At 37.0% G+C, this 66,196-nt stretch overlaps 5 protein-coding genes and 1 long non-coding RNA gene across 17 annotated transcripts; 2 read left to right on the top strand and 4 right to left on the bottom strand.

Moving 5' to 3' along the window:
- The first annotated feature begins 5,941 nt into the window (after positions 1-5,941).
- On the top strand, positions 5,942-12,738 carry LOC117625089 (sulfate transporter 1.3-like). 9 transcript variants are annotated; one of them, XM_034356678.1, is made up of 17 exons: positions 5,942-6,361; positions 6,512-6,549; positions 6,655-6,758; positions 7,973-8,047; positions 8,451-8,807; positions 8,925-8,973; positions 9,079-9,286; positions 9,432-9,606; positions 9,742-9,807; positions 9,896-10,009; positions 10,116-10,232; positions 10,325-10,451; positions 10,769-11,055; positions 11,143-11,333; positions 11,773-11,858; positions 11,960-12,036; positions 12,159-12,738. In XM_034356678.1, exons 5-17 carry the CDS (start codon positions 8,466-8,468, stop codon positions 12,300-12,302), a joined length of 1,983 nt encoding a protein of 660 aa, XP_034212569.1. In that variant the 5' UTR covers positions 5,942-6,361; positions 6,512-6,549; positions 6,655-6,758; positions 7,973-8,047; positions 8,451-8,465; the 3' UTR covers positions 12,303-12,738. The 9 variants fall into 9 exon arrangements, with proteins under 9 accessions (XP_034212569.1, XP_034212583.1, XP_034212607.1 ...); XM_034356692.1 differs by having other exon boundaries at positions 5,942-6,093; XM_034356716.1 differs by lacking the exon at positions 7,973-8,047.
- LOC117625145 lies at positions 8,244-12,252 on the bottom strand. The gene is made up of 3 exons (XR_004585418.1): positions 12,141-12,252; positions 10,693-11,029; positions 8,244-8,439 (listed from the first exon to the last, which is right to left on the bottom strand). It is a non-coding gene; the product is annotated as an uncharacterized LOC117625145 (long non-coding RNA).
- A 3,725-nt stretch (positions 12,739-16,463) lies between the features above and the next one.
- On the top strand, positions 16,464-20,011 carry LOC117614770 (tRNA modification GTPase MnmE). 2 transcript variants are annotated; one of them, XM_034343709.1, is made up of 9 exons: positions 16,467-17,011; positions 17,102-17,240; positions 17,386-17,507; positions 17,653-17,856; positions 17,942-18,001; positions 18,234-18,372; positions 18,906-19,024; positions 19,151-19,375; positions 19,582-19,997. In XM_034343709.1, the coding sequence occupies exons 1-9, from the start codon at positions 16,520-16,522 to the stop codon at positions 19,774-19,776; spliced, it is 1,695 nt and encodes a 564-aa protein (XP_034199600.1). In that variant the 5' UTR covers positions 16,467-16,519; the 3' UTR covers positions 19,777-19,997. The 2 variants fall into 2 exon arrangements, with proteins under 2 accessions (XP_034199671.1, XP_034199600.1); XM_034343780.1 differs by lacking the exon at positions 19,151-19,375 and having other exon boundaries at positions 16,464-17,011; positions 19,582-20,011.
- Positions 20,012-21,114: 1,103 nt separating this feature from the next.
- On the bottom strand, positions 21,115-35,556 carry LOC117616434 (acetyl-CoA carboxylase 1-like). Of its 2 annotated transcripts, none has more exons than XM_034345758.1 (33): positions 35,242-35,556; positions 35,026-35,082; positions 33,926-34,304; positions 32,410-32,616; positions 32,160-32,321; positions 31,905-31,997; positions 31,704-31,799; positions 31,364-31,537; positions 30,893-30,986; positions 30,605-30,792; positions 30,463-30,513; positions 30,319-30,358; positions 29,946-30,070; positions 29,714-29,830; positions 29,551-29,625; positions 29,417-29,473; positions 29,185-29,289; positions 28,944-29,030; positions 28,675-28,866; positions 28,409-28,597; positions 28,133-28,243; positions 27,962-28,048; positions 27,669-27,845; positions 26,933-27,010; positions 26,709-26,831; positions 26,087-26,356; positions 25,666-26,003; positions 25,141-25,378; positions 24,682-25,034; positions 24,386-24,590; positions 24,045-24,221; positions 21,777-23,927; positions 21,115-21,688 (listed from the first exon to the last, which is right to left on the bottom strand). In XM_034345758.1, the coding sequence occupies exons 3-33, from the start codon at positions 34,301-34,303 to the stop codon at positions 21,632-21,634; spliced, it is 6,795 nt and encodes a 2,264-aa protein (XP_034201649.1). In that variant the 5' UTR covers position 34,304; positions 35,026-35,082; positions 35,242-35,556; the 3' UTR covers positions 21,115-21,631. The 2 variants fall into 2 exon arrangements, with proteins under 2 accessions (XP_034201649.1, XP_034201650.1); XM_034345759.1 differs by having other exon boundaries at positions 35,370-35,548.
- Positions 35,557-39,173: 3,617 nt separating this feature from the next.
- Positions 39,174-40,683, bottom strand: LOC117616435 (non-specific lipid-transfer protein-like protein At2g13820). Of its 2 annotated transcripts, XM_034345761.1 has the most exons (4): positions 40,648-40,683; positions 40,028-40,372; positions 39,917-39,940; positions 39,174-39,370 (listed from the first exon to the last, which is right to left on the bottom strand). In XM_034345761.1, exons 2-4 carry the CDS (start codon positions 40,338-40,340, stop codon positions 39,174-39,176), a joined length of 534 nt encoding a protein of 177 aa, XP_034201652.1. In that variant the 5' UTR covers positions 40,341-40,372; positions 40,648-40,683. The 2 variants fall into 2 exon arrangements, with proteins under 2 accessions (XP_034201652.1, XP_034201651.1); XM_034345760.1 differs by having other exon boundaries at positions 40,028-40,658.
- An 8,967-nt stretch (positions 40,684-49,650) lies between these two features.
- LOC117614159 (FCS-Like Zinc finger 6-like) lies at positions 49,651-51,290 on the bottom strand. Its single transcript, XM_034342873.1, has 2 exons — positions 50,764-51,290; positions 49,651-50,192 (listed from the first exon to the last, which is right to left on the bottom strand). The coding sequence occupies exons 1-2, from the start codon at positions 51,108-51,110 to the stop codon at positions 50,063-50,065; spliced, it is 477 nt and encodes a 158-aa protein (XP_034198764.1). The 5' UTR covers positions 51,111-51,290; the 3' UTR covers positions 49,651-50,062.
- Positions 51,291-66,196: the final 14,906 nt, after the last annotated feature.

The following is a 66,196-nucleotide window of genomic DNA, read 5'->3' on the forward strand; positions in this document are numbered from 1 at the left end:
GTGAACCGTATAACTTGAGTTTTTACTTTATTTGAGAAAAAAAAAAAAGTGAAATGACAGATATCTGCTTTGGGTAGGTTTCGCCTGTGGGAGTCAACATTGATATGTTTGCCCCAAACAAGCTCCACACTCAGATTGGCCAAAGGTTGACCACATTGACAATGTGACATAATTCTTGAACTAATTTTTTCTAGGGGCCCAACCCATCAAACACAGCAAAAAATCTCAAACAAGAGGACAAAGATTTGAACTCGGAAAATACCACTATACTAATAGCTAGCTGAGTGTGACTCACGAGATTATCTTCTTAGTATAATTCATTCACATCAGCACATATAGAATTCATGACTCCGTGACAAAATTTACTGTTACACTATCCGACAAACAATTTTTTTTTGGGAAACTATAAGTCAGTACTTGTTAGATATTCATTTGTAAAATATAGTTACTAATTTGATTCTTTGATTTAGAAAAGTTCCTCATGAATTTACATCACAATCAACCTGAAACAACAAGTGAATAGAATGCTAGGACGACCCTTGGTTTTAAAGGAAGGCGTAGACTTGACTCTCACTCACATCACATACATATATACATTAGTGGACCTACATATAAGCAAAGAGGTGCAGCTACATCTTTCTTCGGCGAAAAATCCTTTAGGGTGGCCGGAATTTTCCCTTCTGCTGGTGCCCACCATGTGTTTAATTAAATATCTGAAAGAGACTTTGTAATATTCAATTTGATCTTCACATAAACTTGTTGTCTCCCAAAATTCTTTTAATAGTGTATCTCTATTTAATAAATATTCATGAGCTTTAATCCCCCTTATTTGGCATATGTCCTTTCTTAGTTTCTCAACTTATAATTTAATTTTGTTTTATTCAGATTTCACGTGTATTTATTCAAAGTTTCTCTCTTCCTGTCGACTAATGTAGATGGGTTCACGGACTCCTTGTACATGAATTTCCCTCACACACTTTTAACCTTTTAAATGTTGCCCCTTCCCTGAAAAATTCATAAGTCTGCCATTGCATATATATAGTGTGGAATGAAGCCTCTCTGACTGACCGACTATTTTGCAGATTGATCTCTTTTAGACCAGCTGTTAGCTGTACACAAAGTGGAAAAAATTTCATTAGATTTCAAATTTTTTTTTCCTTGTAAGCAAATGAATTTCATTAAATTCCATTCCTTGATTTTCCTGAATTATTATAATTGGGAAAAAAAAAAAAAACTTGGGGCTGTGAGAAAAGGAATTTAATTAAGGAATTCTTGTAGATATGTCACCTGAATTTATACCTAAGTTTCAATTTGTTACCTCAAAGAAAAATTTAAGAGAAATGTCACCTTAATTTTTCAAAATTTATGATTTATCATCTAACTTTAACATCATCCAATTATATTTACATTTTCAAGGAAAAAAAGAAAAAAAGAAAAAAGAGACATCTCTCTCCCTTTCTCTCCCACCCCAATGGCTTGCCGCGCCCGCCTAGCAACTTTAGGTAAGGTGGCAGTCTGTGTTGGGAAAGGCATCATGCTGGTCTCTTTCGAGTCCTGTTTTGCTTCTCCTTTTTTAGTCTGTTATTTGAGGCTTTGCCTCTTTTTGTTTGGGGGTCTATATTTGGAATTTCTATTTCAATGAACAATCACCTTTTGACCAAAACACATCGCATAGGACACCCCTCCCCCACCCCTCTTCTTTCTCTCTTAGTATGTATAAATTTTTTTATGGTGTTAATTGAGCATGTATGAAATTTTCAGATACCTAAAACTACTTAAGCTTCCCACCCAAAATCCAACCCCCTTCTTGTCTTCATAGTTTCATTAACTTACGACATTGCTTTCTCTTTTAGAATCTAAAGTTTGCTTGGTCACCATTTGTTATGTAGGCTACCAAATTGTTGGTTTGGTAGTTGTCTTTCCACAAATTCCAATATGCAAATGGGAAAATTCCAAAAAGAAAAAATAAGAAGAAAAAGGTGGGTCGAGAGGATTTGTGTGTGGATGAGGGTAGGTGTTCCATAGTAGAGAGAGTAGGAGGAAGGGGAAGAGAGAAGGAGGAATGGATGAAAGGGCTGTGAAAAGGGAAGGAGGAGTGGATTTCAAGGTGGGCGGGGTTGATTGGAGCTGTCGGTGACACACATGGGATGGGGAAATGTGAGAATTTTCAATTTTAATTGTTTAAAAGATATACAATTATTTTACTAGCCTCTCTGCACGCACTTCCACCCTTGTGAGAGGCTTTTTAAATAAAAATAAAAATAAATTTATTTTAGAATTAAAAAAGATAATGGGTAGTTGTGTTCCATTAAAATAGGATCCATTATCTGATTTTAATTTTTTTAATATGAAAAAGTGTGAATTTACCATATTATCCTCATTTAATTAATAATTTCAATTCTTAATGTTTGCATTAACCAATGACATTTTCTAGTATTTTGAATTTTTCACTATTCTCTGCATTTTGCTTTATATATATATATATAATAATTTTTTCATTTTTTAAAATACCCTTGAAAATGGAAAGACTAAAATACCCTTAAAAATGAATGGTGTTAAAGTCAGATGACGAGTCATGGATTTTGAAAAATTAAGGTGACATTTCTCTTAAATTTTTCTTTAAGGTGACAAATTGAAACTGATGTATAAGTTCAGGTGAAATTTTTACAAAAATCTCTTTAATTAATTTGAAAACTATTGTTATTGTCCAAGTTTAAGTCTAACATTGAAGTAGGCGACTCTACCCCATATGAAATACGCAACCCCATCTAAACGTTGGATTTTCTGAACCCACCTTTTTGAATTTTCATGAGACACTGGGTACAAATTCATTATAATTCAGAGAATGTGAAGGTAAAAAGTCACATTAGAAAGTTAGAAAATCCTAAAAAGACTTATAAGGAGTTGAGCTACTCTACCTATTGCTAATTAATTTTGGGTGGTCTCACATGTTTAGTAATACTTATATTTTGGTTTCTATATTTTTTCAAAGAAAAAGAAAAAGAAAATAGATTATAGATCAAGAACGCTGATATTCGAGAATAAAAATTTAAAACTATTGTAAACAATTTATACTATAAATTTTGATGCTAATTCAATCCATTGAAAATAGATGTTCTAAGTTGAAAAGCTCCATTCTATAAACTTCGGCCTTCTATTTGTCAAAAACTTTGACTTGAAACTTTTGGATTTTTATCTTCTATTATCTTCTGAAAAGCAAGTACCATTTCTTGACCGAAGAAAAAAACACAAGTACAGTTGAAAATAATCCTCTTTTATTTTATTTCCGTCGTTATTATTGTTTATTTTATTGTTAGGTGAGATATCAACTTCTCGAGAATAAGACAGAGAGCGACAGTTGTTTTCTCATGTCTGATTTTATTATTATTCGTTTATATAATTGAGAGAGAAGATTCTTCGGTTCTTTCCTGCTCGTCTTCTTTATTTAAAAATAAAAAACAAAAGATAATTAAATTGTTAATACACTTATCTGAGGCCAATGCATATATATTCGATGTTATCTCAAAAAAAAAAAAATAAATAAAATAAAGCCATTTCGAAATATAAATTAGTAGTTGTTCTTTAGTCAACATACTTCAAATGTCAACGCAGTTTGGCAGATAAATGTCTATGACAAAGGCAAAAAAAAAAAGATTCAAATTCATCGGTATCACCAACTGAAATTGTACCAAAAAGGAAACAAAAAATTATGAACTGAAAATGACTATGGCTAGCCAAAGAATAAGATGGAAAAATTGCATGTGTGCTACTAAACCTATTATAGACGCGTTCCAAAAATTGAACTTGAAAAGTACACAATCTAGCTCTCTCTCACACAAAAAAACACTTCTAGCAACGTTTTTCACTTTGAGGTGGGAGAAAACCATTGTTCTTCCTCCCTTTTCCCTTCTCCCCTCTTCTCTTCCCTCCTCTTCCTTTCTCTCTTCCTCCCTTCTCACTTTTTTACCCATTTTCAAAGACAGAAAGTTTCTCCTATTTGTCTTCGTTTTGTTATGATTTTCCTCTACTCAACACAGGTAGCTGCCTCTCAGCATTGGATCTCCACCTGGCTTCCGGCCTCGTATCTCCACCACCATCATTTTTGCGATTTTTCTTTTTTTTTTGAATAAATCACAGAGACTCTTTGAGTTTTCTGTGTAGTTTTCACCTCTTCTTTTGTGAGAGTTTTATTGTATGGTTTTTCCAAGCTTCATATATATATATATATATATATTTTATTGTTATGAGTTTGCAATCTTAGTTGGAATGCCTACGCCAAAATTTCTTCGATCATGCGTGATCGAGTGGAGGCGCACCAGATTGTCTTAGTTTTGATGTTAGATCGCTCTATTATTGTAATGGCCCTTATGTAACTAGTTTATATTTGCCCTTTATGACTAGTGGTTTTTTTGGTTGAATTATGAATACAATCCCATATTTTCTCAAAAAATAAAAAATTGTGTTCTATCATACTTACATACCTAACATGATCAATGTTTGTGCAAATTTCTCATGAGAGGATATTCGTGTGTAGATCCTTCACCTTTTGAGCTTCCTTTTCTCTATTTCTCGATTCCTGTAAAACAAATAAGAGTAAGAGACCACACTCGGGGGTGTTGCCCAAAGGCCTTCCAATGCCTAAGTTAGTTCAATTGGATCTTTGAGAAAAGATGCGGCAATAGCTAAACTGGACTGAGTTTTCTCTCAATGAGAGAGCCGAGTGGCCAGAGTCGTGTGATGGCACTTAGTCATGTGGGAAAGATGAGAGAGGGAGTGGCCGGCTGCAATAGAGGTGGTTGATGGCTAGGGAGAGAGAGAGAGAGAGGTTTCAACGGGTGTTCGAGTTAGGTTTCAGATTACCTTATGTGTTGAATGTGGCTATGTATTTATAGGGCTGGTGAGATTGAGTCAATTAAGGATTTTAATTAGAATCAAATCCCTAATTGATGATAATATCACCAAAATAAGATAATATTATAAATTGATGATATTATCTTTTAATTGCCGATTATATTTTCAAATAAAGATAATATCTCATATTTAAGATAATATCCCTATTTTTTGTACCAATTAATTGGCCAAATAAATGGGCTCAATTATTGAGCCCATTTATATTCTTCTTGTTCACGTGGTACCTTGTGATTGGAAGCCGGAATATTTGCTTCCGCAATCATTTAGCTATTTGTCTTATGATATTCTTCTTTTTTCTGTGAAAAAAAAAGTTTAGGGGAGGGAGAGAGGTATTTCTGTTTTCAATACTGAAGTGAGTCACAAATTCAAATTGCCTCTTTAGTTTATAAAATAAAATAAAATAAAAAATAAAAAACACATGGGTTAGTTGAGTTAGCCAAGTCATTTATCCCATCCCTTTATACTCAAATTCAAATATCCCTTTCTGCAAATTAGATTAATGTAAAGCAAATTAGACTATCACTTTTTTTTTTAAAATATTAAAAAAAAAAGGAAAAAATATATATAAACACACTTATAGAGTTCGTATGTATAATTTATATCGTAATTAGTTCTATATGCATCACAACTGTCTAAACAAATTGAAGGTTAAATTAACATTAAAAAAATGACGAGAGATGAACGTTACCTAGTGACGTATGTTTTTTTATTTTCCGGAGAATAAGTGATATATAGTATATAAAATATAATTATCTAATAACCATGCTTACCCAAAATGACTCCAGATGATCAAATGATACTAATTATCAATCCCAATGTTCCTAGTCAACCACTGGCGAAAAGTCCTCCTTCAATATGCCACATCCCGAACCTAGCCTCACAAACGTCCCTGTTCTACTTCCCCCGCGCCGGGCGGGGCCCACTCCGAAGAAAAATTGAAATCGAGGATAAGAAAACACGGGCGCAGGAAGGGCTTTGAATTTGAGACGTTTCTCTACGAAAGAAACGCAAAAACAAACAAAAAACGTTTCTTTTAAAGTAAGGGAAAAGCAAAACCCAGCAGCCAAACAAGTCGTTTCTTCCTTTATCTTCCATTTTGAAGCGTGGCAGTTCCGTAAATATCGAGCCCCCAGTTGACTCCTCAACAAACGTGTTCCCAAAATTCAACAATACCAATAGTAGGTCCAATAATACAACTCCAATTTGTGTGAACCAATGTGAATTGGGTTTCTAGATTTTTTTACCAAAATATAAAAGATTTCATGTTGTCCTGGTGGCTTTAACTTCAGCTTTGTAATTTTTGGGGACCCTCCTAGCTGCTCAGTTTGGTACTTTGGTTACATAATTTTCTCGGCAACCAAACAAGTTCCCTATTTTACTGGGGCTTCCCTTTTTTGGGGGACTTTTTCTTTTTGTTAAACAATGCCTGAACACTGAACAGGTGGTACAGGTATGGAGTTCCACGATCAATTTTTGGGTACATTGAACCTAGACAAAAACAAAGCTGGGTTTTTTTTTTTTTTTTTATCAATCTAAATCTTCCTCTTGTGGTTCTTCAAAGATTGCCCATTATTTATAAATTGAAAATTTTTGTTCCCAGAAACATGAGGACCGTTGAGTGTGGGAAAGAAAGAGAAGGTGGGGAACTCATGCTGGGTTCTGCCTTTTTGTGCATATTATACAGTAATTTTTTTAATGCAATATTTTATTAATTTGTTTGATTCTTTTGCCCTTTTTGGACAGGAGTTTTGAGCTCAAGTGCATTTTTTCAGAAAGGAAGACCTTTTGGATAGGTGTAATTGTACCCCCCCACTATCAGTGGTTTTCATGAGAAGCATATGTAGGAGGTAAGAGAGACTCTGATTTAGACTTTATTCTCCATTCCAAATACATATATGCAATTTGGAAAAAGACCCAGCACCCAAAAAAAAACAAAGAGAGAAGAAAAAACAATGTCTTGTAGATCTTTGGTTCATATTTATTATCATCTGTTTCTGATTTTATTCTTTCTGCAATCTGTTAAACTAAACTTTTGAATGAGCAATGTATGAGGAAACCGTGAACAAGAAAGATTCTGATTAAAGAGTTTTATTGTGGTGATGTTAATATCAAAACCAAATAGTTTATAGATTATTATGCAGTTCAATAGAATTGGTCAAGTTGGCTTTTAAGGAATTCCAAAGTGGCATAATTGATTCTTGAAATTTTGTGCAGATTTAGAGATAGAGTAGGGTTTTAATCCTTTTTGTGAATAGCATATTTCCTCTGTGACACTAGTTTTAAAGTTAAAGCCTTGGATGCTGGTGCTTCTATTGTTTCATATCAGCATCAATCAACATTGTGATTGTAATTTCAACTTAGTGTGAAAAATTCAATATATAAAATATTTTTTTTTTTTTTTTTAAAGTATGCATTTAGCTGTCTATAACAAGGTGTATTGCTTTATCAACAACTCGGCCTCTTCTCTCAATGAAGATCGGTAACCCTTTTATTTCTTCCCTCCCTTCTTACATTCTTTTCCATTTTGTCTCTGTTCAGTCAAACCCTTTTGTTGTCCTCGCAAAATTCTCAACATTAGGTGAAAAGCAAGTTGGGCCATAGGTTTACTGCACCAGAATAACAGGGGTTTACCTCAAAATGGGACCATAAATAAGAATTTGATTCTATATTTTCTGTTTTTTTCTTTTAAGACACCAAACATCTACTTCTTGACTTGTAGTGTTTGTTGGGATGGACTTAAGGTCGAAAAACAAGGCCTACTAAATAATTAAAGAGAATGGATATATGCTTCTGGTTTTCTAGCTGCTGCCATCCGTGCACTTAAGTCAGCACCATATTTCAATTTCAGTATTTGAAAACATATTATACTCCTAAGCACTACAATTGTGGAAGAAATGATGATGATTTTGCTCACATCAATCACCAGAAATTGAATAATCAAACCGTCGGCTGGTTGGGATTGAAACTTTTTTTGCTAAACTTTGTTGTTAATTTTGTATTTGTCATGTAAGAGATCCAGATTCAAACCTTAATGCGTTTTTTGTGCTTGTGACTTTTTCAGCTTGAAAAGTTTGACCAGAAGTCCTTTTTAAGTGCTTATATAAGGAAGAGCTTCTTAGCTTCCTTCAGCATTCACGTAAGCCCTGTGTGTACTTTCAAACAATTATTTGCGCAAAGCCTTGTCTGACATCCATTCTTTTCATTGGGTTAGATTCAGTTTCTATAACTATCACTTTTGGCTTACAAGTTTTGTTTCTTAAGTGCTGTCATATTATTAGCCATGGATTCTTTTGAGATATGTGCATTAACTGAATAGGTCTTCACTCAGAAAAATATTCCCATGAACTAGTTGATTAATCACCATCTTTAAAACGTTGAAGGTAGAGGGTGTCAAAAAAATACCTTCTGCATGCAACTAGAAACTGCTCCTAGTGGTTTATTTCAGCCCTTCACACTTTTGCTCCATCATTTTGTTTAAAAATAGGAGTATGTTCTTATCTGTCTGCACATGATTTATTTTGCTGTTTCCTGCATTACAGGTGAACTGATCATTCATGGCTTCAGTTCATTCAAACAACGAAGAACTTGAAACGAAAGAGATGGACACTAGAAGTATGTCATCTTCGCGCAATCATTCACAGGGCACACCTTACATTCACAAAGTAGGACTTCCCCCAAAGCAAAAACTCTTCAAGGAATTCACAAACACCATCAAAGAAACATTCTTTTCAGATGATCCTCTAAGGCCCTTCAAGCATCAGCCAAAGTCGCGAAAGTTCATCCTTGGCGTGCAGGCCATCTTCCCCATATTTGAATGGGGGAGAGGATATAATCTGTTGAAATTTAGGGGGGATCTAATTGCTGGGCTGACTATTGCTAGTCTCTGCATCCCTCAGGTAACTTAGCAGCTTAATGGATGAACAGATAGAAGGGAACAATAAAAGAATAGCTAATTTATGTCATTTTCCATTTTCATGGTTGGTTCTAATGATTGTTCTCAACTGGAAAATCAGGACATTGGCTATTCAAAACTTGCAAACTTGGCTCCCCAGTATGGATTGTGTAAGTATCTATGCTACTCAACAACACCTTCCTCTCTTATGACTGATTTCCTTAGATATTGTTGTGAGACTGAGACTTCTCTTCTGTTGTTCCAAACCTTTACAGACTCGAGCTTTGTTCCACCGTTGATCTATGCTATCATGGGCAGCTCAAGAGATATAGCCATCGGACCTGTGGCTGTGGTGTCTCTCCTGTTGGGTACCTTGCTCCAGAATGAGATTGACCCCACAAAAAATCCAGAAGATTACCGGAGGCTGGCGTTCACGGCTACCTTCTTTGCTGGGATCACCCAAGCTACCCTTGGGATTTTGAGGTAATTGTCTACTTCAGCTTTCTGATTCTTAAAGGGAAGTTACATCTTAATTGTTTCTTACCTTAATTCTTATTCTATCTCTGAAAGCGTTTTAGCTTTCCGTTCTTAGTGGATAATATTATTCTGGTTTTCTATTTGTTATCAGGATGGGGTTCTTGATTGATTTCCTATCTCATGCCGCCATTGTTGGATTTATGGGCGGAGCTGCCATCACAATTGCACTCCAACAGCTTAAGGGTTTTCTTGGCATAAGGAAGTTCACAAAGAAAGCTGATATTGTCTCTGTAATGCAATCAGTATTTCAGTCAGCCCATCATGGGGTAAGCTCTATCTACCTCTCTAACTCATTTGTTTATGTATTTTTCCACTAGGATCTGAAACCTGAAACATCAAGTTTTTCTTTTTGACTCACTACAACATCAAGTTACTGAATCCTATATGACAAAATTTTGCAGTGGAACTGGCAGACAATGGTCATTGGAGCATCATTTTTAACGTTTCTTTTGTTTGCCAAATATATTGTAAGAATTCCCAAACTTTGCCGCTATTTTCTTAATATGATTCAAGCTTGTTAGTTCTTGTCTGATTTTCACATGTTTTGGGGAGCAGGGAAAGAAGAAGAAGAATCTCTTCTGGGTCCCAGCAATTGCCCCGCTGATATCGGTTATCCTGTCCACCTTTTTTGTGTACATAACTCATGCAGAAAAGAATGGGGTTGAAATTGTAAGTCCCTATGTTATAATCTTCTCTTCCTGGTTTCTCATATTATTATAGTACTTCTGATTGGCAGTTACCAGAAGCAATACTAATGGTTTATCTATGTATGAAGGTGAGACATATCGAAAAAGGAATCAATCCTCCATCTGTGAATGAAATATTTTTTACCGGGGACTATCTCGCGAAGGGTTTTAAGATTGGTGTTGTGGCTGGGATGATAGCATTAACAGTGAGCAATCTCATAACCCATTTCCTCTTACCAAGAGAAAAATTGATATCTCTTTTTGTATCTAACACTTTCTTATTGGCGTGAATTGTCAGGAAGCTATAGCAATTGGAAGAACTTTTGCTACCATGAAGGACTACCAACTAGATGGAAACAAAGAAATGGTAGCTCTAGGAACCATGAACATTGTTGGCTCAATGACTTCCTGCTACGTGTCGACAGGTGAGAAGAAAGTACCATTTAAATTATATAAATTAGATACTATTTGGACAGTGATGAACACCAATACCAATAATTAGGAACGCATATTTGTGTCGTAGTCTCTTGTTCTAAGCTTCTAGCCGGCTAAGATATTTTTTAATGCAAAAGTTTGACAATTAAAAACTTTGAAGATGGATTATAAATATATAGTTAATGCATAATACTTTGAAGATGATACTCCAGGGTTAAGTAATAAGCATACCTGAAACCTTGGAACGTAGTACCTAGCGGGACATGTGACTAAGGACATGGAACTGATTAATTGCTCGTACTTGCAGGTTCATTCTCTCGCTCGGCAGTGAACTACATGGCAGGCTGCCAAACTGCAGTCTCTAATATTGTGATGTCCTGTGTTGTTTTCCTGACCTTGCAATTCATTACACCTCTTTTTAAGTACACCCCAAATGCCATTCTCGCTGCCATCATTATATCTGCTGTGATCAACCTAATCGACTTCCAAGCAGCAATCCTTATATGGAAGATTGATAAATTTGATTTTGTGGCTTGCATGGGAGCCTTCTTTGGTGTAATCTTTGCATCTGTTGAGATAGGCCTCTTAATAGCGGTATAAATCATCATTGTTAACTACTTTGTGTTTCCAATACTATCATGCAGAGATCAGTGATACAAGTTAACATATATTTGTGTCCAGGTCTCAATATCATTCGCTAAAATCCTCTTACAAGTTACCAGACCACGGACTGCAATACTTGGGAAGATTCCTAATACAACTGTGTATAGAAACATCCAACAATATCCAGAAGCAACCAAGGTTCCAGGCGTTATGATTGTGAGAGTTGATTCTGCAATTTACTTTTCCAACTCCAACTATATTAAGGAGAGGTACATATGCTCTCTCTGTATCCTTGGTTCAATTAGTTCTTTGTGGTAATTCTTAAGTGTTAAAAAAAAGGTAATTCTATGACCTGTCATCTATATAAAGGCAACTTCTGACTGCCTTAAATTGACAGCTGATCTAAATTCATTATGATTAAAAGAATCATAGATTGAGGGAGTTCCCACAGGGAGATAAGTGTTAAAAGGAGAAAAGGAGAGAGCATATTTTCCTTTGGCTGTTAAAGATTAAACTGTTAATGAGCTGTTTCTTCGAATTATTAAAGATTTTGTACTCAAAGTATGGTGTATATAAGTCATGTTAGTTCTGGTAGTGTACATGACCTTTACATAGAAAGAACCTAGAAATAGTCTGAATTTGATTTTTACAATCTTTTTAGTCATACTGCCAGTCCTCTGGTGCTGAAGTTCAACTTCCTAATTGCAGGATATTGAGATGGTTGGCGGATGAAGAAGAACTGCTAAAAGAAGCATACCTACCAAGCATTGAGTTTTTGATAGTTGAAATGTCACGTAAGCAGTTTTCTGATCTTTAAAACCAAACAGCTTATAGGGTGATTCATCACTCTTGGTTTCATAAACTCGTTTCTCACGGTGTCTTGTGTTTGCTGCAGCTGTGACTGATATCGACACCAGTGGCATTCATGCCCTAGAAGAGTTGCATAGTAGTCTCCGAAAGAGAGACATTCAGGTAAATCACATGCATGCTTAAATCATCTTATGTCATCTTGTACTTCAGTTGACAAAAATCACACTGCTATTGTATGCGATATGAATTGGTTCAAGTTGCCTTACCTCCAAATTGCCCTGCAGCTTGTTCTTGCAAATCCTGGTCCAGTGGTGATTGATAAGATTCATGCATCCCACGTCGCAAACTTGATCGGCGAAGACAGGATTTTTCTCACGGTTGCAGAGGCTGTCTCGTCCTGTTCTCCAAAATTGGTGGAAGAAGCTTGAGATCAAAATGGAACGTGATTGTTGTTTGAGAGAGAAATGGGATGCACAAGTATGCACTTTTGAATTGGAGGCGCAGTTGAGTAGTGCATGGTGGGGAATCAAATTATGAAAGTGGTTTGGCGTGCCTGGGTCCAATGCAAGTAAAAAGTAAAAGATAACAACATAAAAGGTGCACCATGGTGCACTCCAAGCGATAAAGGGTGTTTAAAATACAGAAAAATGTGCATAGAATGAGAATCTAACTGTTGAGTCTCTCTCTCTCTCTCTCTCTCTCTCTCTCTCTCTCTGTAGTTTTGATTTCTAGCTCACTGCCTTGTATCCCCGACGTATTGAAGAAATTTGATAAAATGCATTTTGCATTCTTACTTTTGGCAAATATCTAGTGCCAACACTCTTGTTTTTGTTGTTAAATATAGATTTGTATACTTTTCTTTTACATGGGCAAGAGTTCAAGAGCATGGATGTTACAGCCTTTCTGGCTAAATGGTGTTGTTTTTCAGTTTATACTAAAACTGTTACTTGAAAAAAAAAATAAAGGGAAGAATTAAACTTAGCTCAGGTGGTTAAGAGCATTTATCTCTCCACTCGAAGTCGTAGGTTCAATTTCTCCCTCCCCCAATATAGCTTGTTTATATATAAAAAAAAAATTAACAAAAAACCCTAGGCTGTTAGTCACTATTACTATTAGGCTAATGCTCTACACTTAACACCATACTTGCAAGGTTTCAAAACTTACCACTATATATACCTATATAATTAGACACTTAGCTCAACCAGTGAGGGACTAGTATTGGTCAACACATAAAAACCATCCCCAACATACACATCTTTGCATTTGAGCTCTATAAGCAATTATTTGACTAGGCAATTAGCCCAGAAGGTGATAGAAATGAGAATTAAACCCCAACTCAGTCCAACCCATATAAATACTGGGAGCCAAAATGTAAATATTGGTTGCCAAACTGGACTAGAAAATGGGTTTGGCCAAACTACCAATGGGTCAGCAAAAAATGCAAATTGTTTCATTAGACGGTGGGCTTCTACCTGTGCTTGGGATTTCTCTGTTACTTTATTATGCTTCCACAGGAAATAGGTGAAGAACTAACCTGGAGCAGAAGCTTTTCCAACCAAGCTAGATATATGTCGCAATATTCCTGTGTTTCCAAATGGCATGAGAATATTACACTATCTGCATAAAACCTAAAATACATCTAATCTCAACAAAAAGAGAAAAAAAAAAACAAAAAACAAAAAAACTTCAATCAACTGTCACCTGAACCCTTTAATTTGGAAATGGGTAGGGGTGGACTCACTCATTATTGAATCGCATGTTGAAGTTTTGAGATAATTAGGTGACCAGAAACTAAAAGAATAAAGATCATGAAACTTGAAAAGAACTCATTTCTCATGATTTTTTTGCTTGTTTTGCAGGCTTTACTGAATGCATAAGTCACTCTGTGTAATGTCTACAATATTCATTTTCTAATTTATTGCAGATACATGCTTTGAATCAAACCAAATTGCCTTACCTGCATGCTCTGAAGAATTCTGGCAAGCTATTTTGCTCCACTTTTTCAAAATCTGGTTGCAGGGCAAGGACAAAATGAAATTTCCTCCCAAACTTGTAGGAGCTCTCTCTCTCTCTCTCTCTCTCTCTCTCTTATTTAACCAAATTGCTGGAACAAGCTTGATGAAATTGGAAAGTGTAGTTGGTGTCATCAGAGAAATTAAATAAGACATGGAAGAAGAGAGTGTGGTATCTAGTCTATATATGGATATTGGAATAAGGAATAAGAAAGAAGAACAGGTCCAGTTAAGTGATGGGAGAAAAGTGCGGCAGCAGGTAAATTAAGTGGAGAGTGGGATCCTCCTCATCCCCAAAAACTAGTGATAATCCTAATAAAATATAAAAAAACTAGAAAGAGGAAGATGATTTTGCACTTTGCATAAGGGATAAGATTGTGGCTTTGAAGTATCAGAATCCTTATAATCTCTATGCTGACATTGCACCTTGGAAATTTCCCAATATCCCTTCTTCAAGCCAAGTTCTCATTTGTGCTATTGACTCCATGGCCAAGCCTTAATTAAATATGATCCAACACCCACCAGCATGTAATTGGGTTAATTAGCTAGCTTATCATATCTTAATAAACAATTATATTAAACAAGTGATGCCACATTTTCAGTTTTATAAACCATATTTATAAAGAATGATGACACAAGCAGTTTGGCAGGGTGAATGCAAGTGCTTTTTTATTTTTTTCCAGAGATTTGGGCACAAGGGAACAAGAGGATTTGGTTAGGCTGTTGGATTTGGATGAATGTAGATGCAAAGGAAGCTATATTCATTTCTGGGTTGATTCAAATTATGAGAAAAGTCTTGGGATATAAAGCGAGGGTATTTTTGCAGCACAAGATACTATTCTTTTATGTCTTTCTTTAAAAGATATGATTCTCTCAGGTGGTATTTCAGGTAGAAAAGAACCTTGCTGTTATTTGAGAAGTAAACCTAAAAAGAATGTGTTCAAGATTTTGTGGAAAGGAGAAATCCTAGCTTTGAACATTAGTAAGTTATATGGAATTATGCAATGCTCCACTACTGCTGCTTAACAGCTGTTAGACTACTTTGTGAAGAAATTGAGCTCCCATTTCCACCCCACCTAAAATCCTCCACTATATTCACTTGGACAAAAAGCTATAGAAACTCAACTTTTTCACATTAGGTGGGTTTTGCACCAATCCAACAATGTCAAAGGTATTGCTGAATTGAATTCTAAAGCATTTGTTCTTCACGTACGAGTCAATATCCTAAACTTTGGTATTTCTTTTTACCAAAGAAAAGGAAAAAGTTTAGTACGGTGTATTTTTATATGGTGCCCTTCCCATAAATAAGGGATAATCATCAATTTTTTTTATGTATAAACTTGATCATGAGTAAAACTTATGGTGTATTTATTAATAAGGAATTGAAATTCTCATCAGAAAGTGAATTCTTACGGAGGATTCCTGTATTTATTTTTACATCAAAGAATTAAAAAGTAAGTGGGGCCCATGCAAAATTAGGAATTGAATTCTTGATTTTGAAGTATGAATTGAATTCTTAATTTTGAAGGAATTCAATTTTTGGATGGGATGTGGTAATCTAATTCCCGAAGAATTAACCTATTAGGAAGTCATATTTTTTATCTATTATATCTTCACAAAAATTTCAAAATTTCAAAATTATAGATAAATTAATAATTTTTTAAATGACTTATTAAAGTCATGATATTATAATATCAAGTCATAATATAAAATATATTATATATATTATAATTGCCATCTAATTTAACCCAACAACAAGGACATTTTAGTACTTAGTACCACTTATGCTCCAATTCCATAAGTGGTACTAAGTACAACTTCAATAGGAATCCAGAATCTAATTCTTCTCAATTTCACTCATCCTCAATTCAATTCATTTTCAATTTAATTCCCCCTAATTCAATTATAGATTAGTAAACATGTCATTAATGGTACCTATATCATCGTGTTAGGTCATATGATGATAGACATATAATGAGAGAAATAGTCACATAAGAGAAAAACTTTGATGTAACTGAATTCTTGCTAATCAAAATTCCATTTCATGGTAAAAAAGAACCCAATAAACCTAACTGTTATTGCACCGAACATTAACCATTGATGGCCGAAACATAACTATTGCGTACTACCAAGATATGCAAGTTTTTCTCTTCTCCTAGATTACAAACTCCCCAAGTTAACTTGGATAAGGAATGGGAGATGATGATTGATGATGACTTCCCCTTTTCCATATTGTCCTCTCTAAAAAGAGGGAGAAGTGTGCAAATTGATCATGATTAGTGACGTAGACTCCACAACTCATGGGCCCATTTTGGAGAAATACTTTCATGGAATAAAGATAACATTGTTTTGCTATCCCGTCAATCATGTTGTATGATAACTTTTCCACTTGGTATATCGTGATTGATTGGAATAGCAAAACAATGTTATCCCCATTTTACACAAATTTTTCTGCTCATCATGGACTTTTAGTGGGCCCACTTAATCCAATTTGGGCTCATATAGAATTAAGCCAAGGCCCATGCTTGTGGGTTGGTGGATTTGATCAACCCACCCAATCCAATTCTACGATTAGAAAACTAGCGGAGTTCAAAAGACTCGGAATCGCCGTTGACCCGAAAACAAAGACATCAATGGCTCTGCTCTCCACTTTCAGCTTCCGCCATTTTCTGCACAGAAGCCCCAAACTGAAACCACCACTATTCGCCATAGCTTCCACTTCACTCTCTCTTCTCTCAATCTCCCATCTGACCCCCAAGCGTCTCAAACTCCACCCTCGCTCCCCACTCTGTTTACCCTTATGCCACTGCTCTTCTTTCAGTAGCTCTTGCCCAGAAAAGACCCAGCCTCAAACGCTGCTTCTCAGCAAAGACGAGCGATTAGCGAGTGGGTCCCGGCAGCTGGAGACCACCACCACAATCGCGGCAATCGTGACGTCACTGGGGGGACCACCTGGCGCGGTTGGGATTGTGCGGCTGTCGGGTCCGTCTGCGGTGGCCATTGTTGGCCGCGTGTTCCGTCAGACGAAGAAGAAGAGGAAGAAGACAGTGGGCACGTGGCGGCCCACCAGCCATGTGGTTGAGTACGGCGTCGTTTGCGACTCCAACGGCAATGTCATCGACGAGGTACTGTACTTTTCAATTTCACTTTCACTGAATGGAGTTGAAATTTGAATTCTGTGAATGATACAGGACATGGGTTTTGGTTGCTTTCAGGTTTTGGCTGTGCCTATGTTGGCCCCAAGGTCTTATACGCGTGAAGACGTGGTTGAGCTTCAATGCCATGGAACCCAAGTGTGCCTCAATCGCGTCTTGAGAGCTTGTGTAGAAGCTGGAGCAAGGCTTGCCGAACCAGGTCGTTATTTTTAGCTCAGAATGTTTTAACTTCGGGAATTTTAGCTTGAAATTTTTGAGCTTTTGGCATTTTAGCTTAATTTTTGAACTTTTGGAATACAAGTAAACGAAAGACTAACGATGTGTGCTTTGGTTTTTCCTTTCAGGTGAGTTTACTCTGCGTGCATTTCTCAATGGCCGCTTGGACCTAACTCAAGCTGAAAATGTTGACAAGCTCATTTCGGCTAAGTCCGTAGCTGCAGCAGATGCAGCACTGGCTGCAATTCAGGCATGTGTCTTTGTTTGTCTGTATAATTTATACGTTCCTGCTTTCTGAAACTGGTTGCTACTAATATTTATGTGAGCCTTACTTGGGGTAAATGATAATTAACCCGGAAATTGTTTTTTTTTTAAAAACATTTGAACCTTGACAGGGTGGCTTCTCTTCCATGGTAAAAACTATAAGAGCTCAGTGCATTGAGCTGCTTACAGAAATTGAAGCCCGTTTGGATTTTGATGATGAGATGCCACCACTTGATACGAACCAAGTTGTGATGAAAATAAATTCCATGTCAGAAGATGTTGAGAGTGCTCTCGAGACAGCCAATTATGACCAACTTCTGCAATCTGGAATACAGGTGCAGTTTTCAAAATGGATTTCTCATTCTCACATTTTCTTCCTCATTTGGCTTTGCTTTATGACATTCTAAATACAATTTGCAGATAGCAATTCTCGGCCGTCCAAACGTTGGGAAGTCAAGTCTCCTCAATGCATGGAGCAAAGTATGTGGTGGCAGTTTTAGTATTTCGTTTTTTTTTTTTTGGGGAAGGGGTTGATTGCCATTAATTCCTACATGAGTCCTTATTTGCTTAATGAATTGCTGGAGTTATGCAGCATCAATAACATCTCGAGTATTGGATGTATTTAGGATCCCATTAAAATATTTTGTTATGTTTAGTAATTACTTGATGTATGAGATGTTACTGACTGCCACTTTTTTATTTTAGCGTGCAGACTGAGAGAGCAATAGTTACAGAAATTGCTGGCACCACTCGAGATGTGGTTGAAGCCAGTATTACAGTTCATGGCATTCCTGTGACCCTTCTTGATACAGCTGGCATCAGAGAAACCAATGACATTGTGGAGAAAATTGGTAAGGCTATCCGTCTTTGTACAATCTCGATGTGTAGAGATCTTGGGTTGATTTCATGCCAGATGCACAAGAAGCCAAGTTCACCTCATATCTAGGTTTCTTTTCCATTAGCATAAGATTTTGGTTATTTTCAATATTGATCCTTTTGAACTAGTAGGGCCATTGGGAATTAGTGAAATAACTCATTTTCTTCTGTGTTGAGTTTGTTGTCATGAGATCCCTCAAGAATCTGCATTGCCTTATGAACTTGTTTTAACACAGCACGTTTACAGTTCTGATTTTGTATTGAAAACTTTACTAGTTTAGTAGTTTAATTGTTTACATTCCATGCATTTATCTCATAGAGTTTGGTGATTTAAACCACAGACCAGTTGCCCAAGTGAAATGTTGATATTTTTCAGAGACAACCAATGATATGTTTTGTTTTAGATTTGTTCTGTTTTGAGGAATGATATGCTTATTGGTTGATGTATGGTGACCCTATCTAGCATTGGGTTTGCGTATCTGAATTTCCTTGACTGTCTTTATCACAGGTGTGGAGAGGTCTGAAGCAGTTGCTATGGGTGCTGATGTTATTATTATGGCAATATGTGCTCTTGATGGCTGGACTCCAGAAGACTCCGAACTTCTTAATAGAATTCAATCTAATAAGGTTTCCTTTCACTCTCTGTATCATATAATATGCACATCTCCTTTTGTTTATCAATCATTCTGTTTGATTATGCAAATTTACGCCTAGGATATACAATAAATTGTTGTTTTCTGTCTGGTATTACAGAAATCAACTGGATCTTCCACCCCAATGATCCTTGTAATTAACAAAATAGACTGTGTTTCATCTGATTGCATGGAGTGGGTTAAAAAATATATCAATTCATTCAGTAAGCATGTTTTGACATCTGCTGTCACTGGTCAAGGAATCCAAGGTTTAGAGACGGCAATATTAGAGATTGTCGGTCTCAACAAAAATTCTGTGGGGAGCCGCAGATGGACTGTAAACCAGGTTAGCTACCTATACATCAGCATGTGTGTTTGGTTTTTTCCTTCCATAATTGCGTTGTTATCTCTTGTTTACTCAGATTTGAAGGTAGAAAATGCATTCACTTTGGTTCAGATTAATCCTTTGACTAGTCCTATGAGAATATAAAAAAATTATCTCATGATTAGCAGTTGATTCATTGTTGTATTAAAATTTTGATGAATCATCAGAGACAATGCGAGCAGCTTGTTCGAACCAAGGAGGCCCTCGTGAGGTTGAAATCCTCAATAGAAGAGGAAATGCCTTTGGACTTCTGGACAATTGATTTGAGGGATGCGGCAATCGCCCTTGGTCAGATAAGTGGAGAAGACATTTCAGAGGAGGTTTTGTCCAACATTTTTGGCAAGTTCTGTATTGGTAAATAGAATATGGCTAAACAAAAGTTTGAACCATAGAGAGATTTGTAGCACGTTAGATTCGACAGGATGAGGTAGAAAACTTTTTCTTAGCCGAGTTAAAATTTCGTTATGCTTTTCTCCATTAAAACACTTCAGCCTGATTCTGCCCCATTCTCTTCTCCTTGGAATGTAATATGCACAGTAGAAAAGTTTATAAGATATTTTTTTAATGAAATTTCCAATGTTAATTTTGCTTGCGGCAGTGCCGAATCATTTGTTGTCTGTAATGTCTATCTAAGATTCGAAGAAATGGTGCAAATAGGGTCAATGTGGGATCTTAGCTTTCGGCTCTGCCATTAAAACAAGGTCATCTTGGGATAATTGACCATAAAATATTATAAATAATCAAGAGAGTGTATCGGGACATGAAAGGCCATCAGCAATGGCTTTAGAAGTCCTGAATACAACAAAGCAATGTCACCATTAAAATGCCCTTTTGGACGGCAAATAGTATAGATGATAAGAAAAGCCTTGCGTCTGCAAGAACAACAAATGAGACGGCTGTCACTCAAAACCAACCCAGAAAAATACATAACCAAGCCACCATATATATATATATATATATATATATTCATTGATCTGAAATCTTTCACAAAGGAAATTGTAAGCCTCTAAAACGAAATGTGTTTCAAAATAGGAAGAGAATTGACCAAGGAGGAACTTAAAGAGAGAGAAAAGAAAAGGAAAGCTATAGAGAAGGAGAAAAAGAAAAGAGAAGAAAAGGAGGAGAGAGAGAAGGAGAAGAAGAGGCAAGAACAAGAGGAGACGAAGAGGAAAAAAGAGAAGGAGAAGAAGAAGCGTGAAGAGTTGAAAAGAAAAGAAAAAGAGAAGGCAAAAATGAAGCACAAGGTGAAGAAATAATCGAGTGACTGGCATTGACTGGCATTTGCAATCCCCATCCAAGTTCTTTTATTTTATTGAGAGCTGTTATTGGCATTTTTTTTGGGTTGAAAGAAGTGTTATTGGCACTCTAAAATACATTTTACACTCATTTGTTTTTCCCAGAGTGTTCAATTTCTTCTCCCCTTTTATGCATACTTGAGTAGTTTCATTAAACTTTGTATCCGTCTAAATCCGAATCCGAGTCGTGTGACAAATTCAAGGCTTATAATGTACCCTTTTTCTGTTTTTGGGAAAAACATTCATGGTACTCCTTGGATTTGAGTTTTGTTAGATTTTGAGATGAATTACGTTGTTACTTTTAACTTAAAATGAGGCTGAAATAGTGAGATCAAGCTTTGGAAGGATCTTTTCAGCACCCCATGCATAAAAAATAAAAAAGAAGTTCAGACCTAGAAAGATGACTTGACATGGAACATAGTGACATCGTGTTATTAGAAGGATCTTTTCAGACTAGAAGTCCGATATGAATGAATAAAAGTACACAATGATGATGAGCATGAATCTGCTATTACAAGTGAAATAATTGATAGTCCTTACAGAATATTACAAACTATGTTGTAATTTTTTATTTCCAAGCATTGATCAGCCATGTAGGAAAATAATGAAACAGAGCCTGCAAATGCTGGTTGTTTCCTTTTTAACTATCTATTTCCTTATATCTTACTCATGACTTACAAAATTTACACTTGGGAGCTAGACTGCTCCCTACAAATCTTCTGCCTCCATTATACACTGAACCTTCCATCAGCAACCTAAATCTATTGATGCATCTGATAGGCAAGCAGTCATTGTGTTCTTACATATGCTAAGGGCAGATAAATAACATGCACCTACTCATCAAGATATGGCTATGATTCAAGCAGATACAACACAAGCAATTTGTGGGACCATCGTCAGATGTGAAGCACCAACTTTTGTATTAACCGAGTACCTTCCGGAGTTCATCGATCAACAGCACTCTGCTTGATGGCTCGACCTGCATTAGATTCAAATCATTACATCCAGGTGGCAAAGATATAACATGCAAAGATGCTTTTAAAAAAGAATATAACATGATTGTTTACCTTGCTTAGAAGGGCAGCAAGACCTTGAGGTAGGGCTTGCAAATCAGAAATTGAGTCACCAATAGTTGCCAATTGAAGCAATACCTTCTGGACCCGCAACTCCTTTAATTTATCCTCATAATTTTTTGGATCATCCTTCCATGTAAAGAAAATGCCATCATCCACCCATGCATCTTCTCTGGATTTTGAAATATCAGAACTGAAAAACCAGCTCTTGATCAAATCTATTGCAGATTTATGTGAAAGCTGTTCGCCAGCAGCATCTCTCAATGTCTTGATGAGTGACTCTTCGGCAATTCTCCTACGCAATCTCTTGTAGAAGAAAGATCGAGAGGTATTCCAGTCCAACACTTCTCGGATTACCCCTTTTGCAGCCATCCTAAGAGAAGTATCATGCAGTTCTGCAAATCTAGTGGCTATCTGAGTGTAGACAGGCAAAAGCTGTTTCTCACGCGATCTTATCTGATGCTGTAGGGGTTCAACCATCTCGTGTGCCCCACAGCTCCTGGCTTCCTGAAGTTTTGCCTTCAGTTGGATCAGCTGTTGGTCAAGCCTGCCCATGCTCTCCAGCAGCTCCTTGTCCCTAAACTTGATCTCGATCATCCCCTCTGGCTCAAGCACATTACCTCTAGCAGTTCGATCAGCATACATTTCAATATGGTCTGGATTTATCCGACTATCCACGACCACCCATGCTCCACCGCGGAGCTCACCCATCATAGGGATGAATACAAAAATGGGCTGTTTGTAAGTCCTAAGGTTCTCCACAATGGTTGATCCAGCCTGAAGGATCCCTTCGAAAAGGTCCCTCTGCCCACCGGAAAAGCCTCTCCAGTTAGCAAGAATGAAAAGTGGGAGCTCTTCTCTGTTGAAATCTAATAATGCTTGGGCTGTCTTACTTGCAGAATCAGGAAACCATACTTGCCCAGCCTGAGGAACAACTCTCTCATGGGAATCAAGCTGGCCTGGATCAGCAGGTATAACTTGCATCACCGTCTGTGTCTCAACAGCAACTATTCCTACAGGGATTCCTCCAAGCTTCGCCCTTCCAGTAACAACTGTTCTTGCCCAGCCTTCTAGCGTCTCAACAAAGCTGTCTTTGTCAAAAATACCACCCATCCAGTTCCCATTACCATTTAAAGTACCACAAATAGCAGCACGAGGATCACATGAATTCTCAGGGTAGTACTCAACAGGCCTTTCTGGAGGATCCAAGGGACATGAAATGGGGAGTGGGCCACCAGCATGGGCAGGAACATAGCTTAACCACTTCAAAATAGCAGATACTCCTTCAAGATCATCAGCAACCGTTAGATGGACAACCCCATTTGTTCCCATAATTTTAGGTCCTCCAAGTTGCATATGAGAGCTGTACACCTCCCGGCCAAGAAGTTTGTTCAATGCAGAGAAACCAGTTAAAATTATGGGCTGATCAAGCCTTTGTATGCACCGCATTCCAAGCCGAGCAAGATAAGCGCCTATCCCTACAGTTCTGCCAGTCACATATGTTAAGGTAAAGGTTTCCTTGTATGCCCTCGAATATGCACCAGCAATTGCTCCACTGCCTGTCAAGCTCTCGACCCCCAAGCCATCCTCCTTTCCAACAATGGTATCTATAACCCATCTGGTTTCTCCACTTGCAAGCTTTAATTCATGTGCTATCACAGATGATCCAATCCGAGCATAATCCTCACAGGTCAAATACACATACTGAAAGCCACGTTCAGGGCTTGTTTCATCAGACCAACCAACTTTAAAGCAGGATTTGACTTCTTCAGCTACCCCAATACGGGCACCTGAGTTTGCTGCCAAGTATATCAAAGGCAGTTTCTTGGCACAAGCAAGCTCAGTTACTGCAAAGAAGAATGCGTCCTCTCTTGGGCCAAAAGATCCAGCTTTAAAGGTCACATCATTTGAAACAATCAATATCTTCCTTCCAGAAGGGAACTCAGGGGTAGACATCTCCATAGACCAGGCTACCATACCAACATCATTGAGCCCAGGTGGACGCTCTACATTGACAAGTGGAGAACCCCAGGTGCCTTTTTGGTCAGCAAATTTGAGCTCAGAGACTTTAAGAACTTTATCCTTGGGTTTTTTACCACCTGGTAATTGGGATGCCCATGACTTTTCCAAGGCCGTCTGAAATGCCTGCAAATTAACATTTATCTCCAGTTAGTTTCACCATGCTTCTGAATCATGGAAAAACATAAAATTGATTTACCAACCAAAAAAAAAAAAAAACCAAACCCATATCACAAATCTCACCAGTGGAAAATCATAGCAGTAAGTGGTGCTGGTTCTCCTGGCCAACAGACGTTTACGGTCAATAGCTCCCAAAGGCTGATAGTGCGCATTCACTGGTACACCATGCAGGGGACCCTGAACAGAAGCTGAATGGTATACCACTCTATGTTTGTTGGTATCCTCTAGTTCCCGATAGATCTGAATATCATGTTGATCAGTAATGCAATCATGACTCATGATCCATACAAATTGTTAAAGGAGACTCCATATGCTTTACTACCGAACTTCAACAATTATTTAGCTGGAAAAGGTAACTGGGTGGTAGAAAACATAAATAAAATGTGCATCATATATAAACATACTTGTATAGTGCAGGTATGACCAGTCACATTTGTCACGACAACCCTCCAAGCCTGTCCAGAGGATGCTATCCACAGCTTCACTTCCCACTCACAGACACCCAACCTATGCATCCTTACACCAACAGAAGCATGAATTTCACGTGCAAGTTCTTCTAAAATCACCTCCACCACAGTTTCTTCTTGCCCAGCATCTAAATCTACTCTCCTGGCACAATTATTCAAATGTAAGATTCTAAAAAGTTCACCATATTATCTCAGAAGCAAAGAAATTGAATAAGAAAAAAGAAAATAATTACTTGGGGTAAGGCAGTAGATCATCAATTTGTTGCTCACGTAAGATATAAAGATACATATGAGTATAGTCGGATTTGACATTGGCATTGTGCGCATTAAGTTCCAACTCTTCCATTGCTGTTAATAAGGACCTCAAAATGCTCCTTGAAGTAAATGACAAAGCCCATTGCTTACTAGCTGCTTCCACGTCTAGCCTTTGAAATCCAGTGAATCCTTCATTTGTTGTTGGCTGCCTTACAAGTGTTCTGAGGAACATTCTTTGGATTGGTAGCGGCTTGTCTACAACAGTGTACAAGTGCCACTGACGGTCCCGAGATGGGGTATACTGTATATTCTCATAGCCTTTGAGCTTGTCCTGGATCAGAACAAAAGTTGAGTAACTTCATAGCAAGAGTCCATGCATATAATTTTTCCCACTCTTAACCCAAAACACTGGTGCTAGAACCAAAAAAATTACTAACCAATTCAAGGTAAATGGATAGAGGAGGTTCCAGATGACGCAATAAAGGTTCTTCCTCATAATAGAGTTTCTCTGACGACCAGTGGAAGGAATGCCTCATAGGGGCTCGCCCTTCATCTCTTTGTATGATACAACTAATTACTCTGACATCTGCACTGTGTAGACTGGAGGCTACCCCTTGCTCTTTAAGTATTTTGGCTAACTTCTTAATTCTTTCTTGAGCCTGGTCCTCATCTCCACTGCCATGCATGAATCAGCAATGGTCGTCAATAAGGTTTTTAACTGTAGGTTCCATTTGGCATGTCTTTGCAGATAAAAAGAAATAATTAAAACTGTTTATTATCTGAAATAGGACCATTGTAAATTTGGAGTGTAGACAGATCCAATTAAAACTAAGACTCAGTATGATTACAAACTAATCAGAATACAGCATGAGCTTAGCTTTTCAAACCTGTCCCGAAATATTCATCACATGTTGAATTTAAAGTTGAAATTTCAATGATTATAAAAAGGGCAGGTGCGATACCTATCCTGAAGTAAACTCATCGGATTGTTGATGCCAACTAAAGCAATATGCATCATATTACCAAAGCCACTTGGTTCAGTAGATCGATTTGGAATTGATTCATGAAGTTGATGAGACATTTCTTTCAATGCAGCACTAATAATTGCTGGCAGAAATTGAAGAGATTTTATTATAACCATGACTCCCCATTTTCTCTCGCTATGTTTCTCAACCGATTTATCAAATGATTGATCTTCATTGGAATTTTTTCTCTCAGTATGTTCTTCCAAGAACTCCCATGAAGCCATAAGACCAGATCGGTGCCACTGCATCCTGACACTCCCCTTTACAAGATATGGCTGATGGCAAAAACAAAGTTAAGCAAGGAAATTACCGTCAAAAATTAAGCAAGCAGGAACTCAAAGTGTTTGAACCAAGGTACCTGGTATAACCGACGCACATAACTCTCTACAACTCGCCTCTGAAGAGTGTGATCACTATGATCAAATAGACCTACAAGGGCATCTTCAACTGCCAAAGGAGCACTCACAAGATCCTCCATTCGTTCATTTATGGCACTTTTCCTCTTCGGGGTATCCATGGTTTCACCATCCTCAGTAAACATCTCTAACTCAGAAAGACTTCTGGCAATGCTGGAACGAAGTTCGCTCAACTTGGTTTGCTCCATCAGTTGACTGGCCTTTAGTGCCAACTGCACAAATTTAATTCAGCATTAGGACAATATTAGGAAACAAAAGAGAAGATGAGCATATAAATCTAATGAAAAGTAAATAAACATTGATTGCTGATGTGAGGAGAATTTAGACTGGATTTCGTAAAACTTGAAAGCAGAAGAAGATCGACATATTAAAAACTAATAACTCAGCATGGTTTGAATAACTCAGTTCTATGGCTTGTACATAACCACTGATTTCTGACTTGTGTGACGATAACTGGAGAACTGAGTCTGGATTTTGAAAAACTTATAAACAGAGAAAGAAATATCCATATATAGAAAGTTATTAGTTCAAGCTGGATTTGATTAACTCAGTGCAACGGCCAACCTCAGAATAGCTTGTGTGGTTAAGTGCAGAAAACCGAATTAGTTTGTCCCTATATGCAGCAGGGTTGGGGTAGACCAGTTGTTCCATGAGTCGTAGTATCAACTTATTTTTATTCTTGACACCCTGCAAGCACAATACACACATAATATGGGTATAAAATAATTTCAACAGACAATTGAATGAGACCTGGGAAGGCAAACTGAGCATGTACTTGATTTTAATACCTGATGAGAAAGCACAATGTCCACAATCTTCAATAGATCTTTTTTATATTGAAGTCGAAGGCGTTCAATTACATCAGCCTGAAGCAGATAAAATATTAGCTATCATGCATGAAGATTCTGACAAGAAAAAAGGAAAGAAAGATTACAAATTTACAACATTCAAACTCTTGGAGCAGCCTCAAGTTCCTAATTACCAGGGTACAGTTAACTGTAAAACTGTGAAGCTAAATACACATTTGGAGTTCAGTGACCAGTATTCAAGACAATTTTTAACTACTATGTTGTAATTAAACATTAGTCAGGTTAGAGATTTAAGGAAGACCCAAAAAAAAAAAAAATTGAAAAAGAAAATAGCACAACTGAAAAACAATATATAAAAGTCAGTCAAATACAAAGGTGGCTATGGTAACACCCGGATGTGCAACAAGACAGCAACTAGAGAGGTTTGCCTTCTGCTTATGTGATTGTATTAGTATTCTATTTAAAAAATTTTACATGCAGATGAATAACCAGAACCCAGTGAGACTAATGAAGTCAGGATAAAACTTATAAGAACAAATGCCCTTTACGAGCCAAAGAGAGCTTACATCAATGAACTGTAATGAGCAGCCACGTTCCATTCTTATGTTTCAACTAAAGCCATGAATGTCTCATGATACAAATAAAACAGTACCCGCAGTCTCAAATATTTAGCCTAAGTTGCATAAAAAGTTGGCTTCCATAATGAGAGACTAACCTGAATGTTGTCACTGAATAATTCTTCAACTGACAGATACTCTTCAAAAAGGGATTGAACAATAACTCGGGCATGACTTTCTCTTCCACCTTCATAAGACTTCACAACGCTCAGCAAAGGCTCAACAAGCCTTTCTTGGGCTCCTTTCTCTTTATCGGGAGAGGAGTATAGATGGGCCTGCAGAAAAATGCACAAACATAAGTCTGAATTTTCCATGGATGCCGGCTCGAAATATTTGATCATCCTAAGAGAAAACAGTAATCAAAATAAGGAATTTGAAATATAGAACTCACCTCAAGAATACCACGCAACAATTTGGCAGGGAAGTCAACATTCTGAGAGCTAGAAATCAACTCAAACTCCTTAAATTTTGATTCCAACTGTAAAATTATATGAGAGAATCACATGAGGGTAAAGACTCGTTTTGAGCATATCAGAGGGAAAACCGCCCCATTTTTGCTTACTTCATTTTTAAGATCTTTGGGTAGGCGGGTTGCCAGAACTGCAAAGCATTCTTGCCATTGAAGGAAAGGGAGTTCAGGGCTATCTAGGCAATTGAGCAAGTTTTGCACTACCTGAGATAGATGAGAACTATTCAATAAGACAAGTTTAAGAATAACACAATCTACCAAATGATACCAGACGATGTATTCCCACATTTACAAGGCCCAAGAAAATGGCAAGAAATCACAGATTACAAGGTGTTCAAAATATTATGTTTATGTTGAAAGAGAACTCACTTCATCAATGTTATGCTCATAACCAGCAAGAATCATTCGGGCTGCATTTAAGCTTGCAGCACATCTCTGATGAACTTTACCAGAAATTGCAGTTGGAGGCCCCAGGACTGGGAAGCTCCCATGGAAGGGTTCCGTCTTTCTTACAGCTGAAGGATCATCTAAATCAAGCCTTGCAATAAGTTGACCAGCCTACACAAAACCAATTTTATTTTTTAACTTCTATCAAGAGAAGAATGTATTTATTTCCTACTTGGAACATGATTTACCTGCATTGCTTGGCCTTCAGACATTTTAAAGTGGATAACTCCGGAAGCAGGTGAAAGAAGAGGCATACACATCTTCATAACCTCAACCTCAGCATATGGTGCGTCAGCATCGACATGACTACCATCAGCAACCAAGTACCTCAGCAGCTTGCATGGTGTCTCTGCTATTAACTTCGATGGATCGTGGTCGTTCTAGATTCAACAAAGGTCAACAACTCAGCTTGCAGAAGGGAATGTGGGGGAAGATAAAAGGGGGGAAATGGGCGCACCTGAAGCAAGCAAGTCCTTCCATCAATAAGAAGGCGAGTTCCAGCTGCTTCTTCCTCTGCGTATATAATGTGACTGTTTCCATCTAACTGTAAGAAGAGTTATGAGCAAGAGTTTACTCAAATGAAAAGTACTCATATTAATTAAAAATGCAAGAACAAACAAGTAATAAATAATGAGCAAGAGTAAAATCATCTGTGATGTTAGAATCATAAAAACAATAAAGAGAAAATTTGTACATGCCTGCATCAACAAACCCCCATCACGTAAAGTATGTATCTCTGCTTCGATCTCTGACTCATTCATCCTCAATCTGTAGCTTCCGGGACCCCCCCTCACCATGTCAATCTAGAAATAGTTTTCCATGGCATTGATTATATATCACTACAGATTCTACCAACCAAAAATGTCCAAACGTGTCCAAGACAAAAAAGAAAAATCCTTTGGAATGAAACGACATCGTTGGAAAATATACCGTGTATTTACTCCCTTCGATGTTCAAGGACACTTGAGCATGAACAAGTGATATATGCTGCAATCAGGATTGACAAATATTAATTGTTGACACCTATAACATGTACCTAGAAGGGTTTTTTTTTACTACCATACCTTGGGTGGAATTTGCCCTTTCTCAAGATAACCGACGTAATCTGAAACCATTGCTGCACTACTGGCAGATGCTTTCTGAATAGGGCACAATAGGAATAATAAGTGATGCATTTTGCAAGTAAAATATTCAAAATTCAACGGTTAATAAGACAGTTGAACTTACAAACAGAGTCCCTCCAACTACAGAGAGATACCAAGGAGGCCTCTCCGCTCTAACTCGCATGGCAATTCTACTATCTAACCAACCTGTGTGGATTTTATTCTCTCTGTAGTCTGAAGCCTGCAGAACATGTTTCATAGCATTACTTGATGTTTCATCAAAATTCTATGTTCTTTATAATATCTTTTAAAACGATGCTATAGAATTGTATCATAGGTCGTGTTGTGAAGTTTACATGTAAAAGATCTATTGAATAATCAACATTTGTACGAATTTCTCCTCGAATTTGAATTTCCTTCAGCCCAAGAACCATGTTTGCAATAGCTAGAGCTCGGGACTCTCCAAATGCAAAAACATGTCCTGCAAAAAAAGAGAGAATTTTAAATATGTTAGTAGCAAAGATGGATGACTGATTTAACAAACAACAGTTCTCAAACCAGTTATGCATAATATCTATATATGAACCCACCGACCGAATGGCCATTGCCCAAGTATAGTTGACGGTCACTCAGATTCTCCGACCGTATGGACCTATTTTATTCACATTATATTCTGGCTATTTAGACAGAAAAAGAAATAAAATCAAGTTGCAGTAGGTTAATACTTACCAAACTGAGAGTCTGAGAATTCATGAATGCCTCCTCCAGACTGCATGTCAAAACATCAATCAGAATTTATCTGAGAACTATATTTTCTTTCTTTCTTTTTCCTTTCTGGAGGAAGTTGTCGTTATCCACTTACAAGATATTTACCTTAACAGAAAAGTATGCCCAAACATTTGGCTTGCTTTTAAAACTCAACTCCTGCATATAGTAAGACATACTCACTATAGAGTCATGTATTGCATTAGGACAAATAAAGTAAGAGTAAGCCTGAGGAACCATCAAAACTAACCTGTACTTTCCCACTAGTAGGCTTAAAGCCATCATCTGGATCCTCACTTGTTACACGCACAGCAACACAATGACCCTTTGGCCTTGTAGATTCTGCCTTGTCAAAATCAAATGGGGTAGCAACAGCTGAGGTCTTTCTCCATGCATCATATCCACCACCATGTTCCATTCCATAAAATCGCCTTATTTCTAATCAAATGAATCATATAGACAGAGAATGTGAACAAATTAAGAAACATGACAAGTAAATCAAAACATATTTGAAGAAATCCAGAAACTAAGATGATACCAGGAATTTGCCAGAGAGGGATGCCCATTCCAACTGCAACTTGGGCTGCTGGAAGATTTATTTCAGCTATCCACTCAGTGACTGGGTGCTCCACCTACATTGAATTAAATCTTAGACATTTAGTTTCACTCACAAAATTATTTTTCTTGAAAAGCAGATGCAAGAACAGAAGCTAACACAGCTGATCGATGCCTATAGGCATTAGTAAAACAGCTATTGAAATTCTAATTATTATAATGATAATATGATCATATGATGTTCAACCCTTTTGTAAGAGGTTGCATGAAGACTGAATGGCTTGGTTAGTACATAACAAGCATATTTTTGTTTCTATATTCACTTCAGGCATACGCATTTCATTCGTCACTGCATTATTCAGTGCCGCCAGCAAAACAAACTCAAAAAATGAACACACAATGAGTTCATAAGATCATAAGCTGAAAAAAAATTACGAGAACCGAAATAACATACCTGTAACCGAGGGTTCAGCTCTAAGAAATAGTACTCGCCAGTGTCCATACTGTATAGATACTCAACTGTGGCTGCTCCGACATAATTAACAGATTTAGCCAACCTTCGAGCCGCCTGCTCCAACTTTTTTACCGTCTCTTGAGGAGCTACAGTTATTGGACCCTCCTCAATAATCTATAGAACATAAAACAAGAAAATTAGGTTTCGAGGGGAAACATGTCCAGCAGACGAGACTATGCACTACTAAGTACTGGAGAAAGAAAATCTTAGAAGGATAAAGAAAAGTTCCCAAGAAGACCAAGCTAAATGTGGAAAAACATAGTCACGTCAGAAATATTACCTTCTGGTGCCGCCTTTGAACACTGCAATCACGGCTGTGCAAAGCTGCAACATTTCCATGCTGATCACATAGTAACTGGACCTCTAAATGTCGGCTCTGATGAGAGAAAAGAAAATAAATTAAATTGTAAAAATTGGCAATATCTGGTCTGAAATTCGGCAATAATGCTCATCTAAATCAAAAGGCAATGGATTATCTGACCTGGGATGCAACTTTCATTATAAATATTGGAGATCCAGGAACTTCACCCTGAACTTGCTTGAACAATGCCCTAACTTCATCATCATTATGGACCTAGAAAATTAAGAAATTCAACTTAGCTAAGCTGTTGAATAAGGGATGAAAAGGGTCCAACCAAATTCCTTAACATGTTGGATCAGTGAATGAATCTTGTTTCAGGCTCAGCTAACAATCGCCTATATATATATTTTGTCATGCATGAGCCATGACACAAACCTTTCTTATGCCTTTACCACCACCACCCCATGATGCCTTAATCATTGCTGGGTAACCAACAATCTGACAACTCGCAACCGCTTCCTCTGTCGTATAAACACACGCTTCCCTATATATTTCATCTGGGATTGTAACCAAGCAGCTCTCTGAAGAAATTTTTACCTGGAAAACAGACATTAACAGAATCAGATTGCATTACCCGGCAAAAGAAACAAAAAGAAAAATAGGACACAATTTTCAGGATTCATACATGTGATCCGCTCCATGGAAGGGTAGGTACATTTGCAGCTTGAGCAATTAATGATGAACCAATTTTATCTCCTAATGCTCCCATAGATACAGCTGGCGGCCCGAGAAATACAATTCCCTTTGCAATCAATGCATCTGGAAGCTCAGGGTTCTCAGAGGCATGTCCCCAACCAGGCCAAACTGCATCAACACGTGTTATCTCTGCCATCTGGGTAGTACAGAACAACAAATTCAGGTGAAATACTGACAAGATTTACAGAAATTTCTGAAATGTTTCAGAACTACAGCTAAAGTAATACCCCAGGTTGTGCCATGTGCTCTTTATTTTTTTTTTCTATTTTTTTTTTTGAATAGAAACATTTTTATTCAAATTGTAAGGATCAAAACAAGGGCATTTAGAACGCAGATAAAAAGAAAACACTAGCCGGAGAAACAGACACAAGGCCACTCAACACCTAACTAACCACCAAACATAAGACAACCCCTTAAGATACTACGGCTAGCAGATTGCGCATAATTGTAGGATGGGGTATATCCTTAAAGGCAAGGGAAGTTGATGCCCAAAGGGCAGCCCAAAACTTCACTCTATCCCATAACTCTGCCACTCCCACTCCCTTGTTTTTCTATGAATATTTAGAAATACTCTAAATGGAGAGCGGGTTAGTGTTTGTGTTTGTATGTGTATATGTTTTATGGATTGAGCTATCTAAGGACCCAATTTTCAATTCACAAGATCCATAAAGTAAGAAACTTTCATCTCTTAAGACTTAAACATATTTATCTCCTGAGATGTGAGTGACATTTTCGGTAGCTAATTCAGTAAAGTTTACTGACTGGATGACATGACTATGGCATAATATTAATTAAAGTTCCCTGAATTAGCTCAATTTGCTCCAGATTTGGTAGCTAATGAAACAAAGAGAGCCAGAAGGTTTGTATGGGGGATTGCGATCATCTATTTGCAAGCAACTACCACTTTAGAGGTCAAAAACTTTGCTCAAATGGAGAAAACCAGGTTTTGGGTGTTGAAAGGTAACAACAAGAAATACAGCTCAAAGTATAAAAACACACCTTCCATAATTACCAATAAATCTTCTATGAATTCTGAGAAAAGTAACAATGTAGCAAAAACTTTGCTCAAATGGAGAAAACCAGGTTTTTGGTGTTGAAAGGTAACAACAAGAAATACAGCTCAAAGTATAAAACACACCTTCCATAATTACCAATAAATTTTCTATGAATTCTGAGAAAAGTAACAATGTAGCCTCTTCATTTGAGAAGTCATTTTTTTTTTAAAATAAGTATCTAGTTCTTATACTTTCTTCTTATTTATATTAAAATTCAATTCTTGCAGTCAAAGAAGTGGTGGCAAAATAACACTCAAAGTGCTTTCACTCAGAGGGTTCCTCGTGATTTTAGTTGAATATCTGCTTTCTTCGCAAACACTTTGATAAAATAAATAATAATAAAAACTGGAAAACATGAAAGTGTATGAGGGAAGAGCTTAGCATACACACCTCTACAATGAGCTGCACATTTGCATAGTTATTATTGTTAGTTCCACCAGGAACCTCCAAAAACTGATCAGCAATTCTAATGTGTTCTGCGTTGATTCTCATGTCCTCTGGTGTGGCCATGGCTACCAATAAAACAGCCTTCTCTGTGCCAAATGTTTCATAGGCCCATGTCCTCACACTACGTATGAACTTCACAGCTGCCATTCCATTGTTTGCAATTAAAATGCTATGGATTGGCTTCTTCCCACCAAGGGCATAGCAGAACTCATCAACTTCAGATGCTGTAGCAGGGTGCCTGAGTGGTACTACCCCATTTACATACCCATTTCCACGAGGAAAACTAGGTGTTGTCACCAATCTCCTTTGAGCTTCTGACATGCTGCAGAGCAAGAAACAACGTCATCAACAAGGTAAATGAAATTTTTGGGAACAAATGTACTGGCTCTTTTATTTCATACAAGTTAAACCAAATGCATGATCCTTTTATTTCATACAATGTCATCAACGGGTTGCTGTGGTGTAGTGGTTATCACGTTAGTCTTACACCAAATGCACGATCCTAAGAGCAAGATAATAGCAAATATGAACATCTACCTGGTTATACTATGGCTGCGTTCGGTTACGTGGAAGTGAAGTTGATGCTTATATCTAATTCATGCCATCATGATTCATGAACTCTCATTTTCTCTGTAATCTTGTTTCAAATGTAACAAAATCTCAACACTGAATCAATGTTACACTTATTGAAGCTTTGAATTCCAGTTCTAGGCAACTAGACACAGCCTAAGGATATAGTTGTCAGGTTACAGAGACGGGAAAAAAGAAAAAAAAAAGAATGAACCTTTGTTAAACCATAGACTCCAGAAAAATGCAGAATAGATTCCCAAATCCACAGCAAACACAGCCTTACTGATAAAAGTGCAACTAACCCACAAAAATACAATCTTTGAAAGTTTCAAAACCAATTCCAACTATAATCAAACTACTTCCCAACAACAGATGTCCAAAACAAGCAATACCCGAGCCACCATAACGTTATTCAAACGGAAGTGCCCACAAGACAATTACTTTAAAGGGTTTGAAGTAAATGATTCACATACCTTAATGAGGAAGAGAAAGAGGAGCTGAAATCTTGATCGAACTGCTCAAATTTCTATCTGGGTACAAAGCATTATGAATCAAGAGGCAGAGTTGTGTGAGAAAACAGAAACCCAGAAATGCGTTATGTGGTTGAATTCAATTCAGTGTGTTGTGTTTGTATGTGAATGTGATCATTGGCACAGAGACACATACACAAAGTGCTACACAAAACCAACCTTGGGAACCTATTTAAGTGTTTGAAGGAATTGCAGAGAGGTAGGTGTGTGGGTTTGGGTTTTGTGAGCTGTTGCTGTATGTATCTATTTGCATTCTTAACGGCTTTAATAAGAGCTGCACGTGGTACCTGCCAATTCCACACCCTCTTCCTTTGTTAGCATCAACTCCCAGCTACCCCCTTTGTTTTTCATCTCTCTCTCCTCTCTCTCTCTCTCTCTCTCTCCTCTCTTGAACTAATTTATGATCGAGGCCTCAAGGTGGGTCTCGTTTCCATTCTCAAAGCAGTCAAATGATTTTCCCCCCCTCTCTCTCTTTCTTCTTGTGTGTGAATTTTTTTTTCTTTAAATCCCCATTTGGATTTTGGGTTCAACCAAATTTCGATTCTTTTTTATGGGTTTAGGCCACTAAATACGAAACCAGACATTACATCACGGTTCATGAATGAAGGAATTAATTTTTGGTGTTGGCGTGTCTTGACTGTGAGTTGAGTTGGGTGGTACGGTCTACCAACCCTTCACCCTTCATTTTTTTTCGATGAATCAGTCTGTCCGATATAAATGCCAATACTCCAAGTTTTTATCATAATCTGTTCTCAATATAAATTTATATATAATATGTTTTCTCATACAGTTCTAAGAGTACACAAAAATCAAGAATATATTTTCCAAAAGAAATGTACATAAGCATAGATTTACAACCAAAGAAAGGACACTTGTGTGTAGGTGAACTTTTGTTAGTGAAAGAATTTTGGGTTATGGTTGGAGGTTAGGTCCATCCATGCTATACTTACCTCCCTATCTATCTTTCTTTCCCTAAATTTAATAAAATTGGAAAAATATAAAAGTCATGGAAGAGTCATTCTTTCACATCATCGATATGATGTTTTCATAATTCAACTATCTTAGGTATTGAATAATCATGGCTTAGATTGAATGATAAAAAGGAATTTGGGGGTCTTTTGAACTAGGGCAAAGAAAGTTGATTGATGAAATGATTCAGAATAAAGTCAGTTACAATTAGTTTTGATTTGATCAATTGATTCACTAAGTGTGCACACCCACATTTTGTTATAGTTTTTTCTTCTTTTGAACTATAATTAGTTAGGAAAAGTATCCTTGTTTTAATATTAGGCTGCAAAGCTTCAAGTTTTTAATAATCATATATGTATTATAATATAGATAAAATAATAACATATTATAAACATGTTACGTGAAGGTTTTTTTGGTAAATACTACGAGGTGTTCCCATGCCTGAAAAATGGGATTAATCTCCGCTCAGGGTCATGTCACTTGAAGTTACGGTTACACAAAACAATTTTCTATACTCTTTCTACTGTACAAATATTCAAAATAATGTGATTATTATTTGATATCCTATTTCTCGGCAAACATGGATGTGTTTGGAGTTTGCTGCCTAATCAAAGTTTGTGTGTAATGCACTTTTTTCTCCCCAACTCAAATTCAAAACCCAAATCTTATGCCCTTTGGATCTATTTCATGATGATGTGGATATAGAACTACAATACATTAGTCTTGTGGGTTTTCAAGTGATAATTATCTTTCCCCGACTTAACATGTATAAAAACCCAACATATATAAATTTGTACAAACTGAATTTGTGGCCACATATATATATATATATATATATATATATAAATAAAAACGTGGAAGGCAATTGTTTTGGTTAGTGAACGACCACGTGTTCCAAGGGTTTGAAGAACCGTGTACCTAAGTATATCTCAATTAGCTTTGATCATTTTCTCATACTTAACTTGTGAAGCCTCAAATTTTAGCTAAATATGCTTACAGGTCAAACCCTACCCACGCTTCAACCTAACTCCATACCTACTCAAGATGTTCTTTGCTTAATTTCTTTTATTCTTTTTTGTTAGAGAATTAAAGGACGCAGCCGCCTTTCCCTTTAAGTCCATGATACTATGGTTTATTTTTTATTTTTTCAGAACTTGGGGTCCCAACTTTCAGTCACTCCTATTAATAACTTAATATGTCTAAAAGTGATTTATCGAGGTTTGTTCGATTGTGAATAGTTGATTGATATGAAAATCGAAGAGTTTATCGGTTGTAATTACGTAATCAAAAGTTGATTGTTATTTTTATTTATTATTATTATTTGTCACTTAAATCTCTCAAATTTTATTTGCAAGACTACATGTTTGATGATTTTCAATCCTTTGTCTTGGGGTCCCAACTTTCAGTCACTCCTATTAATAACTTTAATATGTCTAAAAGTGATTTGTCGAGGTTTGTTCGATTGTGAATAATAGATTGATATGAAAATCGAAGATTTTATCAGTTGTAATTACGTAATCAAAAGTTGACTGTTATTTCTATTTATTATTATTATTTGTCACTTGAATCTCTCAAATTTTATTTGCAAGACTACATGTTTGATGATTTTATCTTAAAAATAAGTGATGATCGATGGTCTCTCACATATTGTGGGCTTGGGGAGTTGGGGGTTGGAAGATGGAGCTTTAATTTTTGAGGCGTAGTTAATGGTTTTTGGTCTTTTATATTTAGGGTAAATTACTCAAATGGTCCTCAAACTTGTACTCGATTTACATTTTAGTCCCTAAATTAAATTATTAGTCCAAATGGTACATAAACTCTATTTTAATCATCCATTTGATCCAACCGTTACATTTTCTGTTAAATGTAACCAAATTTTAAGGGCAAATACGACTTTTCATAATTAACAAATAAAATAGGATTAAAATAAATACAAAATTAGAAAATAATTGAAGAAAAAGAGAAAAAAAAATCATGAGACCCATTTGCTTTTGACCAATTTGCCATGCAAAATAATTGTCAAATGCAGACCCATTTGCTTTTATTTTTTATTTTTTAGTAATTATTTATTTTTAACATGCAAAATGACCAATTTGCCCTCATATTTAACAGCAACATTGACAGAATGTAACGGTTGGATCAAATGGGCGATTAAAATAGAGTTTATGTACCATTTGGACTAATAATTTAATATATGGACCAAAATATAAATCACGTATAAGTTTGATGATCATTTAAGTAATTTACCCTTATATTTATTTCGAGTGGGTCAACCTTTTGGTCAAACGCGTTTTGTTTTTCAACATGTCGATAACTATTTTTTATAGGATACTGCTTGTATATTTTCATGTAAGGAGTTACTTCTCCTTCATGCTTGTATATTTTTTATAGGATACTGCTTGTATATTTTCAACGCGTTTTGTTTTAATATATATGCAAAAATAATTTATTAAAAATACAAAAGAAATTTTTTTTGCATAAATATCGCATTGCTATTGACATAAATGTAAGAGCTCCTACTTACATGGTAAGAACGGAAGAATTTTCCTTTGTGATATTGCTCTTTTTGTTAGGGGAGAGTCCCGAACCATGAAAAAGTTCTCATTGCACGTTGGTAACCAAAATAAAATAAAAATCACAGCACCTTTCTTCGATTTGGATCATCAAGTGGCCTTGTTGTGTTGTGTGAATGTCAATTAGAGTGGAATTTCATGGTTTCTTAGGTTTTTTAAATTCTTTTAAAAAAATGGTTAGTTTTCTAGCAAACGGCTATATAATAAAGAAATCATAAAAAAGTTTCAGATAACTTGTAATTAAGTGGGATGTTTGCATATCAGGAATGGGATTGATCCAATTCCTTACTTCCTCTGTTGCGATCATTGTTGCTTACATACAACAATTCTGATAGAGCTTATCTCAAGAAAAAGGATGGAGGCCAACTCATCCATGCAAAAAGAAAAAACGAAATTATTAGAAATCAAAACCTACTTAACCCAAGTTAAACAAAGCATTATCTAGTCCAGCTAAAAACAATCATACTAAAACTAGTAGCCATGTTCGACCAAAAAAAAGTAAAAAAGATTAGTAGAAACAAAAAGAAACAACTATGAACAACCTTCTGCCTAAAATGAAACACAGTAGAATGAAGCATAAAGCATGCTAAGAATAAGCACAAGTGAGGTAGATGTAGAATAAGTTCCGGAGTTCGGAGACCGCGTTGGAGCTGTGAAGGAGGAGGGTGCTGGAACTACATCGTCGGAACTTGCCATTGCCCTCTTTGGAGATGGACTCTTTGGTGATGATTTTGGAGTTGGTTTCACTGCAATTTAAAACAAACAAACAAACAAGTTGTTATCGAGATTTTACAAGAGGAATGATCATGTTAGATTTTTGTACATATTATGCTGTTCAATGGTTCGATAAAAGAAAATATTAGTACATATTATGCAACTTTTAAAAGAAAGTAACATAACATTCGTTATTTTTATTTTTGAAAAAGAAATATTAGGGTATTGAAAAGATAAGTATCAATGAACTAGTAGTGAGATGATCATTTTTGTTTTGTTTTTTAATTTGTCCGGATGAAAACAGTTCGATCTTTTGTTTTTTGTTTTACCTGCAAAGGGAAGAGCATTATATTTTCATAACAAACCCAAAAAAAAAGAAAGAGAAAGACGATAATGAGAATACCTAAAATCAAAACAAAATTATTTAATAGTCATTCTGTTTTCTTGTTCACGTCTATCATTTCTAATTTCTCAACAATTTCTTCAATCAAGTATAAGAGAGAAACGTGGGGGAAAAAATGAAAACACACGCTAAACTTAAGAGAAAAAGAAAAGTACAGAAAACAATTAAAACGTACCAGAAACACCAGGAGGCAATGGAACTGCAAAACAAATAAGAGGGAAAACATTCAAACATGTTATTATATAACATGTGCAAAACTAAGTAGTGAGAGAGATCAAAAACTCACTGCCACATTGACTAAAAGAATTAGGAGCAGAGATGCCACAAGCAGCAGGCAAAGTCATAGTCTTAGTCATATTCAAAGGGATGCCTAAATCAGTACAGCTCTCTATGGCTTCACATATGCAGTCATCGCTAGCTTTCAGCACCATTTCCAACCCGGGGCAGCACGAGCCGTCTGGCCTCATGTCTTTCGACCCGTCGGTCATAAACGGCACGCAATCCGCCATGCCGAATATGATGTCCGAACACTCATCCGTGCCTGGAGGCGTGCCTGATGATGAAGAGGAGGATGTTCTTGGTGACATTGCCATGGACATTGCTGGTGCATGGGCAGCTGGATCTACGACTCCTGCACAGCTTGCCAAAGCAAGACATGTGGTTAGAATGCATGAAACAAAGACGAGCCTCTCCATTCTTTTTCTCGAGAAGAAGGGAGATAGAGAGTCTATAGCTACAACAAATGCTGAGAGTCTAGCATTCCATTTCTCTCTTTTTTTATATTTTGTTTTTCGGTTTTGAATAAGTTATGGTGATAAAAATTGTTTTGAAGTTTAAATTCCCTAAAATCGCTCGGGCAGTGTTTGAATTGCACTCAAAATGGGAGATCAGTTTGAACCATCCCACCTATCTTTATATTGTTTGTAGCTAGCTATCTTCTCAAGGTGAAACTCTTTTTAAAACAAAAACAAAAACAAAGAAAATGAAGAAAAGAGCAGCCCAGCTGCCCAAACCCGCATGAAATGGAGATGTAAGCTCAATGGCCTGTTTTATTTGGGCTTGTAGCATCAATCTCTCTCATCTCCTTTGAGTGGTATGTAACATACACCATACAAGAGACGAGTTTTTAGGGTTTGGGCTGTGATGTTGTCCACGTAACCTTTGATGTTTTGAATTGCCTAAATTCGAGGTTGGCCTCATATATCAATATTGGTGTGTATCAAAAAAATAAATAAATAAATAATAAACATTGGTGATGTGCAAATGGAAAATTGAAATTTAATCCCAGCATAGTAATTGGTAGGTTTTGTTAAACCATATTCTTTTCACTTTCAACATCTAGTATTGTAATAATGGTAAGAGGTTTGTAGTTCAAGTGGTTAAAAGTATTTATCCCAGTATTTGAGTTTTTATTTAGATTCGATTCCCCCCTTTTCAATATCGCTTTTATATAAAATAAAATAAAATACAAAAAACATCTAGTCTTGTAATGGATTGATAGATGTCTTTCTAGTCTATATGGACCATATAATCATGAAAACCTTTTTTTTTTCCTTTTTTTTTTTTTTTTGTGGATTGTGGACAAGGCTTTTGTTTGTTGAATGCTGATCATAGAGGACTAACCAATTTTTTGTTGCTGCTCATCTGTACACCTTGTGGCTGGGTTTGGTCAATGAAGCATGGGCCGTAACGTCAATTTCATGAACTTGCGTGGTTGGGACCCCAAATTATTGTTTGTACCAATCACACCACGCCAATAATTCTCCAACCACCCACCCCTTGTTTCCAACCCTACTTCCAAAACTTGTCACTTTCTTGGCCTCAATGCATTGTTCATTGCCAACCCAGAAATAGATGGTCTCAATGCAAAGGTGCCATCCTCCTACTGATAGAGACCCAACATTCCCTTATGGCTTCTCACCTTTTACCAAATTTGATGCACCAAAACAGTTGTTTACAGGATATTATCTATTGCTTCACCGATTTGATACGAATATTGAAGGTAAACTGTTGGACTGTACATATCAGGTAAATCTGAATGTTTTTACGAGTTTAGACTTAGAATGTCTGAGTTTACATACAATTCATCTTTTCATTAACGAACCATCCATGCGGATTTGTAAGAAAACATTTGGCATATGATTAAAAAGTTATGTTACATCTACGGTTTCGTGGGTTCATCCCGATTTTTCTCCTAATAAAAGCTGATAATTATGAAGAGAGAAAATTGATTCATCCCAAGAAACTATAATCAAAATGAGAAGTGGAAAATGGAGAGAAGAACTCTTCAAATTTCAGACAGTCCATGCCCCATGGGAAGTTGCTGTCCGCAAAGTGGACCGCACCCAAACAAATAGTGGGAAGCCCTAAAAACAAAAGTATTAATAGAAAACCGTGGTTGACGTTGACCATCGACCAACTCTTGCAACTGGGGTGCTTACGTGTAAAGCCATTAATGGTTGCTTGCGACTCTCCATGCCCCATGGCCCATGGGGTCCTCTGCCATAACATGTCCTTTTCACGCCCATTCTTAGAGCAATAATGACAAATCATTTGGTGGAAAATTTTACATTGATCTTCATTATTCCAACAATCAGCAAGTTGCTGTTTTTACCAATTTTTTCTGTGGTAAAAAATTAATTTCCTGATTTTGAATTATATAATAATGCAAAATAAAGGAGCACAAGGAGGGTAAGGTACACCACCATGGAAGATAAACGTCGGTGGATTCAAGATTTGAAAATTGGCTGTAAAATTTATATATTAAATTTGATGATATAAGTGAATTTTATTAATAAACATAAAAAGAGAACGTAATGACTGTTACTTTCAAATGTATCTCTATACGTAAATAAAAACTTAACAAAAACCACAAGTAAATGTAATGCAATATAAAATAACACTATTTAAATCTAAAATGTTACTATACGAGAAGCTTAGAAGTCTTAAAATTTTCAATTATTGTTATATTATTGACATTATTAGCAAATTCTCTTTCATACTTGTTAAGTACATATTAGCAAACTCTCTTTCATACATGTTTTAAGTATCTAGGAAAGTCGACAAAAAAAAGAAGAAGATATTAACTTTAAAATAAAGAATTTTGACGTAAAACTTTCACACATGTTAAGTTCAACCCATTAACTCTCTCTCTCTCTCAATATATATATATATATATATATATAACTCTTTAACACACCTATTAACAACTTGATAAATAAAATCATTGACAACCTAACCCATTAACAAAACAAAAAAATCCTATAAAAGAATTTGATAAATAACACATTGACACCAAACCCTTTGACACAAGAACTAAATAACTCAACCCACTAACACAACAAACTCATAACTCAACCCATTAATAGGCATCAAACTAATTGATAAAGAGAAAATGAGAGACAAAAGAGTAACAATGAGAAGAGAATATGTTGTTGGCTGGCTAGGCAGCTACATATAGGAATTATTTTCTTCGTTTTTTGGGGCTAACATATGTACCTTTTTCTTTTTTTGAACATTTTCAAGCGGATCATCACATTGCAAAGTCACGTTGAAGGCTAACAATTGGAGCTAAATCCTTGTGTATATAGGCCAAAAGAAGACGACTATCATGACGACAACAACGTTTCACATGGACTGCTTCCACACCATATAACAAAATAACAATTCAAAATAAAAGGGAAAAAGGAGGGGAGAAGATGAGAGAGGAGGGGGAAGGAGAGAGAGGATAGGGTTTCTCAGAAAAGTTTTTTCTTTTTGCTTGTCAGATTTTACCACCACCTTCCAACATGATGTTATTAATTTAGGTGAAAATGGCATCATGGAGTTATGGAATACATTAATACACATGTTATTTATTTATTTACTTTTAAAATAAGTGATAGTATATATTATTGATGAACAAATAAAAGTACAAAGCAATTATGTGTCGAATATGGGTAAATCTTCTCCAGTAACCAAACACAACAATATGTTGAATTTATTTGGGGAGAATCATGCACAACTCAAACAATGACTAAATCCCTGATCTAGCAACCAAAAGTACATGTATTAAGACCTACAAAACAAATCCGTCGTGTAACGGCACGGAAAATCCTTATCGAAAGCAAAAAACTAGAAATAAATAAAAATCCTAAATAGAAAACAAATCACAGTAAACTCCTAAAGAGTTTCTAAAAATTATTAATCTAAAACAAAACTAAGAAACATGACCACCACACGACATCTTCCAGGCAACCTGAAGAAAATCATAGCGCCATATCGGCTAAACCCATTACGTTTTGGTTAAACCCGAACCCAACGCAACCAGACATCTTCCTTTAGAGCTCCAAATTATGTCGAAGGGAGTCAACTCCTTGTGTACGTGGGCCAAAACACGGTGACTATATCATAGCAATGACATCCTTTCAGGCGACTGCTTACACATCACAAAATAAACTAACAATCTTGAGGGAAAAGGAGGGGAAGGAAAAAAGAAGGGATGAACGGAGAGGGGAGGAGGTAGGGAAGGAGGCCGCCAAACCCCAAAGGGGCAGTGGCTAAGACTTTTTTTCTTAGGGTTTTCTCTGAACTTTTTTCATATATATTACACGTATTATAATATAAGTGGATTAATTACACCATATGTCAATGTGACGATCACAACAAAAATTTCTCCAGTGGGAACACCACGAGTTTTTATTAAAAATAGCCAAAATTTACCCCCCACTTTCATAAATGTCGTTTTTATAAAAACTTTCAAAAATAGTCAAAAACTCACCTAAATAGACTCAAATACCCTCAAAATTAAAAACAAACAAAGAAAGAATGAAGCCTGAATTCATGATTAGAATATAATTTATCAACACTACATTTTTATTTTTTTTTGAGGTCCTTTCCTATTGAAAGGGGCGATAGCATATTAAACTCACACACAAAACACGGATGCTAGGACTCGAACCCAGGACCTTGCCTGAGGGAGTAAATACTCAAAACCACTACACTAGTGGGTCCTTTGCTTATCAACACTACATTAAACGAGATAAACTACTGCAGAATTATAATAAATGAAAATTAGGAACATCAAAAACAGAGAACAACTAAGTAGTTGAAACTCAACAACTTCTCTCTAGCACTACGAGCCTACGATACATTTTAGGAAGTTCAGTGTTTGAATATGGGTTTGGCTTGCTGCCATCTTAATGTCTTCTCTTTAATGAAAGACAGATTTGGACCAAAATATAAAATAAAATAAAAATTCTTTTGTATGCTTATTTTTTGCTACATTTTTTTCTTATCCTAGTAATATAATTATCAATCTGTTTTTTTTATAATTGAATTGAATTTCATTTATAGTTGGTGAATTGAATTTCAAATGATTGAAGACGGCTTTTAGGAAGGGAAGGCTGAATTGAGATCCGGGAGGGTGGGGAAAGGGGATGGTGATATGAGAGAGAGTCATTCCTCCCTTTTCTCTCCCTTTTAAACAACGAACCATTTCTATCTCTCTCTCTTTGAACTACAATGCAGATGGTTTTAATCGATTTTAACTCTTTTGGGGGCACTTAAGTCTATTTAAGTGGATTTTTTGTTATATTTGAAAGTTTTTATAAAAATTGACATTTATGAAAATAGAGAGTAAATTTTAACTATTTTTGACAAAAACTCGAACACCACCCACCTGATATTTTTTAATTGAAGACTACGATGTAATCAAACACATTAATTAAGTAGATTGGTGCTAATGTCGAATTATTTAAATACACAAAGATGCAGACACATGCCCACTTGCACAAATTGCCTAAAATTATTATTATGCTTCAACATTTGGACTGTGGTGCTGTTTGATGCAAGAAATTGATAACAAAGTAACTTTCACTAAACTTGTTCCAAAAGTGTATATATATAGTTTGTTCCAAAAACTTGTTCAATGCGTGCCGTGCCTCTAGTTTCCTGTTTATCGGCAAAGAAAAGTTATTGGCATTGGGCTTTGAAAGCAAAACGAAGAACCCTATTCTATTTTTCAATTGAACATTCTAAATAAAAGCTATGATACTTACATGTGACAATATTCCATTCTTTCATAAAATAGATAAGATACTACATTTTCATTTGTACACACCATCTAGTCAACAAAATTTGGAACATTTAGTCAAAAGTTCGGAAATTAATTTCTAAGAGGCTTAATCAACACGGGTGATTTAGTAATAAAATGGCGAATATATATAGGACGAATTGTAAACTCATAAATTTGAAGTACGAGACTTTACGTATACAAAAATATTTGAATTTATCTGATATGTACGTTTTACGAGTGATTATGCATACATAGGAAATTTTGTATTTATTAAAAATAATCTCCAAGGCTTAAACTAGGTAATCTCATGGAGGGCTACTAGGCACAACTTTCCATAAGAAACTAAAACCTCCATTATTACAAATATTACTTTCTTTTTGAAAGATCATCAAGTAGGTCAGGGAGTTGCGGACAGATTACAATATTGCCACTCTGTGTGTTTGTTTGTTTTAATTGCTTACACTTTTGTTTTTCAAGATTGGTCATGTGAAGAAGCACAAACAAACACACATTTGGGAAGCAAATAATATAATCTAATTATGAAAGTACAGATATGTATACTTGTATGCCGCACATACTTGAAGAGTGAGAAGCAATTGTTTTATGTGTACAAGCAAAGAGAGAGAGAGAGAGCATTAAAATATCTCCTAAACGCATTTGATATTATTCGATCCCAATAGTTCTGTCCCCCATTTGGCCAATTTGAGGGCCATTGACCCTTCAAAAGAAATATAGTAATATCTTCTTCAGCTGTCCTAGATCTTATATAAAAACATTGTTCAGTAATAATTTATTTATTTTTGGGGTACACCTATGTATGTTTGTGCCTCTTATAATTGGTGCCCTAGCTTTAGTACGTACACAAAGTATATATTAACTGCTTTGGAGTTTACCATTTGACTGAATCTAAACAGAGATATAAAATAAGTTCATTCGAGTAGCAAGAAACTTCTTTGGAGAATGGAAGTTTTGCAGTATGCTTAAAAATCTTGTACCTCGTTATTAATTGCCAATTGATTTTGAGTTAGATATTTATATTTTACGTGTCATGTATATGAGATGAATACCTGGAATTTTGGGTCAAATATAAAAGCATATTGCATCCCTTGAAGATTAAATTAGGGTTGCAGTTGAGCTTTTTTGTGTGACTTTGCACTAACTGCTGTAAAGTACTCTTCTTGTGCCATGTCCTAAGCAATTTAATTTGAACAACTTGTTTCTTGAAGATCAAGTCTATTGCTTTTGATTTGAGGTAAGAGACAGCCTCAATATATGTATGCTAAAATTTGAAGGATTAAATCCATTAAGAATATTGAAACATCCTTCAAAGGAGATGTTAGAATCACGAAACTAAGCCAAACCATTTTTCTATGTATGTATTTTAATTCGTCCTTGTAAAAATAATAATATAATTTGTATTGGAAGTTATTTGATCATTTAAAAATGTTTAATAAAAAAAAAAAACAAACAAACGTCATTAAATAAAGTGAAACGAAAATGTGGATTTAGCTTATTTTTTCAATGAATAATTCTTAAAAGAGAATTCTGATCGTTAGATTAATTACAAATAAGAAATATGACCATTACACGAATGTGAACTGCATATTAACAGTGTAACAACACAAATATTTTATATATCTTGTTTGAGAATAGTGTCATGCATATGTGAACTATATATAAAAATACAACAAATAGAGTTTTTTAAAATTCATGGAAGAAGATCATGATAAAATTGTCATGTGTAACCGATACACTACATGACATACCGATGTTATGTATTAAATCATGTCACATTATCGAAGAGTCGTGCACTTATTTTGCGCTTGAGATAAGTGTTTTACTATTAAATTTGCAAGCTTTAGTACAACTTAAGAGGTAAGTTATTTGACATATTCCGTTGGTGCATTAATTTTTTAAAATCACTTTTCATTACGACTTGACAAATGCCCTTGCATGAGTTGCTTTTGCTTACTAACCCTAGGATCTGCCAATCAATATTATTTCAAAATGAATTCAATACTTTGGCGCATTGCCTCCCTGTTGGAGTTGAAAATGCCAAAAATACTGATTTTCATATGATCCATCTTCCATTAAACAAACAAAAAAGGAAGTTCAAAATTGAACCAGAAAAATGAAAACAAAAAACAAAAAACAAAACACAGCTGTCCCTGGTCCCCAAGGAAAACTTAGTAGTTTCACATCATACATATCATTGTAAATCCACTCCTCCTTCATTCATAGGCCCGAAATATCGCGAGAAAAACAAAACAGAGAGTTTTTGTCGATCTCTCTCTCTCTCTCTGTGCTCACATGGCTGGTCTAAGAAATCATGTGGAGCCAATAGTTGGGGCCCACGAGACAAACAAAATGTGGGGCCAGTGTATTTATAAGAGTGGTCCCATCTTTGGGTTGGGTCCTCTCCCCAGTCCAGATCGAATCAGAAGACTGGTATGGTATGGGAGTAGGAGATAATCAAGTCTTCAATGTCGATATTTCAAAATGAATCTCTCTTTCTAATCAATTTGGTAATGTTAATTTTCTTGTATTTTGCAAAGTGTGGGCCCATTTCCATGCAAAGCTGACTCGGCCACAGATTCCTCGCTCGCTTGATATAGAAGCACTAATGATGGACTCTTATTATGTCATGCACACAGAATCTTCTTAAATATATCAATATTAGGGTCATCAAATTTCACCCTACTCCACCCCATGTGGCCCTACATCTATGTGTTAGAGTAACAAAGATACTCATTTTGTATCATATTTCAAACCATTAGTGTATCATTTTCTTAATTACATATTTTTAAGTCATAGTGTTTGTTTGATAATCATTTTATTTTTAGTTTTTAGTTTTTGTGCTAGCGTATGAAGGAAAATGAGAGCGAGAATATGAATGAGGATGAGATTGAGAGAGATGATGAGAGGGAGGAGTGACAAAATTGAAAACAATTTGAAAAAGATTTTAGTTTTTGTTTTCCCTCTTATTACTCCTCCCTCACATCCTCTCCTCTCATCTCCCTCTCAATCTCATCTCCACTCGCATTCTCACTTTCATTCTCCCTTTTTTTCCACTACCACTATACTTTAGCACAAAAAAATAAAATAGTTATCAAACGGGCCTTTAAGTTCTTATATGAAGATAATGTCTTTTTAAATAAAAAAAATACAAAAATACAAAAATCTAACGATTATTCAGTTTTCTTCAACTTTAACCTTATTTATTGATATGCTTAATTGTTTAGGGAGTAGAATCATCATTCAGAACCTAGATATTAGGGTTTTTAGAACCTCAGATAAAATCTAAGTCTAAAGAGTCAAGTTCAATAAAATTGATGAGGTCAAAGTGGAGTTAAATGAGTTTTCTCGATGTGCTCATCCTTCAAGAAAGAATAATGTTCTGCATGACTTTTAATTCAACCATTGTGAACATGATAAATACTTAGTGTTTGAAAACTGACCATATATAAAATTCTAACTCGAGTGACATTAGGATTAGATGATTGAAGTTTATCTAATGAAGTTTCTATTTGATGGGGGAAAAAAAAAGAAGGTTAGATGAGAAAAATACAATATATATGCTTGTATGTATCATAAATCAGTTTTGATTAATTACATCAGGTGGTGTGCTGAAGCTAGTGTTTCCATGGGAAATTATGATCGCCACACAGATTATAAGTGCTTATGATTCATAGTGCGATGTAGATCAATTTTGCAAATGAAATGATCATTGGAGTAAAGAAAAGAATTTCTGAAAAGAATTAATTGTAATTTTGATTTCATATTTACTAAAACCATGACTTTGTTTTTTTGTGCAAGGGAGAAGAGATGAGAAAATTTACCATCCAAACTCAAGCTTCAAAAAGGCCATACATACATCGATTTACTCACTAAATTGCAGCACCACTCGTACATTTACATATATATGTATATTACATAAACATAACATGTATATGCCGATAAAAACCCAGAAAAGAGAGAGAAGAAGAAGAAGAAGAAGAGAGATATAATATACTAAAGGAAGATTAAATTAACTCTGTAAATTTGCAATTTACTTCCATTACTACCTAAAACAAAAAAAGAGAGAGGAAACCATGAAGATGAAGTTAATTTTGCTTGAAACAAGCACATAATTAATGAAGACTGAAGGCTTCAAGGTTTTCCCATTTTCATGCAACGTACCTAAAACCAACCCCCCAAAACCTATTTATATATTCATATGAGCAAAGCTCGCAAACATGGTGCTGTGTTCCGGGTTGACGGCCGACTCTACAAGGCGGCGACGGTTTCGCCTTTGGTGGAGACTTGCCGTCCGGCGGTGGAAGAACACTTGTCATTCCTCTCGTCAAGGTTCATCTGTTGCTGCCGGCACTCTAGGCTGCAGAAAGCAGTGTCACCTCTGCAAAAATCAAAATACAGGTAAAAAAAGAATGAGTCAGAGGGGCAAAAAAAATAGTTACACACAAATAAATAGAGGGTTTCCTAATTTTGGCGTATTTATTGAAAAACCTGGCAAAATAAGCCAAAAAAGATCAGAAAACAATCTGGGAAGTAATAATAGTACCAAAAAAAGGTAAAAACTACAAGTTAGAAAAGTCCGTGAAAATAACTTAATTTGACAGAAAAGTGAAAAACAAATCCTGTACTTAAAGTACTTAGTCCAAAAATAACCAACTGGGTTTCCATAATTAAAGTACTTCCTAGAATATTTTTTTTCTAAATAAAAATTCCGAGGAGAAAAGAGATGAGAAATTCTTAGGTACAAACTTTTCTCTCACAAAACTGGTCACACGAGACTGATTGAAAACTGGAAGTATGCGAGGAATTGGATGCTAAGATTTTATTTTCATTGGAGGTGCATAGAGTTTCAGATATGAAACTTCAACCAAGAAACTCGAGAGAAATAGCACTAGACTAAGAACTAGTTGGTTGCAATAATTAAGATTTCATTCGGGAAGAAGGATTATTACCTGTACATGTAAATATCACGGCCAGGAACAAGGCGGCGTTTGCAGAGACCACAAGCCCTCAAGAAGTGGGCAGTCTCTACAAAATCAGCCGAGTTCCTTCTGTGGCTTCCTGGTGATGGTGATGATGGTGATGGTGAGGCCATCTTCATCATGAGCCTTTGATCCAACCCATCAAGCCCACCTCCACCACCGCCACCACCCCAGAAGGCCAAAGGGTTAAAAGGGTTGTTAGGATCGGACGGTTGAGATTGAGCTGCCTCAGTACTGATGGTGTTCAGATCAAAGGTGATCTCTGACATGCTTGTGGTCCTCTTCATTGGAGGCCTTGGTCTCTTCCCCAACAACATTTTTTCTCTTCTCTTGCTTTCTCTAACAACCCACAAGGCCACAACTGCTATCGAGAGAGAAAGAGAGAGAGAGAGAGAGAGGTAAAGGGAGAGGAAGGCCTAGAGCGAAGTGAAGGAGGGGAAGATAAAGAGGAGCCAGAAACTGTGGAGTGAATCTGGACCGTTGGTTGTTGCAGTGCTTAAGAGAGATTTGATTGAGAGTTGTGACTTGTGAGTGAGTTGTTATTGTTTGCATAAATGGGAAATCCACGTCATCACCGTAATTGTCATTAGTGTATAATTTATTTGATTTTGAAAAGTTTAATTTTAGGGCAAATGGGAGCTTCGGATGCTTTTTTTTCTTTTCTTTTTCTTTTCATTCTCCAAAGCTTGCAGTGACTTACAGTGATTTTTACTGGCTGCTGCTGCAGTACTTGTTGCTTGTCACATTAAAAAGGTCCTGAACATGCTCTCTATTTGACACGTAATACTTGCTTGACAATTGTCAGAATTTTTGTTTTGTTTTGGATATGGTGGAGTTAATTTATTGGACGGTGAAAAATAATGTTCAAGAAGAGAGGTAAACGGTAAAAAAGAATAATGGTATTTTCACAAGGAATTATCCTAAGTACTTGCATATGCAACACACAATAATATAATCAAATTAAGATTTTAAGGCTTAAAATGATCAGATTCATGGTAATTTAAGGTTCAATGCTATACGTATAGTTGTACAATGCCTACAAAATAGTCATATGAATTCGCAATCAAACTTGTATAAAAATAAATAAATAATCACAAAACATCTCATTTTCAAACCCAAAAAAAGAAAAGGTCAAAGAAAAGTGGTTGGTCTAGCTAGTTTATTTTTTTTTTTTTTATCCTTCAAACTATTAGAATACGTTTTGTGTTTGATTAATCAGAAATTAGAAACATCCATTCTAAATTGAAAAAAGAAATAATAACAGTGTGGAGAAAGAAAAAGTATGGTAGCTAGGGAGAAAAGTATTAGTCCTTCTACGGCTCGTTTGGTTAGTTGAATTAAGTAGTTGGAGAAAAGTATATGTAATGGTAATTAATTACGTGTTCCATTATAGTAAGTGTGCTTACTTTTCTCACTTGATAGTATAATAAGTATATATTAATATACTTAAGAGAGTAAGTGTGTTCATTAAAAAATATAATACCGACAAATAATGTTAATTCTCATATCGAAAATTTGATAAAATAAAATAAAATATATAATATGTGGTTTCACTATCAATACATAATACACGATGCATTTTGTCGTAAAATCTCAAACTTAATAAATTATACAAATGGTTAGGTTGAGAACATTATCGGTACTCATAGTAGTAAATTATTGGTTCGTTTATTTCAAATCTTAACAAATACAATACACACTACTGAAAAAAACTTACCACACCTATGATGTCATTTTCGGAGGTTGCACGCTCAGTCGAACTATTTGCGGGGTTTGCTTAACCCCTGGTCTGCCCACTTGCCCTCTACACACTACTACATTTTAACCTTTGCGCGACGAATAAAAAAACGTCGCGCAAAGTCTCATTTAGTCGCACTAACTTCACCGCGACAAAAAATTCGTCGCGCATAATCCGTCGCGCAAAGATCGTGAAGAAAGCCTTTGCGCGACCAAGAAAACCACTTCGTCGCGCAACAATGTGCGACGTGTAAACCTTCGTTGCACCAAAGATATGGAGACGAAACAACTGTTCGTCGCATAAAATTTGCGCGACGAATACTTATTCGGCGCACTTATATTTGCGCGACAAAAAAAATTCGTCCCGCAAAACTTGTTGCGGAGACGTCTGTTCGCCGCAGAAAAATTAGCGCGATGAGAAAGGTTTCGTCGCTCATTTGTTTGCGCGACGAAAACTTTGTCATCGCGCAAAACCTATTTGAGCGACGAATAGCCTTCGTCGCGCAAAACATGTTTGAGCGTCGGATACGTTTCGTCGCGCAAAACGTGTTTGCGAGACGCATGTATTCGTCGCGGAAGAATTAAAAGTAAAAAAGTTGAATTTTTATTTTTGTTACTTTTGGGTTTGCGCGACGAAAATTTGCCGTCGCGCAAAAATAATTTGACATTTTTTTTTTTTGTAATTTTTTTTTTTTTATTTTAAATAAAATTGGTTATTTTTTTATTGATTAAACAATGAAATTGCAATAAAAATAAATTAGAATAAAATTTTGTTATAAAATAAAATAAATGTATTACAAATAAAATAAATGTTTATGATGAAAATAAATACACTAATCAAATAATGAATCAAAATCAACCGTGTCGTCGCAGGATGCGGCTCGGAGGTCTGGGCATTCATCGGGGCAGTGGTCTGATGGGGCTGCGCGGGATGGACGGGCGCGGAAGTCGGCGCATCAAAACGCGGGACTGGAATGCCGGACTGTACGAGGGACTGCATAATGACCGACATCTGGCTCCGAAGAGTGGCCATCTCTGACATCTGGCTCCGAAGAGTGGCCACCTCTGCTGTCAAAGCAGTGACCTGACTGCTTGACCGCGACGATGAACGAGGTCTAGGTTCCCTCCGCCGGGCATTCCCCATCCCTCGACAATATGTCCCCGGCCTCCTCCCGAGAGTCTGATCCAACGTCTCCGTCAAGATCTGAAATCCAGCATCCTGTGGAGGAGCCACAGACTCGATCGGAGTCTCGGGAGGAAGCTGGGAGGCGGACTCCTGAAGAACCAACTGGCTCCTCTCCACCATCGTCGTCTGTTGAACATAACATAAAATATAAATTAAAACATGCATATAAATTGAATGCGCAACATAAGAATTAAAATTAAATAATACTTACATGAAGGGACTCGGCCAACTCATTCCCGGGTCGAACATAAACGTCACCAAAGACGTCGATCTCTGGGAACTTGGACCCCTCCTAAATTGAACAAAAGAAAAAAAATATTAGTATGAAAAAAATAAATTCATAAAAATGATATTAAAAATGAAATAAAAATTTTGTGATTATTACCCGACGACGTGCATCCATCCTGTACGAAAAGGGTCTGGAGCCGGAATGGTGGAGAAGGGTCTTCTTCTTCCTATTACCCTTATTCACTTGGGCTTTATTCTGTTATACAAAAATGAAACGAATTAGTTAAAATATAAAAAATTAAATAATAATGAAATACAAAAATAAAATAAACATTAATAAGTAATAAGTAATAATTACACAAATATAGTTGAAAAAATACCGCAAATTCGGGCGCTTGAAAATGAGCGCAGAGCCACTCCCAACTATCCTCCCGCCCCTCAAGCTCCTTCGGGCAACCCTCCTGAAGAGCGACTTGCGGATCATCATATGCCTGAAAATGGTGGTGCAAGTCGCTCTTCCACTGCTTGTACCTCTCAGCGAAGAGTCTGTTGACGTACGTCAACGACTCTTCGTCGAGATCCTCCAAGTTATAGTTCGTCTGCAATCAATTAATTAGATACGTTAAGTAATAGAAATATACAAAATTTTAAAGACAAATAATGAAAACGTAAGGTACATACCGACAACTGGCCGCGAACCTCCGCCTTGATCTCGTCAGGCATGACCCTCCAAGACTTCCATTGCATCGGGCAATGGGTCCGCACGACGTGGCCAATGTCGTGGGCCAAGGAGCTATGCAACTCCGCCGTCGGTGCAGCCCGATGGCGCTCGTCGTATCCGATGCTGATACGACTGTTTGTCACCCGAGTGACCTTCGCCGTCTTCAGCTGACGACACGGTCCTCGAGTGTTCTTCTTCGCTGCAAAGAAAAAAGGTATTAATGTTAAATAATATTTATTGTCAAATTTCAAAATAAAATTAACAATACAAAAGTGTAGTTATACCTGGCTGTGATCCCGAGGCACCAGTACCGTCGGTCGATGTCGTCGTGTCCATGGTGTCGGTGGGCCGGTGCCGCCGCCTAGCACTAGGTGGCTGCGCCACGGATGACGCAGATGACGCAGGCGCCTGGGACGCCTCGTGACCAACCACCACGTGGTCCAGCAAAGCTGGAGCAGTGGCAGCAGATGCCGCCTGAGCCGGGGGATCCGAACTCGGTGCAGTCGTCATCGACCTACCACGTCTAATCAAATCTAACATCTGCACATATAATTTCGTTCCGAATTTAAACTAATTAATTAAAAGCATAGCATGACCTAGGGTTTGGAATTTCGGAGTATCCGGGACTCCGATCAACGATCGGTCGAATCCTAAACGATCCTAGAAACACAAAAGTACAACTACGTAAGTTTCAGTTCGATCCAACGGTCCGAACATATCAATCCTGGAAATCGCACAATAGGCGAAATTCGATCAAGACTCAAACGGCAACCAAATTTAAACCGGCCAAAACCTAGGGTTTTAATTCGGCCAAAACCTAGGGTTTTAATTCCTATTTCCTATAGCGAAAATTCACAAAATCCTAACCAACCATCAGCTAACCAGTAACATATCCATCCAGCCAATCAATCATAACAAACATACAGAAATCATAACACAGATACAAAATCAAAATCAAAATCAAAACTGACAGAAATCATCATAACACAAATACAAAAATAAAAACTGAATTAACACATACTTAAATGGACAGAGTCGATAGAGGCTTACAGTGGCGCGGTGGCAGCGGTGGAGGTCGCTACAGTGGCAGCGGAGGTGGCTGAGGTGGCAGCGGAGGTGGCTGAGGTGGCAAGGTGGCAGCGGCGGTGGCTGAGGTGGCAAGGTGGCAAGGTGGCTGAGGTGGCAAGGTGGCAAGGTGGCTACGGTGGCAGCGGCGGTGGCTGAGGTGGCAAGCGGCGGTGGCAAGGTGGCAAGGTGGCAAGGAGGCTACGGTGGCAAGGTGGCAAGGTGGCAAGGTGGCAAGGAGGCTACGGTGGCACCGGAGGTGGCTGAGGTGACGGCGGAGAGAGAGGGCTGAGGGAAGGAGGAAAAACCAGAGAAATGGGGAAGAAGGAGGGCTCGGGTCGTTTCTGCAGATTTAATCGAGTTTGCGCGACGTACGACACTATTCGTCGCGCAAGATTCATTAATGAATCTTGCGCGACGAATATTCCGTCGCGCAAAACGACTATTCGTCGCGCAAAGGTTTTGATCGCCGCCAAAATTTTGGGATTTAGGGTTTACAGCGAGGCGGAAACTGAAGGGTCAGCGAATTTTGCGCGACGAATAACTAAAGCGTCGCGCACGGTCAAACCTGCGCGACAGACAGAGGCTTATTCGTCGCGCAAAACACATTTTGGCCGCCAAAATTTTGGGATTTAGGGTTTCCCGCGGGGCGGAAATTGAAGGGTCTGTGAAGTTTGCGCGACGAATGCATGGAGCGTCGCGCAAGGGGAACCTTTCGCGACAGAAATAGACGTCTTCGTCGCGCAAAACACATTTTGGCCGCCAAAATTTTGGGATTTAGGGTTTAGCGGGGGACAGGAACTGAAGCGTCTCAGACTTTTGCGCGACGAAGACTCTAAGCGTCGCGCATTGTTCGTCGCGCAAGGTTAGAATTTCATTCGGTTGAAATTTTCACTAAGTGTTGAAAGGGGATGGAGGGGTGGACTTTGTGTCCCACATTGCGCGACGAAAGGAAACAAGTCCGTCGCGCATTTATCTAATTCGCACTTGGCGCGACGAAACAAAAAAATCCGTCGCGCATGTTAACCCTAAACCCTAAACCCTAACCCTAAAATGTAAACCCTAAGCCCTTAGCCCTAAACCCTAAACCCTAAAATAGTTTCAATGATCCAACCGGCAAACTTTTTTTTTTTCTACTTGGAGATCGTATACGCCAAAAATCAAAACAATCAAACATTCAGATATCAGAAAACAGGACAAAATATTTCGACGGTTATAAATGAAAAGTCATGATTTAACGGTCATTTTAATTCCGATTTTGATCATTTTTTGCAGCAACATTTGTTGACCCTATATGAATACAATGACTGAATTTGATCTTCAATTTAAGATTTTTACACTAGGGGATACCACATAAACGTTAAGTTATATTTTGACAAATGTATGAACAAAATTTTGAGTTTTTGGTGAATATATGATTTTGATAGCACGCGCAGTCTACAAAACTAGTTTCAGTCATCCAGCCATCAAAATTGTTTTTTTACATTTCGAGATCTTGGACAGGAAAAATCGGCCAAAAAAAACATTCAGAGATTAAGGAACGGGGTAAAACTTTTCGACGGTTCGAAATAAAAAGTGATGATTGAACGGTTAGTTGAACTCCGATGTTGATGATTTTTTGCACCAACAGTCCTACACTCCATATGAATACAATGAACTACTTCGATTGCCAATTTGAAATATATATGTGTGTATATACTATAATGTGACCTAATATATATTTGCGCGACGAAGTAATTATTATCGTCGCGCAAAAGGTTTGCGCGACGTACATATATTCGTCGCAATCTTATGGCGACGAGGTTTATTCGTCGCGCAAAATTTACGCGACGAATTATTATGCGTCGCGTTTATTACTTTTGCGCGACGATAATAATCTCTTCGTCGCGCAATGTTTGGCGCCATAACTCCACCTTTAATTCAAGTTGTGTATGCTTTGTATTTTTTGGAAAGGTTTTGTATTCATCATTGTTTATGCTTTGTATTTTTTGGACAGGCTTTGTATTTCTTCATCAAAACCAAGCTAAATTGATAATTAAGAAATATTGCGACCGAATTTATCGGTTTGACTAGATTGATGCCACTAATCATGAATACACAATTACATATGGACAACTGCATATATTCAAAGATTTGTATTACACAAAATTAATACACTAACATAATAAATTTACAAATAAATTCATTATTCATCATCTGAACTATAATAACTTTCGTTATCGCCGCTATCATCACTCTCGGTCTCCCAATCTTCTTCCTCCTCCTCCTCTATAACTGCATCATCGGCGTTGCTAGGGCCCACTGCAACATCGTATCGGGGAAGATCACCGAGGTCAATTGTAATTGACTGAATCGGTATTTCGACTGAAGACACTCCTTCTATTTGAAACGGTTCTTGTATAACATTTGTATCTCGAAGTGTTTCCGCATCATTTTCCATTGAAGATTCTAAACGTTGGTCAGCCACATTGTCGACGTCGTTGTCACTTGGGTCTAGTTCTGGTATATCATACACGTTCCTATGATCCATCTTCTGCACAACTTTCCACCCGTTCCCGGCTTTAGGGTCATCTAGATACACAATTTGGGACGCCATGTTTGCCAAAATGTACGGGTCGTCATCATACCAAGTTCTGTTAATGTTCACAGACAGTACTCCATGGTCGATTTTAACACTTGCCGCCCTATTTGGGTTGGTATCGAACCATCGACACTTAAACATGATGACTTGGTATCGATCTTTGTAAAGCAATTGCACGACAGTTGTCAGTTTGCCATAAAAATCAATGTCCGTACTTTCGCCTCCACCTGGGACATGGACACCGCTGTTTTGCGTACACAACTTGTCATCTCGTGCGGCCCCCAAAAATTTGACGCCGTTAACATTACAACCCGAGAACAATTCAGCGCGAATTGGGCCGAACGCCAAGTTATATAACTCATCACTGTAAGTGGGGGAATTCGATGATTTCAATTTATTCACCTAATAGTATACAAAACCATTGACGTGTTAGTCTGACAAAATGAAATACTACAATTTATATCTGTCAATTGCAAAACACTTATAACTTACAGAATCCAAAAACCATTGTGGAAATAAGTCACGGTGTTTCCGGGCAACCAAATGTGATGGATGTTCTCGCTTCATCATCTTTTCATGCTCATCTAAGTAGGCCATTATCTCATCACAATTGTTCAGTACGAACCAATGCGCTACCTCCATGTCATTTCTAGAAAACGACTCTCCTCGTCCAGGATCTCCAAATGGTCGTGCGCTTTGGGCAAAAACAGAAAGTTTTTCATTTCTCATACCTCCGTCATTATTGCGTTGAGGACGATTGAAAACCGTCTCCACATCTTTTAAATACATTCCACAGAAAGTAAGCGACTCATATTGAACCCAAGCCTCTATAATTGATCCTTCGGGCTTTGCCCTGTTGCGTACACTTTTTTTCAGCTCTCCGAGAAGCCTGCCAAAATAAAACGATATGATACAAATTAGCAAAGTGTCGATAATGATGCATACACAAATGATAAAGATTATATACCTTTCTATTGGATACATCCAGCGATAGTTGACAGGACCAGCAAGCAATGCCTCTTCTGGCAAGTGAACCATCACGTGCATCATACTTGTAAAGAAAGCTGGCGGAAATATCATCTCAAACTTGCATAGGACTTGGACAATGTCATGGCGCAACTGAAACATGTCTGTCCTTCGCAATGTTTTTGCCGTCAGTTGGGAAAAAAATCTGGATAACAACATGATTGGCTTCACCACATCTTCCGGCAGTAGGTGTCGAATACCCACAGGAAGTAGGCGTTGCATAAACACATGGCAGTCATGGCTCTTAAGTCCAGTAAATTTACCCCCATCGACATTCACGCAACGTGCGATATTAGAAGCATACCCATCGGGAAATTTGACAGACGATACAAACTTTAGAAACTCTTTTTTGTCATTCGGTTTCATAGAAAAGAATGCAAGATCCCTTCTAGCTTTATCACTGTCCCTATTCATCCATAAACCCCTTCGTATGCCCATTCTTTCCAAATCAAGACGAGCTTTGATCGTGTCCTTCGTCTTCCCCTCGATATCTAGAATCGTGCCCACCAATGTGTCGAATACATTTTTCTCAACATGCATCACATCTAGATTGTGCCTCAATTTCAGTTTCGACCAATATGGGAGCTCAAAAAACATAGGCTTGTGCGTCCAGTTCAAATGTGTAGAAGGTCTGGTCCGACTCACTGTTTTTCCGAACGGAGCAAAATCCAAACGGTTCAGCTGTTCCAAGATCTCATCACCGGACCATTCTCTAGGTCTGAGGCGACGCTCTGTGTTCCCGTCGAACTCTTTATCTTTTTCCCGCCATTCGTGGTCCCATGGCAACCATCTCCGATGACCAAGGTAACAAACTTTTCCTGCGTGCCAACCAGAAGTTACATCTTCCTTGCATACAGGACATGCCATATAACCCTTTGTGCTCCACCCAGAAACCATTGCATATGCTGGGAAATCATTCACAGTCCACATAACTGCTGCCCGCAAAGTGAACATCCTCCCAGTTGATTTATCGTACGTGCGAACACCGTTTGTCCATAAATCCTTCAGCTCATCAACCAGAGGCCTTAAGTACACATCAATTGACCTGCCAGGATCCTCAGTTATCAAAACAGTCATCATCATGTATTCTTTTTTCATGCATTTCCAAGGCGGCAAATTATATGGGAATGCGAAAATCGGCCAAGTGCTGTGGTGTTGGTTTAGAACCCCATACGGATTGAATCCGTCAGTGGCAAGTCCCAATCTAACATTTCGGGGATCAGCAGCAAACTCGGGGAACGTTCGATCGAACTCTTTCCATGCCTCCCCATCTGCAGGATGCCGCATCACATCATCGTCTACCCGTTTTTCCTTATGCCATCTCATGTCTGTGGCAGTATGCGTCGACATATACAATCTCTGCAACCTAGGTTTAAGGGGTAGATAACGCATCACTTTTTGTGGTATCTTAGTCGTTCTATTCTGGGATGTCATTTTGAACCTCGACTCATTGCATATAGGGCATGTATCCAACGTTTCATGCTCTTTGTAGAATAACATGCAATTATTTTTGCAAGCGTGGATTTTTTCATAACCCAATCCAAGACCATGCAACACCTTTTGTGCATGTTTATGGTCTTTCGGCAAACAATTGTCCGTCGGAAGCATTCTCTTGAAAACCCCCAAAAAGTAATCGAAACACAAGTTCGACATACGATACTTTATTTTTCCGTGCATTAGCTCCACAATGGCAGTGAGAACGGAAAAGCTCTCGCACCCCGGGTATAACTCTTGGTTGGCATTTTTTAACAGTTTTTCATACTGTTCAAACTCCGCACTGTCTATTGGTGTAGGCAGGTCCTCTTCCCCTTCCTGATTGATGTTGGTCGATGCGAATGGAAAAGCATCCTGTATAATACCCATGACTTGATCATTAGGATCCCCAATAGGTTCAACATTGTCCACTCTTGGGGCATTTGAAGACGAAGCATGGTCTACTTGTTCGCCGTGAAGGTTCCAAATGCTATATGTTTCAATCATTCCATTCCTTACTAAATGAAATCCAACATTTTCAATTGACTCAAACAACGTGTTGTTACACCTCCTACAAGGACAACGGATTCTAGTTGCACCCGGGTTGTGTCTACGTGCAAACTCAATAAAATCCTCGATTCCATCCAAGTATTCGTCTGCGCATCTATTCGGGTTCTGTATCCACCTTCTGCTCATAATTCCTGAAACCACAATCACGACACAACAGTCACAACAACTTCAACCGAAGTTATAATGTCACCTTATGCCTCCGGTAAGGGCCCTATCCCATTCGGGAATGCATAGTCCTGTCACGTAACCTACGGCTACATGAGATTAGATTTCGACGTGGATTAATTTCGGCAGCATCTCGACACAGTTCTTGAAGTGGGCATAGGTATAAATACCTACGTACCACCCGAAGAACGTACCGAGATGACACCGAAATCTCCACAATCGAAACCTAATCCTGTAGCCGAAGATTATGTGACAACACTATGCATTACCAAACTGTCCAAATAATGGGACAATTCAAGAATTAATTGGACCGCAGTCATGCCTTACGCATCCATGCACGAAATCCAACTAATCTCGAACGGGAAACTACGTGTTACTAAACATAAAAATAAAAGTACGAAGTTAATTTCAATTAACTTCGTACATCACAACACATTGTGCTACGTCACGCACAATTTCACAACATTATAAACATATAACTTCAAAAAAAAAATACAAACATAACAAACAAACTTTTACAATAACATACCTTCTCAATCGTTCTCCACCAATCACTAATCACAAATATCCCTAACGAGAACAAAATTAATAGCATTAGTACGAATTTACATTAATACATTTAAACTAACGACACAAAATACATACCTAATACACGTACAGAATTCACAGTAGAGCAGCAGCAGGGAGGGAGAGTGAGAGAGAGGCAGAATGCAATTCTTGCATTCTGCCTCTGCAATGGCAGACACAGATATGGAGAAGAAGGACTTTGCGCGACGAAAAACAAAAAACGTCGCGCAAAACGCTGTCGCGCAAACTCACTTTTCCGTCGCACAAAACCAAATTTCCGTCGCGCAATCACGTGTCGACATCTATTTTTTGCGCGACGAAACAAATTATTCGTCGCACAAAATTCCGTCGCGCATGTACAATATAGCGTCGCGCAAACTACACATTTAGTCGCGCAAAAGAAACTAATTCGTCGCGCAAGAGTGCACCGCTATTACACTTTACGCGACGACGGAATTTCCGTCGCGCAAAAACCCACCTGTATATTGGCGCCAAAAAAAAGTTTCCCTCGTGTTCTTACGCGACGGTTTATGGTTTCGTCGCGCTAAGTTTTCTTTTGAGACGAAAACTATCGTCGCGCAAAATTTTTTTACCGCCATAATAGGCGCCAATTTTCTGTCCATCTTTGCGCGACGAAAATTTGGTATTGTCGCGCAATGTTGTCATTCGCGACGATCTTTATCGTCGCGCAAGATTTTGGCGCCATAACATGGACTCTGCCACTTTTGTGCGACGAAATATATTTACGTCGCGCATAGCCTCTTTCCCGCGACGAAATTATTTGTCGCGCTAGTTTTCTGTACTTTGCGCGACGGAGAATTGTTTTCGTCGCAAAAGTGCTCTTTGCGCGACAAAACTCTGTTCGTCGCGCAAAATTCCGTCGCGCAAATAGTAAATCGTAGTAGTGACAACAAACGATTGAAATATCCAAGTAGCTCAAAATAATACCTTTTTGAATTCTGCTTATATCGTGGTATTCAAGTAAACTGATGCACCAATCTTGAAGGAGGTCCCAATAAAATGTAAATATACCATTGCAATGTGGTTAAAAAAGGATTTAGCTTCCTACTTCAGTTGAAGTTGTTACCTAGGTCCTATAAAAATAAGACTTTTATGATAAGGAAACCCTAAGAGAGACACTAAGAGAGGGTGACCAAGGATGAGAGAGAGAGATTAAGAATTAGGGTTTACAAAAAGGGTGATATTTGTAAAAATTTGCTTACTTTAACTAGTTTGATTTAATATGTAAACTATTTTTTATGGTTCTAGTCTTTTTCTTTTGTAATGAACAAATATATAGTTGTATCGTTCTTATCTCTATCTATTTGGATTTAAGAGAGCAAAAGTGTGAATCATTGTAGTTTTTTTTTTGGTTTAATACAAGTGAGACTAAGGATGAGAGATTTGAACAGAAATGCACAGTATTTACTATTAACGATTCAAACTATACGCTTTTTGTTGTTTGTGTGATTATCATCACTATTATGACGTGATTACACATATATTATTCATGAAATCGTTACCATTTTAAAAGAGGTTTTAATAAACTAGGTCTCATTTAAAGTCTTCTCCGTACTTTGCATTCTCTCAGAGAACAGTGAAGAGTGAAGATATATCGAATATAAAGTGAGATATATTTTATATGGGAATTCAGCCAATTCTTTTAATGTGGAGAATATGCTCTTAACACAATATGCACAAAATGCTATAGCAAGTGACATTCAAATAAGATTATTTGCATATCGTGCCCAGAGCCTAATTAGCAGAAGGGGAACATATGCAAAATTATAATATTCTATTTGGTCACTTTTTCTTAAGGAATTAATATCTCTAGGATTTACTTTTCATTTAGATATTGTTCCTTTCTAGCTCTACACACTACAGACAAGGTTTTGCTTAGGCCTACACACTTCAATTTATAACCCTTTTTTTTCTTCTTCTTTTAACAATTAATGTAGCTAATACAGGAATGGCTTTGTCTATCGACATTATAGAACATTCTTACTTCTTCTGAGTTGCATTATTGCAGAGACTTCCTCAATTCATTTCATGCACGTCTACTCCAAGACAAAGTGTGTTTCTGTCTATGCTTTTCTTATAAGTAAACAAATGAAAATTATAATTATCTCGAAGAAAAAAATGTCAATAAGGAAGAAAAATGATCTTATTGTTACTGGGTTGAAAATGAATTTCTTGTAAGACTTCTAGTTTTTTTTAAAAAAAATTTAAATTTAAATATATATAATTTTGATGTAAGACTTGTAGCTTTAGTTGTAGAATATTTATCTCACATTATAAATTAATTACTAATTTTATTTCGGTAGTAGAAAAAATGACTACGATTTACTCCCTCGTTGATTACAAAATTTTAATTATATATTAATTGAACTTAGATATTTTTAAACCTAAAACGACTGAATTGACTACTCGAAACCTCATGCCTTGAAACCTCTTGTGAAATTTGGGTTTATAGTTCTTATATCAACCCCTGTAAGAGTGCGATATAGATGGAGAAAATTGAATGGCACTATGGACAAAAAGAGGTAACTGTCACTTCATGGTGGGAGAAAGTTTTGTAGCTCTTTGTGCCAGATTTTCTATGGCTGTTAAAATCGAAGTTGGATGTGTCCCAATTGACCAATACTCATAATCATTGCCAGATGTAGAAATCACTATGAACATACGCATCAGGCCTCTTGAACGTGGGACCGATTTATACCAGTGGTCCATCTAAACTTTGGAGGAGCCTACACAACATGTGAACAGCTCACATAAAGTTGAGACGTCCAAATGCTAGCTATAGTTTTCTTTTTAATAATTGGCCTAAAACTTGTTAAGCAAATAGCTTTCTTAGCACCTACGAATATCTTCACCAAGTGGGCATTTACAAGTAATTTCCTTCCATTTTCAATGTCTAGTAAGAAGAGTAGAGCACTCACCATCATAACCAAAATATCCTCCATAACATAACACTAGCACCGGACCAAAACCGGCCATTCCAAAATTATATCTTCACGCAACTACTTATGGAAAAATATCCTATACACGTGGTTTACAAGTAATTATACGTGTCTGGAGTTTACTTGAATCTCAAATAAATAATTGCACGTATATGAAGTTTTCTAAGATGAAAAAGAAAAAAAAAAACGTAAGTAGAAATATATTCTAAATTTGGTTTTTGATGTATTAATAAAAAAATGTGTTTCCCACCAACATGTTGGGCACGAGCAAAACTTTTTGATGCCTGTGTAAAGGCTATACCTAAATTATTATTGCCTATACTGTCATTTCCAATTGCAATGGGGACACCACTTGAGTTTGTTGCTCAAATCCCATTTGTGGGGTAAAAGGTTTGATGCACCCAACAAACACATAATTGGAAGCACCTAAAGTTTTTCATCATGTGTGATTCAGTAGTACCATATATAATATATATTACCCCTCATGTTTCACTCTGCTGGGCTGCCAATTGATTCTCTTAGGTAAAATAAACTTTATTTATTTCCACTACTCATGAATAAAAGTAAGTACAAGATTGATCTTATTGAGCTATCAATCAATAAATAGATACTTAAAACGAATCCAAGAGAGTGAAAGAAATGAATATGTTAGAATTTTGGTGACTGAAATCATGACAAATCCAAAACAGCCCCAACTGGCAACTTGGCTAGATTTTTGTGTAAAGAGCTGCTACGTGAGTCGCGCTGTAAATCCTTTTTGTGTATATCCAAACCCTTACGATACAAAACTGTAAAGTTCATCAAACAGAAGTGGATCCTACATGTTTATTTGTAAGTTTTTGATGCAATGTGTTACACAATCACACAATATAAAGGTGTTATAATATAGATAAACGATTGATATGTCATAAATTTAGAATACGGTATTAATTTAGGTGTTACCATTACACCGAAAAATTACTCATATATAAGATGAAAGAGCATAAGATAATCAGGTTCAGCAAGTTGAAAGTTGAACGGGTTCCAAAATATGGACATCCAATATAGCTTCTATTTTGGTGGGGAATAGGAAAGTAAAAAAAGTTCTTTAGTGGTAGGGAATAAATGGTTTTGGGTCTGTCTAA

Source organism: Prunus dulcis, chromosome 1 (assembly GCF_902201215.1).
Source record: "Prunus dulcis chromosome 1, ALMONDv2, whole genome shotgun sequence".
Classification (NCBI taxonomy): Eukaryota; Viridiplantae; Streptophyta; class Magnoliopsida; order Rosales; family Rosaceae; genus Prunus; species Prunus dulcis.

Coding starts and splice junctions, on each gene's coding strand:
- LOC117625089 (XM_034356678.1), top strand. CDS start 8,466: ATGGCTTCAGTTCATTCAAACAACGAAGAACTTGAAACGAAAGAGATG. Junction 8,974..9,078: donor GGCTCCCCAGTATGGATTGT/GTAAGTATCTAT, acceptor AAACCTTTACAG/ACTCGAGCTTTGTTCCACCG. Junction 12,037..12,158: donor TCCGAAAGAGAGACATTCAG/GTAAATCACATG, acceptor ATTGCCCTGCAG/CTTGTTCTTGCAAATCCTGG.
- LOC117614159 (XM_034342873.1), bottom strand. CDS start 51,110: ATGTTGTTGGGGAAGAGACCAAGGCCTCCAATGAAGAGGACCACAAGC. Junction 50,193..50,763: donor CGTGATATTTACATGTACAG/GTAATAATCCTT, acceptor TGATTTTTGCAG/AGGTGACACTGCTTTCTGCA.
- LOC117614770 (XM_034343709.1), top strand. CDS start 16,520: ATGGCTCTGCTCTCCACTTTCAGCTTCCGCCATTTTCTGCACAGAAGC. Junction 17,012..17,101: donor ACGGCAATGTCATCGACGAG/GTACTGTACTTT, acceptor GGTTGCTTTCAG/GTTTTGGCTGTGCCTATGTT. Junction 19,025..19,150: donor ATAGAATTCAATCTAATAAG/GTTTCCTTTCAC, acceptor CTGGTATTACAG/AAATCAACTGGATCTTCCAC.
- LOC117616434 (XM_034345758.1), bottom strand. CDS start 34,303: ATGTCAGAAGCTCAAAGGAGATTGGTGACAACACCTAGTTTTCCTCGT. Junction 29,831..29,945: donor ATTCAATAGATCTTTTACAT/GTAAACTTCACA, acceptor CATGTTCTGCAG/GCTTCAGACTACAGAGAGAA. Junction 27,846..27,961: donor TGTTGCGTGGTATTCTTGAG/GTGAGTTCTATA, acceptor ATTTTTCTGCAG/GCCCATCTATACTCCTCTCC.
- LOC117616435 (XM_034345760.1), bottom strand. CDS start 40,436: ATGGAGAGGCTCGTCTTTGTTTCATGCATTCTAACCACATGTCTTGCT. Junction 39,941..40,027: donor TTCTTTTAGTCAATGTGGCA/GTGAGTTTTTGA, acceptor TTTGTTTTGCAG/TTCCATTGCCTCCTGGTGTT. Junction 39,371..39,916: donor ATTGCCTCCTGGTGTTTCTG/GTACGTTTTAAT, acceptor TTTAAATTGCAG/TGAAACCAACTCCAAAATCA.